Source organism: Betta splendens, chromosome 8, assembly GCF_900634795.4.
Source record: "Betta splendens chromosome 8, fBetSpl5.4, whole genome shotgun sequence".
NCBI classification, from domain to species: domain Eukaryota; kingdom Metazoa; phylum Chordata; class Actinopteri; order Anabantiformes; family Osphronemidae; genus Betta; species Betta splendens.
This window is the reverse complement of record NC_040888.2, coordinates 15,140,395-15,211,871: the sequence shown is the minus strand read 5'-3', so window position 1 is coordinate 15,211,871 and position 71,477 is coordinate 15,140,395. Positions and strand designations below refer to the sequence as shown.

General features: G+C 42.5%; 4 protein-coding genes across 5 annotated transcripts; 1 reads left to right on the top strand and 3 right to left on the bottom strand.

Moving 5' to 3' along the window:
• Nucleotides 1–9,025: 9,025 nt before the first annotated feature.
• Nucleotides 9,026–10,827, top strand: LOC129604427 (uncharacterized). The gene is made up of 4 exons (XM_055510669.1): nt 9,026–9,854; nt 10,017–10,085; nt 10,191–10,337; nt 10,533–10,827. Exons 1-4 carry the CDS (start codon nt 9,345–9,347, stop codon nt 10,734–10,736), a joined length of 930 nt encoding a protein of 309 aa, XP_055366644.1. The 5' UTR covers nt 9,026–9,344; the 3' UTR covers nt 10,737–10,827.
• A 26,749-nt stretch (nt 10,828–37,576) lies between these two features.
• LOC114860639 (homeobox protein Dlx3b-like) lies at nt 37,577–45,244 on the bottom strand. Its single transcript, XM_029159387.3, has 3 exons — nt 43,480–45,244; nt 41,399–41,583; nt 37,577–40,354 (listed from the first exon to the last, which is right to left on the bottom strand). Exons 1-3 carry the CDS (start codon nt 43,823–43,825, stop codon nt 39,962–39,964), a joined length of 924 nt encoding a protein of 307 aa, XP_029015220.1. The 5' UTR covers nt 43,826–45,244; the 3' UTR covers nt 37,577–39,961.
• Nucleotides 45,245–45,972: 728 nt separating this feature from the next.
• LOC114860636 (26S proteasome non-ATPase regulatory subunit 11A) lies at nt 45,973–52,488 on the bottom strand. Its single transcript, XM_029159382.3, has 13 exons — nt 52,332–52,488; nt 51,542–51,643; nt 50,365–50,561; nt 49,746–49,803; nt 49,382–49,576; nt 49,121–49,265; nt 48,916–48,976; nt 48,568–48,630; nt 48,323–48,448; nt 48,104–48,139; nt 47,823–47,874; nt 47,390–47,533; nt 45,973–47,117 (listed from the first exon to the last, which is right to left on the bottom strand). The coding sequence occupies exons 1-12, from the start codon at nt 52,420–52,422 to the stop codon at nt 47,391–47,393; spliced, it is 1,269 nt and encodes a 422-aa protein (XP_029015215.1). The 5' UTR covers nt 52,423–52,488; the 3' UTR covers nt 45,973–47,117; nt 47,390.
• Nucleotides 52,489–61,280: 8,792 nt separating this feature from the next.
• On the bottom strand, nt 61,281–63,469 carry rpain (RPA interacting protein). 2 transcript variants are annotated; one of them, XM_029159395.3, is made up of 7 exons: nt 63,239–63,465; nt 62,930–63,112; nt 62,410–62,482; nt 62,176–62,287; nt 62,016–62,079; nt 61,678–61,818; nt 61,281–61,414 (listed from the first exon to the last, which is right to left on the bottom strand). In XM_029159395.3, exons 1-7 carry the CDS (start codon nt 63,308–63,310, stop codon nt 61,385–61,387), a joined length of 675 nt encoding a protein of 224 aa, XP_029015228.1. In that variant the 5' UTR covers nt 63,311–63,465; the 3' UTR covers nt 61,281–61,384. The 2 variants fall into 2 exon arrangements, with proteins under 2 accessions (XP_029015228.1, XP_029015229.1); XM_029159396.3 differs by lacking the exon at nt 62,016–62,079 and having other exon boundaries at nt 63,239–63,469.
• Between the last annotated feature and the right edge of the window lie 8,008 nt (nt 63,470–71,477).

Below are 71,477 nucleotides of genomic sequence, written 5' to 3'. Positions count from 1 at the left end.
AGAGGGTTTTGGGAAGAACTATTAAATTATCAATTGTCAACTCCATATGTCAGGACAAGATCTAGGTGTGGTTAAAACGATGAGTGGGTTCATTTACCTGCTGTGTAAAACCAATAGTGTCTATTAAGGAGTTAAAAGCAGTGCTGAGACAGTTGCTGTCAACATCTACATGAATATTAAAGTCTCCCACTACAATGACTTTATCTGTGCTAAGAACTAAGTCAGATAAGAATTCAGAGAATTCAGTTAAGAACTCTGAATATGGAGCAGGAGGACGGTAAACAATACAAAACACAAACTGGTTTCTGAGTTTTAGAGTCTGGGTGAGAAAGGCTCAGAGTGAGGCTCTCAAATGAGTTATAACTATGTTTAGGTTTAGGAGTAATTAATAAATCTGATTTATAAACTGCTGCTACTCCTCCACCTCTACTGTACCTGTACTTCTTGGAACATGATAGTTGATGTGACTCATTGGAGTCGACTCATTTAAAGGAACATATTCATCCTGCTGCAGCCAGGTTTCAGTGAGACAGAACAGATCTATGTGATGGTCACTTATCAAGTCATTTATTAAAAAGGATTTAGATGAGAGAGATCTGATATTTAATAAACCACACTTTATTAGCTTACTATTACTTTGTTCCGTAAGAGGAACTGTTTTGATGTTTATTAAATTCTGGTAAGTCACTCCTCTTTGATTTATTTGTGACTTGTATAGTTTAGGTGGTCGAGAAGCAGACACAGTCTCTATGCGATAACTAAGACTAAGAGTGGGTCGCGGCTGTAGAGAACAAGATAGTTGTCAAGGTTGTAATGAGGTTGCAATAAGCCTCACTTTACTCACTTTCACTAATAGTTTGAGAACAATGAAAATATTTCTCAAATATCTATCACACAAGTGAATGAATTAAGTCCAACTGTGTTCATAAGTTTTCACTAATACTAAAATCAACAGTCTAATCCTCTAATATGATTTGCACTTACCAGCAGAATTATCTTTATACTATTATAATCTTATTATAGTTTTATGTTAGGTGTTAACACAGTTTATGTTCAAGCAGTTGTTGCAGTGATGAGATGAGAGCCTCTGGTTGCAGGTTCCACCACTTGCTGATATTCAGGTGTCTGGCAGACAAGAAACAGCCACTTCTTCTTCCTTTCAGTTGGTTGAGGTTTTATTTGAGTTTTTTATCACAAAACCTGTACAGTGAAGAATATATATATATATATATATATATACACACTCTATTCTCACCCTCCGCGGGTGGTCTCATCCACTTTCCAAGCTCGGGTCCTCTACCAGAGGCCAGGGAGCTTGAGGGTTCTGCGCAGTATCCTTGCTGTTCCTAGGTCTGCACTTTTCTGGACTGAGATTTCGGATGTTATTCCAGGGATCTGTCGTAGCCACTCCTCCAGTTTGGGGGTCACAGCCCCTAGTGCTCCGATCACCACAGGCACCACTGTAGCCTTCACCTTCCAAGCCTTCTCCAGTTCTTCTCTGAGCCCTTGGTATTTCTCTAGTTTCTCATGTTCCTTTTTCCTGATGTTGCCATCGCTTGGTATTGCCACATCCACCACTACGGCTTTCCTCTGCTCTTTATCCACCACCACAATGTCTGGTTGGTTCGCCATTACCATTCTGTCAGTCTGGATCTGGAAGTCCCACAGGATCTTGGCTCGCTCGTTCTCTACCACCTTGGGAGGTGTTTCCCACTTTGACCTTGGGGTTTCCAGTCCATACTCCGCGCAGATGTTCCTGTATACTATGCCAGCCACTTGGTTATGGCGTTCCATGTATGCTTTGCCTGCCAGCATCTTACACCCTGCAGTTATGTGCTGGACCGTCTCTGGGGCCTCTTTGCACAGCCTACACCTTGGGTCTTGTCTGGTGTGGTAGATCTGGGCCTCTATGGCTCTGGTGCTCAGGGCCTGCTCCTGTGCAGCCAGGATGAGTGCCTCTGTGCTGTCCTTCAGCCCAGCCCTTTCAAGCCATTGGTAGGATTTGTTGAGATCAGCCACTTCAGTTATGTTCCGGTGGTACATCCCGTGCAAGGGCTTGTCCTCCCTTGATGGTCCCTCTTCCAGCATCTCATCCTCTGTTCTCCACTGCCTGAGACATTCACTCAGCACGTCATCTGTCGGGGCCTTATCCTTGATGTACTTATAGATCTTGGATGTTTCATCCTGGATAGTGGCTCTCACGCTCACTAGTCCTCGGCCTCCTTCCTTCCGGCTAGCGTACAGTCTCAGGGTGCTGGATTTGGGGTGGAACCCTCCATGCATGGTGAGGAGCTTTCGTGTCTTAACATCTGTGGTCTGTATCTCTTCCTTTGGCCACCTTATTATTCCCGCAGGGTATCTGATCACTGGCAGAGCGTAGCTGTTTATTGCCCGGGATTTGTTCTTGCCATTGAGCTGGCTTCTTAGGACTTGCCTTACTCGTTGGAGGTATTTGGCTGTTGCCGCATTCCTTGTTGCCTGTTCAAGGTTGCCGTTTGCCTGTGGTATTCCAAGGTATTTGTAATTGTCCTCAATGTCTGCTATTGTTCCTTCTGGGAGTGAGACCCCTTCTGTGTGGATTACCTTGCCTCTCTTTGTCACCATCCTCCCACATTTCTCGAGTCCGAATGACATCCCGATGTCTGAGCTGTAGATCCTGGTGGTGTGGATCAGCGAGTCGATGTCTCGCTCACTCTTGGCGTACAGCTTGATGTCATCCATGTAGAGGAGGTGACTTATGGTGGCCCCGTTCCGGAGTCGGTATCCATAGCCAGTCTTGTTTATTATTTGGCTGAGGGGGTTCAGACCTATGCAGAACAGCAGTGGGGACAGTGCATCTCCTTGGTATATGCCACATTTGATGGATACTTGGGCAAGTGGCTTCCCATTGGCTTCAAGGGTGGTTCTCCACAACCTCATCGAGTTTGCAATGAAGGCCCTTAGAGTTCTGTTGATGTTGTACAGCTCCAAGCATTCAGTGATCCATGTGTGTGGCATTGAGTCATAGGCTTTCTTGTAGTCGATCCAGGCTGTGCACAGGTTGGTGTGTCGCATTCTGCAGTCTTGGGCGACTGTTCTGTCTACCAGGAGTTGGTGTTTGGCTCCTCTGGTATCCTTACCAATGCCCTTCTGTGCTTCGCTCATGTATTGACTCATGTGCCCACTTATCTTAGCTGCGATGATGATGTGGAGAGAGACAGGTTATTGGCCGGTAGTTGGATGGGACTGTACCCTTTGAGGGATCCTTCATTATCAGGGATCGTTCGCCCTTCGGTCAGCCATTCAGGGTGAGTCCCATCCCTTAGCAGCTGGTTTCATTTGTGCTGCCAGGCGCTCATGGTTTGCAGTGAGCTTCTTTAGCCAGTAGGCGTGGATCATGTCAGGGCCAGGTGCTGTCCAGTAGTTTTTCATACCTGAGGACCTATGTTGGATGTCTGCCACTGTGATAGTCACTGGATTCTGTTCAGGGGAGGTTTGCTGTGGTCTTCCCTCAGAATCCACCAGCCACTGTGCATCACTGTTGTGTGATGCCTCCCTTTTCCATATGCCTTTCCGTACTGTTCAGTTTCCAGCCTTGGTGGGTCTGCTCTGTTGTTATTACCCTGCCATTGAGAGTACACTTTCGCAGGTTGTGTTGCGAACAGCCGGTTTATTCGTCTGGCTTCGTATCTCATCGGGTGTATCTCTTTAGGCGGCTGGCCAAGGCTGTAGCCTTTGCTTGGCAGTTTCGAGTGCTTCAGGGTATGGTCATCTGGCTGTACCTCTTGGGCATCGGTCTTTCATTGCACCTCTCTGGGCCTCTGTCATTTGGCTCACTTCCCTCCGAGCTGCCTTGATTTTTGCCTCCAATCTTCGTTTCCATGGTGGGGTATTGTTTCTCATGGCTCCCATGGTTGCTCTTATAGCCAAGCATCTCTACGGATCACTGATGCTGAAGCGTATATCAGCTCATTGGTTTCTGTGATAGTTGTGGGTAGGATCGCTCTCAATGCCTGCATTCACATCTTCCATGAGACTTTCTAATGGGTACTTCACTTAGCCGTTGTAGTGGGGTTCGGGGTTGCCTGTTCAATCTCGGCCATGATCTTATCTTTCAGGTCAGTCGCTGCCTCTCCTCAGCGTATCTGTGCTTATTGGGGCTTCGTACCCAATTTCCGGTTGCGGAATATTGAAACCTCCCCTCTGACCTGGCGTCCTGGCTCCCCCTTGCCGTAGCAATTTGTGTTGGTATCTCGTCCAGCTCAAGTTGTGATGAGCAGTTGCCGTTTGTGGATGTTGGAACACTGAGCTACTAGTTGCTTCGCCGTCAGCCTTGAATGTGGGTTTCTCCGTTCCCATTCACCGCACATTCTTTGCATGTAGCCCCTCTGACTAGGGTTACTTGAGTAGTAGCATTCCAACAGAGCCTTGTTCTCGCATCTCAGCCATTTCTTTCTTGTTCCAGTAGCCCACTTCTCGCCAAGGTGCTCTGGTTCCCCAACACCTGACGCAGACCTTGTTAGACCGGGCGACGTCTGAGCCGGTATCTCATGTGGTTCATTGTCTCTCATGATATGAGGTAGGCGGTAGCTTGAAGGGTCTTGCCCAGGGACCCACACTGGATGCCTATTCGCCCTGACGGGGATTCGAACCGGGGACCACCCGTATGCAAGTCTTGCGACTTTAATGTATATATATATATATATATATATATATATATATATATATATATATATATATATATATATATATACACACAAGTATGTGTAAATATTTAAGTTGTTCTATTCAAATATTTTCTAACAGAATTCAGACTTTATTTCTGTTTAATACTTTAAATAATTGAGCAGTATGTTTTCCAATTTTGATAATTCAATTAACAATTAATCTTTCACTGTTAATGTTTTTTAGCCAACTGATGAAATAGTATGATATAAGAGAGATAGAGCAGCTAGAGCGTGAGAGTAGAGAAACTCTCAGAACCAAAAAAGACAGGCAGACAGGTACTTGTAACCTGGGACCAATAAAATGAGCAGTTGAAAGTCAGGTTCAGTATATAGTTGTTGTGGTAAACCAGTAAGAGAGGGGCCAACAAGTGGCAAGCCAAACAAAACAGGGGCCCCGCTGTGGGCTTAGATAGAGGGTGGATAGTATAGAGGTATAGAAATAGATAGAGCTTCCAAAATTTAGACAGAGCTAGTAGATGTGACAGGATAGACAGAGTAAACCATAAATGATAGAGACAAGAGAGGCGGATGATCACAAATGGTACCTGCAAGGCACAAAAAAATATTATTAGAAATAAATACTAAAAATCATTTACTCAGGAACAATACCTCATTCTATTTTGAAATTTAAGGATACATTGTTTGAGCATTGTTTTGTTTGTCAACTTACAGCCAGTTAGTCTAAAGTCACTTAGAGGGTGGTCCACAGGCAGACAATAAAATGAAAAGTTGTTTAGACTAATATTAGAAAGTTCATATAAACCATCTGCACAAGAAAGATCATTTATCATCAGAATTGCAAATTGTAATTTAATATTAAATTTGGCAATTCATATCCAGTTTCATTAACTAAAGATGAAATAATTTACATTTCATTTCCTCATGGTTTTCGAGTGTCTTTTTTTCAAATGCAACATTAGACAACCATTTATCCGGGCTCGGGATCAGCATAGAAGTCACTGGCTTGCAAACTCCTCTGGATCAATTCAAACCTGTGACCTTGCAGACCAGCACCACACTCTAACCAACTGTAGCAACCAGCTGAGGCAGGCTACAAAATACCATGAAAATATAAAATGCAATTGATTCATTTCCTTATTTAAAACTTTTATTTAATGAAACTGGGGATTGAATAGCCATGTTTAATATTGAATTGCAAAATTACAAATGCACTGCCATTTGAATTTTAAGTCTGATAAACTTTTATACTAATTGGCTAATATAAAAGCTACACAAACAAAAGCATTATCTTCTAACAACTTATGTATTGATCTCATTAAACAAGTAACATTGTGTAAATCACTACTTACTGACTGAGTGGCACACAGCAATCAACAAGGCTTTGTCTAACAGAGAAAACATATGGACACTTTATTTTGTGATTCAAAACTTCATCACACCATTCTGTTTTGCAGGCCTAACAACATAAACATTTATTGGGCTGTTAAGTACAAACATTTTTTTTTTCATATTTCAAGAATACCACAAATTACAACATTTTTCATTTATTAACAAAAGGAGTTTTAAAGTTTAAAATCATATTAGTTTTACCCAAGTTGTCAATGCTGTCTGTGCAGGTTTATGCTGCCATTGCAGTCAAGTGAATCGCATTTTTGTATATATATTTTAAGTGCAGGATTGATGCGATATTATGAATGTTTAATTAACATCCTACTCAACTGTCACACTGTAAATAAAACTAGCATCAATTACCACACTTTGGCTTTGAATCAAACGGTTCCTTGATCTAGTATAACAGAGAAGATAGCAATACTGTAAACCTTTTCTGACTTTGTGGTAGTGCTGCAGCATCTGCATTTGATCTGCTGGTCAGGATGGAAAGGTCAGTTCTGATGATTGTCCTTAATTTAGTACAGGAAATAGCAGAAATAGCAGTGATGCGTAATGTTCCTTGCTCTATTCTACTAAATAAAGGAACAGAGTGTATTCAAAGCCAAAGTCTAGTAAACCATGCCAGTTTTACTCACTATATGACAGTTGAGTAATACATACTCCAAAACTATACAGTACAATCTGTTGATATTTTCTGTGGGCAGTTAATGAAGTACTAAGTACAACTATGAAAGAATGGTAATTTACTAATTGGAGAAGCAGGTTTTATTCAAAACCAAGTTTAGAAAACATGCCAATTAAGTTTTTATAATATATTTCATAATTAAATATTTTTCAACATACACAGTAATTTCTATGTTACCGTACATTTTACGTTTGCAATATGCGCCATATAAAATTAGCCCTAATATCATTTCAATCAGTCTGTCTGCTTATTTCACTCATGGTAGTATTGTTGTCTGGACATCACGTGAATCCTGCACTTAAACTATAGTCACAGGCGATGTGACCACAGATAGCGACTTACGTGACCGCAGTAAAAACGGCATTTCAGCCAAAAAAAACACTTCCCCTAAAGTTACGTTCTTACTCCTGTAATGAGCTATCACAGATGATTTTTTTCTTTTTGTATACTATTTAATTTCACTGTGAAATGTAAAACAGCTATGGATTAAAATCAAGTTTGTATCGCAAGCTGTCTGTGCCTTTGTACTAATTACCATAAGCAGCTAGCAGTTTCAAGTTAGACTACCATTTACACTCCCAGACTCAACTTGCACAAGGTACACTACATACTTACTTTTCTTAACTTCTTCTACGGAGGCTCCCGTCATTTCGGTCATATTTACGATTAAACCATGTAAAACAGTCCACGCAAATCAGAACAAATCAGGACTACAGTACTTACTTCATGGAGAACAAGACAAAATAGACGGCAAGTTTTGAAGAATAGTACGTGAATCACGTGTTAATTCAGGGACACTCGGAAATCCCGCCTTGCATCGTCAAAGATTACGACAGATGTGCCAAAGCAGAGACAGAATCATCTATAGGGCATATTCTATGCTACATTTAACTAAACCAATTTAACACAAGTATTTGGGCGTTTGATGATTGAGTGATTGTTCATATCAGAGACATTATTAGTGACTAATCTGTGCGTGTGTCACGTGACAGACGGCTCCGCTCAGCTGAAGTTAGTTAAGAACGCAAATCAGAGCAAACAAGGCGGTCAATCGTCCCCCCGTCTGTGATCGATGAGCAGGTTCCTGATCAACACATGACAACTACAGTAGTGACGTTGCCCTTCACGTTTAGTAATGGTTTGTGCAGACGCTATATTGTTTTCGGATTAACTTGATTGAAGCGCGACTCGCTGTCATTTCTCTCTCGTCTGAGTCGTCACCTGATGACATTACTGTACATCTATAAATGTTATAGATGTCGTCTCATAGGAGACATTATGACCTAATAATTATGCTTGGTGTAAAACTGCAAAATACACCAGGCTGTCTTTGACATACACTCATTATTTAGGCATTAAATAAATCACATTTAATATTATATCAGGTGTAATGGAAAAATTTTGCCTTAGTGCTATTTCTTATCCAACACACTCGCCCTGTGCTGGTTAGGTGCAATACTGAACATTCTTACACAAACAAATAATCTCTTGCACCCTGTCATACATCAAGTCTAAACATCTGATGTTCCATTTGACTGACTAATAATTTATGATATATGTTTGTCTTTTACACCCAGACTCTGGCTCCTTCCTATCTGACTCCCCACCAGACCCAAGGCTGTTAAAGCGAATGCATCTTGTCTTGGAAGCTCGGTGTTCCTTCCTTTGGATAACAAGACATGACGATGCAGAAGTGAGAAAGCAAACATTCTCACTTACAGCGAGATAAGGTGGCACAAACAATTCCATTGCTGCAGAGAGACATTCCACCAGAGCCAGAGAAAGGGGTTAAAAGGCAAAAGCAACTTGAAGATCGTGGCCTTTTTGCATCACACCTTCGTAGTGTGTGCACTGATCTCCAGCTGGTTTTTGGTTTGTTGATGTGCACGATCAACATCCATGCTTTTTATTTGCTTTCCCCATTATTTTTATTTTCTTTATTATTTCAATAAATCGCACAAAAGGACAACTCTCTCATCTGCCTTTTTATGGGAAATTTCCACCACATCAGGCCACAAGCACATTTTCAATGAGCAGTTACTTTTTACATTTTTTTCTTTAAGGGCTACTGTAAGCTTCGGTTTCCAGTTTTCTACCTTGTTAAAATCATTGTTAATAATTATCAACATTATTATTATGAAGATCATTAACATGATCAGTGTCTTCACGTAGACGAATATGATTAATTAATAATAATAATAACAACATATAATTAAAGGTAAATTAAAGGCCAATTTGTGATTTCAGAAGTGTGTATCAAACCCCCCACCTAATCAGTATCCAAGAAGTAGCTCTCAGTGCCTAAACGGATAATAACCCTTGCTGTAGCATCACAGACAGGACTGCCAAACTATTATTATCTTGAACAGGTGTGTAAATTGGCTTTTCGTTCTGCCGATTGAACACACCCGATCGACATCAGGTAATTACTAAGTACCTACAAATACTGCACAAACGCAGACATTCAGTCTTTTTTCTGTGCAGAGTTTAAGGTAAGTTCTCGTGTTAACTCTCAGGGCTTTTATATGTGCATTTTACTTTAATGATGGTACACCTGGGTTAGTCAACTTTTTGTGTTAACTTAAAAATTCCTGTATTTAATGTTCATGTTATCACTTCAATTTTCATTGTGTCCGTTTCATCATTTCAGAATGGCCTTGCATGGTATATTAGGAGCGAAACCTGAGTTCCCTAATTATAAGCCACCGCCGCTTCACATTTATGTTGTGGCAGTCCAGGACCAACCCAAAGTGTTGTCCTGGGACTTTTCTAGTAGCGATGCCAAACCAGGCCGAAAAATTAATAACAAAATAGTAATACTTTCTGACGGACAAACCGTCACAAAAATGACTGTGTATGAAAACCAAGCCTGCAAATTTATTCCTGGCAGTAGTTACATATTAAGGGGCTACATTCTAAAGGGAGAGTCGCCCCCTTACCACTTAACTCTAACAAGGGACACTCAGGTTTTCAGAGGCGCCTCTATCACCATCAACGATGTCCTTATTAAGGAGGGGGAAGCCCTCCTTCAGCCGACTTCAGTCCTTACCCCGCTGGCTGAAGTCTCCGGTCAGCGAGACTTCATGACGATAAAAGGGGAAGTCATTGAAGTAAGTGTTTTTATAACAGCAGGCAACATATTAAATTATATAATAAAGCCAGCAAAGAACAGTTTAATGCTGATGTCACCATTTTGTGTCACCATCTGTGGATAAATAAATCTACTTTAGAAGAAATTTGTCTAACTAATCAATCTTTTTTCTCCACCACAGGTCTCAAGTGTGAAGAAGGTGCTCTTTGGAAAGGAGGCAATTCCCCTCAGAAACCTAACACTGCGAAAGGTAGAGTGTCTAAAGTGTCATTTTATTTCGATAATAATAATTAGTCTTTTCTTGCTTACTTGAATAATGCTTATGTAACATGAACTGTTATATAATCATTAACAGGACAAGATAAGAGCATCCATTTGCCTGTGGCAGGAGGCCAGTATGGCAGACATACAACTGGGGTCCCACATGCGCATATCTCACCTGAAGGGGAAACACAGCGGCTACGGACTCCAGCTGCAATCGACCAATTACACCACGCTTGAGGTTACCCTTCAAATCTAATGTGTTATGTATAGAAAACATCTTTAAAATAATTATCATTTAAATGCATGGGTGCATTCATGCCGTACAAGATTTAGTCCGGTCATAAAGGAGGAATTTGGAGGTTTTCATCCGCGACTGCTCTATTCACTTCACAATTATTATCACAACATGAAAACTTTTTTGTTCTCTGAACAGGAAATAAACACTTCGGAGGAAAACGCGGACGACGTTGTCGGCGTGATGGACAGCGAAACTCCGGGGTTCGTCAACCTTCTTCTCGCAGTTGTGAGCATTGACCACTCAAAGTGGGATCCCTTTGAAGTCCAACTCAGCAATGGGCCAGTGCGGGTTATGTACAAACGTTCTGGTAATGTCATTACAGACATTTATTCTTTATGATTAGTTGTATTGTTAGTTTCAGGTCAACATCTATGTCCTGTTTAATTTTTATGCATTGATGTAAAGTACATTTGGTTTAACTTGCAATAAATTAGTTTATTTTTTTTCAAATGTTACTGTCTCACGTGTCATATCCATACACCCACATGAACATTTTGAAATTGCACATCATTATAACTTTATATAAATAATAAAATCTGATTTTCATTAAATAATTATAGCTGTTTCAGTAAAACTGATTTCTTCTTTTAAGTAAAAAAGTTCCAGTTAAACATGGCTGTCAAATTGCAAACCTTTGAAAAAAGTCAAACTTCTCAAGTCTGAGGTTAATTCATGTCTACTGGACTACTTTCCCTGTAAAACCTTTCACAACCTAGGTAGCTTCCTCAGTTTGAGTTGATTAAACGCCACGCGTTAATTCTAAATGGCATTTTTGTGTCGAGACATTACTGATGACTTGGGTCATGTACAGTTTCATTTTTCGTTTGAAATCAAAAGTCAATTAAAAAAACGTGCCATTTTCATTTTATTTTTACGCGGCACAGAGAAAACAAATAAAGGACACAAGGTTAGTTTATTACGCTGCTGGGGGAAACTGATGCAGATCAGCAGGACCTACTCTGCCGCTCTTGTGTTTGCTGGTCACTCGGTTATGGTTTGGGGGCCATCGCGTTTTAATGAGACAGAGCTCGGCGATGTTTGGAGTTTACGGTAAAACCTTACACATTCTCTCAACTGTGCGAAATCCAAGCTGATTTTATTCTACAGACAAGTGTTAAATCTTTCACTCATTTCTCCACATTACCCGCAGAAAGGGGTAACAAGAAACACGGAAATAAGCAACTCACAGGACGATCAGCACAGATCCGGTCAGATCTCTGATTTAGAAAAGACTCTTCAGCTTGTGTTTGTCCCGTCACAAGACCCTGAACCTCACCAAAGGAGCCGCAGATGGAACTGATCGATCTCCAGTCTGACAGGCTAGGTCTCTCGAACGTGTTGACATTCACCCTGACAGAGACTGAGCCTCAGACTGAGATTGATCCGCTCCATCTCCATCTAGTGATGGGACTGACACCAGCTGAAGAGTCTTTTCTAAATCAGAGATCTGGGAGGATCTATGCTGATCGTCCTGTGAGTTGCTCATTTCTCTGTGTTTCGTGTCACCTTTTTGTGCTATAAGTGGGGAACTGACTCTGTATTCTATGAGCCATGGGGGTCCTTGTACGTTTTAACAGTTTGATTTTCCCACCAAAATAAAAGCTGGGAAGATGAGGAAACGAGTCGGCTTTCAATTCACTTCTGCGGCTTTGAAAAAGCTATTATCAGCTGGTTTATTGGTTTATAGAGGTCCATGCACGCTTTTTTCATTCTCCACATTGCTAAAAAATTGGACCTTGATGACTCAGTACGGTGTCTGTAACCTTTCATGCCAAAAAGCGCTGTAGATCGCCCACACGGCCTGTCTGAAAATGTGTGTTTTAGGCTCTCGTCCACAACGCTCTATTTTCGGAGTGTGTCGGAAGCTAAACTGATCGCTACACCCCTTTGAGGAAGCGCATAGCCGTGATCCGCAGCGGGAATCAAACGTCACGGTCGCTGAATCCACTGTTACTGCGAAACTGGCTACCTCGTCCTCGTAGTGGAGTTCAACAATATGTTTGATCCAAAATCTGACTCTGAAGTCGAATGGGAGGCTGTTGAAGTGGTTACACTTCAACTGGCGCAAGGTACGTCTAACTGGCAGATTCACATTTAGTTTAATTTGATTTATATAATACGCAACTTGATTAGCTGCTAACGCTAATACTAATGGTTGCAAATTAGCAGCCTGAATTAATACAACAGAATATTCATAACACGACTTCAGCTTGTTTGGGAGCAAAGCTTGATAGACTAATATAAACTCATTCTTACATGTTTTTTTTATTTCTTCAGCCGCAGCTTATATTTTGCTGTATTAGTCTGTAATTAAGTGCCAATGTAGGAACAGTGAATGCCTACAGAGGCATGGTGTGACAGCAACTATTGCTTTCAAGATATTGCATGTGTTTATTACTTTTATTAATAAATTAAAATTTTGATAAATCTTACCTCAAGACGCCTGAACCAGTTGCCAAACCTACTGTCATGTATGGTTGATGATCCGGGACTGGAGCCAGTATGATTGAATGTGTATTCATTACAGAACACATTTAATATACAGTATATCAGACAATTACACATGCATATAAATCAGTATCTCCTAAATTAAACAATTTTAGAACATTTTACTATTTACAGATTAATCATAATATACCTAGGAACTCTGGTTTACAAACATAGTTTTGGTTCTAAATACATATTGACCTAATATATTTTTAATTGCTTTTAGAAATCCATCCATCCATCTTCCAAGCTGCTTATTCCCATATTTGGGGTCGCGGGGGTGCTGCAGCCTAACCCAGCTGGCTATAGGCAAGAGGCAGGGTACACCCTGGACAGGTCGCCAGTCCATCGCAGCAACACAGAGACAGACAACCTTTCACTCACACACTCACACCTACGGGCAATGGAGAGAGGCCAATCAACCTAATGCACGTCTTTGGACTGCGGGAGGAAGCCATAGAACCCGGAGAGAACCCACACAAACACAGGGAGAACGTGCAAACTCCATACAGAAAGGCACCACCAGGCTACCCACCGCACCACCCGCTTTTAGTAATGTGTATGATATATCAAGCGCTAATATATTACTAATAGAAATGTAGTTATTGTTTTTTTTGTATTGTTTTTTTTGTTTCTCATAAATCTGACAGTACTATGTCTGTGTGTATCTCAAGTCGTTGCAGGTATCTAGCCTAGAGAAGTCTTGTCAGCTGGTGCTGGGGACTTCTAAGGTGAAGAGTCCAAGTTGTCATCCCAGCTTCCCTGGTCTGGATCAGGGCAGTGTTTCCTGAGGGACAAGGCACCTATGTTGGACTTAGACCACCGGTGAAATACCTAAATTATTGTTTTTGTTAATATAATAAAGTTGAAATATTATAAAACATTTGTCTGTTTTCCCTCAAAAAAAATAGTTCAGTGAAACAGCAATAGTCAAAGCCAACTTTATTGTCAATCAACGCACCAGCACTATAATGCTGGATAAGTTACCTTCACAGCAATGTGCAGACTACAAAATGAAAAAGCATAGTTTCTGGAGTAGAACAGGTAATTCATGGGCAGTTGGCTGAGGAGATGTGAGGATCTTTTTTGTCTTCATCACGTTTTGGAAGACATCGGAAGCAGTGCAGCTGCTGTACAGATGGAGGATGCAGCTGTTTTCCTTGACACCATTCTAGAAGGTATAGAGAATAGAATAGTAGATTAATGAAATGTCCAGTATTTCCTATGTACTGTATGTCACAACCTTTCACAAATGTAAACAATATATACACGTTTTCAACTTAGCTTTTATAGTGCTGGTTTGTTAAGTCTTCAATGTCAGGTTGCTCAAATTCTGCTCAGAGGGCCGGTGGGACAGGGATGTTCACAAGGTCCTCAATATAACGACCTGGGTCCAGCAGGACATTATTGAAGATGGTCTCCATCACATTTTCCACATAATCGGCACCATAACACAAATTACCCATCAACAGACTAAAATGTCAAAATAAGTTGACCAACTGCATACAGAGTGAATATATAGACAATAATATATATCAGATTATGAATACTACAACTACTGAAATGCTAAATCTCTGTCAGATAAAACTGCATATTGGCCAACCAACCTTTGCTCCTGAGGTGAGCAACAACTCTACAAGGTAGCCGCGTGTCCACAGCCTGCAGTGTCATCAGTTTGAGAAACTACCTCCTTGCCTTTTGGTAGCTAGGATGCATCAGCCTGTATAAAAAAAAACATTGTCACATTTACAGCTACAGTAGCTGACTAGATAAGTAACACATACGAGAAGACAACAACAACATACATGTTAGCTAGCCGCTAACGCTGTGCTACCATCGTGCTAGCGACTAACATGACACTAGCAGCTAAAATGTGAGCTGAGTGAATGACCTCAGTACCATATATCACACGATTCAAACCGGAAGAATGCTGGAGAGGCTTGGACTCATCCAAATTGCGTGGCAGCACCTTGCAACACTGTCTCTCTTTGTCGCTGTAACTGTTAGATTCAACTGTTCTAGACATTAGCATTCCTTACACAGGAGGGAAGCTAGATTATAAACAAACTTCTGGAGTACATACAGTACATCCAATAAGTATCAAGCATGTACTCACATGCTTGGGGAAGCAGCAAGTGGATCACATCTTGTAGGAATGGAGTGCTTCTTCAACCGCAAGCCCAGTAATTAATATACCCTCGTTTTCAAAGCGATCGGAGGTGAAATGGTGTCCACACACAAAGAAGCATTTAGTCACCGGTCCATTTACATTAAAATAATCCATAAAGTTCTTCTTTCTCACTCCGCCAGTAAAATGAAAACGCTGTGATGCTGGTTGTAACAACCAACAACGGAGCACTTTCCGAACCCTAATGGCCTCATGTCAGTTTCTGTCACAGTTAGTGACTTCTTCTTCTTTTGTCTTTTAAATGGCGGGTGGCAACCAACTGAAAGGTGTCTTCTTCTTTTGTCTGTGACTGAAGTGAGTGACTGAAATGTAATGTTGCAGGTGTATTTAGGGGTCCAGGTTTGTCTGGGCGGGGCTGAAGCTGTTTCTGTGAGTGGTCAAGAGAATGCAGATGTACCCAATCCGCCAAATTTGAAACGATGGTTCTTGAACCGGATTGGATAAACTCTCAAAAATGTGAAATAAGTAGGGGGCGTACCAGGGGTGTCTTAACGTGACCCAGGGAGTCAAACAAACGTACCAGAATGTCCAAAAGGTGAATTTTGCATGTGCAGGGACCTTTATGACGTTGCGCTGATGAAATTCCGCTTTGCGCAAATATCAAGAGAAACTAGAAAACTGATGTGTTTCGTATTTTATCTTCCGGACAAATTAACCAGAAGACGGCTGATTTAAGTCGACATCGTCTGGAAAGGAAAATATGAATCCATTACCAAATTTGAGCTTGAGCACCAGCTTCCTGCCGTCCTTGTAATCCATTTCAAAATAAGAGTCTCGCTTTCTTAGGCCGTGCATGGCATCTACCCTGTTTAGAACAAATCTTATAGTGGGGGGAGGCAGGTATTTATCCTATGTTATCACTCTGCTACATCTATTTCACAGCTTAATTTCACTTACACAAAATACAACCAACTAAAAACTGCTGGTGTACTATGATGGGTGAAATGGGTGAAACAGCTTTCAGAACATAAAGTGTTAATGGGCCTCCAGTCTTCTGGTGAAATCTGTGAAAATGTGTCTTCTTTTTTTTTTTTTGTTCTGTTCAGCAGTTTAACAAGCAGCATATCTTACACTGAATGCCATATTGTGATGGACAGCTTTCCTTTAACAAAAGGGGTATATATAAAATATATACTCTTCTTCTTTTTAATGGGTAATCGTGACTGGTTAATGTGACTGTTTTACAGTTTAGCTATTGAGCACACACAGCTTCTCCACATCCTTTCAAAATAAAAGCCCCAATCCTGATTTTTAGCTAAAGATAGCAATATTTCTGCTTTCAACAGGGTTATTATGACTTTAATATTAGTTATTTAGACTAATATATAAATAAAAGCCCCATTCCAGATCTTTGGCTAAAAATGGCAATATTTCTGCATTCAGCTGGTGTATTGTGACTAGATAATAAGACAATTTTATTGTTTAGAAATTACCTGCTCAGGTGTCCTCAATATCCTTTCAAAATAAAAGTACCAATCCAAATGTTTAGCTTTAATAGCATAAATTCTGTTCTTGAATGGTTAATTGAACAAGTAATGAGACTATTTAGCTATGAACACACACATCTCTAAATCATTTTAAAATAAAAGCTTTCAACCAATTTTTTTTAGCTTTAATAGAATAATTTCTGCTTTTGAATGGTCAATTGTGAATCTGTAATGAGTCTATAAGTAATTACTAGTTTATTATTACTAGTTGATTAAACAATTTCACACTTTAACAATTACTCACACAAGCTTCCTGTAAATCATTTCAAAATAAGAGCACTAACTTTTAGTGCGACTAACTAAGCTCTAAAATTTTTTGATTTCTGCGTTTGACTGCTTTTTTGTTATTTAGGACTACTTAATGAGCGCTTTTTCCAGTTTAGCAATTTAGGACACACACTTCCTCAAATTACTTTCAAAATAAAAGCACCAATCTAATTCTTTAGCCTAAATATCGCTTTTGTGCATTTGACTAGTTAATTATGACTAGTTAATGAAACTATTTTACTGTTCAGCAATTATCTGCACACACTTCCTTCAAAGCTTCAACATTTATCAATTTAAATTCAAATACTTGTTCTGAAGCAAATTTAAGACGTATTAAATATTTCCAGAACGTTAAGCTACTCATTCAGCTCTTGAAATCAAATCTTTTTAATTGCAATATTTAGCCATTTTGATACATTTGGCTATATTTCAACAAATTAGGCAAACCTTTACACACTTCCTTGATTTTCAGCAGTTCTTTAATTTCAGCAAATCTTTTTCGTGTTTCCTCCATATGAAATTCAACTACAGCTACTTCTGCAAATATTTAGCACTGTTTAATCAATTCCTATTACACCTTAGATACGTTCAACTATGCTTTACATTCTTGAGCTATTTTCATCTGTTTTAAATGTTTCAGCTACTTTCAGCAATTCTCCAGGAATACATTCATCTTGGAAGCATTCACTGTGCATTTTCTTATGGAAATGCTTTATCTAGTTATATTTGTTTCCGTACGTTTTTCCGCACCTAACTACTCCCGTATCCTTTGAGCTACAGAAACTATCCCAGTATTAAAATGTTCAGCTTTCTAAGGAGAAGTGTGCTATTATTTTTCTCATTCACATGTTTCATATTTTTCAAGTTATTAAGCTTTTTTCAACGTTCTTTCCCAATTGAAATGAATGGAAGAAGGATTTCAAATCCTCTTCAGCTTTGTCTGCTTTCAGCTTTAACTACTTCAACACACTTTAAGCGACATACACCATTTAAACTACAAAACAATCTTCAACTATTCAACTATTAATGTCTTGTTTAGCATTTTGATATCTTTAACAGATTCTGAGTTATAGCAGTTTAGGCATAGAGTGTTTTTTTAGGAATTCTCAGCTTTTCCATTAGTGTGTATTGCGTCTAATTGAGTGGGAGATTTCACAGCTAGAGTGTGACAGACGCTTTCTTATGCCAGAACCTTTCTCTTTAACTCGTCACTACAGCCACAGTTTTCACTCTATCAACGTATTTTCTTCACTAGTTTGTAGTCATACTTCTCTTCTTACCAACAATGTGCATGGCTAAGCCATCAAAACTATACTTTAGTCTGTATCTGCCTCAAAGCACAGAGAGTTCCAGAAATCCTCCCATTCACTTCAATGGAAAATACTCTCTGACTTCTGGGTAAAATCACAGAGGGACAGGCATTTTTAAATCGCGACTGTGGCCACAATTTTCAATCCTCAAGCATAAAACGCACACCAGGTGATCATTGAAGCCTTGGGATTCATAAAGTGAAGTTATTTTTGTGATAATCTTTCTGGTTTTGGTGTAACAAGCCTGTTAAGCTGGGGTGGAAATCAGCCTCACTCCAGCTCTTTGTGCTGAGCAGTGGAGGTTCCTGCCCGTTCTATGACAACGGCGCAGCTGCAGCAGATGAGGGATTGAGCTCCGTAGCACTTGACTTACAAGTCAAACTCCTAATGCTCACAGCAGCATGGGGTAAGGGGTGCAACCAGCTGCTGAAACCAAGCAAATCTGTTAAGTAAACAATCGGAGCTAAAACAACAAAAAAAAGAAGCAGGGATGTACCTTAGGCTAGCACATTCATAACTAAACAACTGTTGTACTGTGGTTTACCTTGGAGATTAATACTAATACCAATATGAGTGCTAAGGTATGTGCACATACTCATACAAACATATACATATAATATACATACATATGTGCATTATTATACATATCCCATACTACTTAATAAAAGTCATGACATACAACACCACAAATTCCATATTCACACATTATTGATATTGGTAGTGATAAGTATCAATAATACTTACAGTTGGATTTGGAAAGTGTCCCACTACAAGGTTAGTAAGGCTGTAGCTTAATATTATTCACCCAAAGGGTGAGGCAGACGTTGGTGCATGAACAATGCCACTTGTGGAAGCCAGGGTGATGTGAGGGGCTCGGCCACTACGCCCATCCAGCAAGCAGAGGAAGGAATCCTAGCAGCCAGGGAGCCCACACACCTTCAGTTCCAGGAGGGCAGGTGTTGCGACCCAAGCCGCCCACACAGAGCCCGCCAGGCAGAGCTGCAGCAGCCACAGAGACAGCACCCGAGGCCAGAGCGGACCACCGGGGGTCAACGCTGTCCGCCCCATGAGAACCAGGGGCAAACACTCCCCCCGGCGGGAGGGTCGGCCTGAAAGAGTAGAGCCCGGGGACCCACGGTCCGTAGGGAGCCCGCCAGAAGATGCCCCCGTGCGCAGAGTGGGGCCCGCCCCCAGTACACCACCCCCACACGAGCGGAGCGGGGCCTACCCCATTGGCCCGACCTCATCCCCTGGCGCCACAGCGGCCTGCAGCACAAGGCCAGCAATTGGTGGGGTCAGCAGAAAAGAGACCACCCAGGCAGACAATCATCGTACCCCGGGCGGAAAACCGGACCCCCCACGCTTCAACCGCACCACACGCATACCAACTCACACAAAACACAGACGCATACACCCACCCACATGTGCAACACACATCATCACATCAACACACACACACACCATAGACTCTCTCACAACAAACTAGTCAATCATGCGTGAACTAATGCACTCTCAGATACATTCTCGCACCCACACCATTCGCTTGATCACATTCGTGGGGAGGGTAGGTCTCCGGCCTGCCGTCCATGTGGCCCCAGGCAGGGACCGCAGCTCTCCCCGAGCCCCGCCCAACCCCCCCAACCCGGGGGAGGCAGAGGGCAGCAGAAAAAGGTACCCCAGAACCCTGCAACCCAGCTTGGACGTGAGTGTGTGGAACTAAAGTGCACTGAAGGTGGGTGACACCTCCAGCAGCACAACCGCTGGCTGACGGTGTGTCCCCCGGACAGTGTCCCCCCTCGCCCTAGATGTCTTTTTGCAGTTAAAACTGGGTGGTGATCTCTCCACCAGGGCCCCAGTGAAGGAGCCCACCCCCGGCCCTAAATGTATGTGTATGTGACTAAGTATGAGGAACTTTGGGAGATAGCCAATTCTTTGAGGGGTCCAGCAGACAGAGCCATCAATGCGAAGGCTCCGTCTACTGGCCCCCCCGGAAGGAGCCCCCAGATTCCTGGACAAGTGTGTATGACTAATGCAATTAAAACTGCAGAGCATCCCACTAGGAAGGGACGGAACCACTTCCCAGTAGCCCCGGTCCCTCCATCAGCAGGACGCCCCTTGCAGACCTAAGCGGATGAATGCGGAGAAATGTAGTTGGGAAGCAGAGCACCAGGGTCCGCAGAGCCAGGTTCCCGACTGGCTCTGCTACCCATCCCACCACCCCCCACAACCACCAGCCAAGAAGGGACAGCCGAGACCCAGGGACCGCAGTACTACTGCCCAGGCGCCACACGCAGCACAGCCAGAGCCATCCTCACCCTTCTTTCACACTTACCCATTCTCTCGCTCAAGTATGCCCATGCTCGCCCCGTGTAGTGCTACACTCAAACCCACACCCATACTCTGCGGTTGTGCATTGAGGGCCAGCCTCCGCCCAGGGCCCAATAAAGGTTCTAGCCTGAGTACTCCGCCGACCCCCCCTGCAACAGGCCCGAGCAGTCACCAGAGGGCGTCGGACCGCTAGGGCAGGCAGCGCCCCACCCGAGCAGGGGCAGCGCCCCAGGGGAGAGAAACCCCTCCAGGCACAGGCAGGCACCCCCAGAGGGAGTCCCCCTGACGCAGGTCAGCCAGGTCTCCACCCCCAGGTCCGCCCCCGCACACCGGCAGGGAGGCCCGCCTCCGGCTCCCCGGAGACAGGCACACGCCAACCCTCAAAATGGTCCCACTCCGGCACAGGCCGCCGGTCCCGGCATGCGGCCAGCCCAGAGTCCACCAACCCGTTGTCCTGGTTCCTTAGGCAGGCAGGCAGGCACCCCCAACCAACAGTCACCCCATCACCACTGTGCCAGACATGACGCAGTACCCGAGCCCCACGCATCCTTACCTGGAAATGGGATCAATCAGAGTATAGTTTTGGTCATTGATTTGATGAAGCAGACAATGTGTCTAAGGTGGTATAATCTAACAAGATGTTCAGGTACTGAGTAATGCTTAATTTTTTTTAGTTTTCCAGTTCATGAGGATGATTTTCTTTGCGACACAGAGGGCAGAAAGAAGTGTGTGTGATGAGTTTGTCTCTAGATCAAGCCCACTTAGATCTCCTAGAAGACAAAGTGCAGGGGCCGCTGGGATTGGACAGCTTAACTGGGTTGACAGGTGTTCACATACTTTTTGCCAAAATTGCTGCACAGGTGAACATGACTAGAATGCATGTAGGAATCTATCTGCTGTGTTATCTGTACAGTGAGGGCAAATATTTGAGTTTGTGAGACCCATTTGGAACATCCTTTGTCCTGTATAGTGAGTTCTATGAAGAATTGTATTGTATTAGTTGTAAATTTGTATTTTTTGTCATTCTGAACATATCTGAATAAATTAGAACATTTGTTATTCCAGAACGTGTAATTAGTGGTGATATTGAGATCAGCTTCCCATTTAGAGATCGGAAGGCTCACTGTCTGGTCTACATTGGAAATTAAGATAGAGATAGATTTTGGATACTGTCCTTTTCCCTGATATATCAATAAATCGCTCTATTACTGGTGGTGGTTGCATGTGGATGGCAGTATTCTTACTTTTTGCATTAAGTATTGACTTTAGTTGTTGGTATTCTAAGAAATTGGCACTAGTGATTTCATAGTGGGACACTAGTTCTTCAAAAGAGGTAAACTTGTCTCTTGTGAAAACATGCTTCAGATGTGCTATCCCTTTGATATGCCAAGTTGGAAAGTGTATTGCCTTTTTGTTTTGTATGATGTCTGGATTGTTCCAGAGAGGTGTGTTTTGGCAAAGAGTAAGCGAAGACCCATTAATTTTAAGAAACTCCCACCAGGCTTGCAGAGATGCTTTTATGCTAATGTTCTGGTAACAACTATGATGTTTCATTTTGGTGCTGATAAAGGGCAGATCTGCAACTTTAATATTTCCTCAGAATGTTTGTTCAATGTCTATCCAGGAGGAGTCTGCTGGCATGGGTTTTATCCATTTGTGGATATAGTTCAGTCTATTGGCAAGAAAATAGTGGTGGAAGTTAGGTAGTTCTAGGCCGCCGCAGCGTCTGGATTTTTGAAGAGTTTTTGAACTAATTCGTGGTGGCTTGGTTTTCCACAAAAACTGTGAGATGTAGGAGTCTAATGTCTTAAACCACGCCTGGGCTGGCTGAGTTGGAATCATTGAGAGTATGTAATTAATTTTTGGCAGGATCATCATTTTTATGGTGGAAATTCTTCCCATAAGTGAAATGGGTAAGGACTGCCATCTTTAGAGGTTGGCTTCTATTTGTTTTAATAATGGATTGTAGTTTAGATCAATAAGCTCTGATAGCCTAGACGACAATTCAATGCCCAAGTATTTAATGTTCCCTGAATGGAGTGTGGTAGGAGAGATGTTAGTCACCTTAAGGTTAAGTGGTAGCACTATAGATTTGGTCCAGTTAATAGAGTACTCTAAAAGTCCTGAGAATTCATCTATGAGGCTGATAGTTGTAGGAAGAGACGTCTGTGGCTCCAGGAGAAACAGTAACACATCGTCAGCATATAAACTTATTTTATGATTTACTGCTTTGGTCGATATTCCAGTAATTCCTTCATGCTGTCTTATTGCTGCGGCTAGAGGTTCAATAAATATTGCAAATAGTGATGGGGAAAGTGGGCAGCCCTGTCTTGTCCCTCTATGCAGATTAAACCTTGGTGAGATCTGGTTGTTTGTTCTGACTGCAGCGTTTGCTGAGTTGTATAATATTTGGATCCAGTCTATGAATGTATCCCCAATGCCAAATTTGTGCAGAGTGGCTAAAAGAAACTTCCAGTTTACTCTATCGAAAACTTTTTCTGCATCTAAGGAGACAATGGCTGACTCTAGTTTATGGATGGTGACATAATCAATTAAATTAATTAGTCTGTTCATATTGTTTGTTGACTGTCTACCTTTAATGAAGCCTGTTTGATCAGAGTGAATTATATATGGAGTGATTTTTTCTAATCTTTTAGCAAGTGCTTTACACACTATTTTTAGATCTACATTTATTAGTGAAATTGGTCTATAACTCGATGGGAGTGTAGGGTCTTTCCCTGGTTTTTGGAGCAGGCTTATGAAGGCAGAATTCATATTTGTGGGTAATGAATATTGTTGTTTAATTTCAGCTACCATTTTGTAAAAGCTGGGTGCCAGCATGGACCAGAACTCTTTATAAAGTTCAGTTGGGAATCCATCTGGTCCTGGAGCTTTTTTATTGGGCATCTCCTGCAGAGCTTCATGTAGTTCTGCCAAAGATAAAAATGAGTCTAGAGTTGTGGATTGTTCTTCCTTTAGCTTTAGCAGTTCTAGTTTATTCAGAAACTCCTCTATGGCTGAGGTGGATGGATCTATTTGGGATGTATATAACTCTTGGTAAAAGTTTTTAAAGGTATCATTTATTTCATGAGGATCACAAGTAATATTCCGTTTCTTATTAGTTATTGAATGGATGATTTGTTTCTCTTTATTATTTTTTAATTGGTTAGCTAGAAATTTACCACATTTGTTAGCATGGTCAAAGTTCTCCCAGTGTAATTGGTCTATCTGAAACTGAGTTTTGCAATCAATTATATTATATATTTAATTTCAGCTTTAGATTCTTTAGTTCTTCTAGGATTCTATCATTGGTTGGAGAGGCAGCATATTTAATCTTTAGAGATTTTATTTTTTGCTCTAATTCTAATTCAAGTAACATGTCCTTTTTTTCTTGTGTGATGAATATGAAATAATTCTACCGCGCATAACTGCCTTCCCAGTCTCCCAGAGAACACAGGGTGAGATTTCCGGTGTATCGTTGATTTCTATAAAGGTTTTCCATTCTCTCCTGACATAACTGATGAAGTCTTGATCATTGAGTAATGATGTATTAAACCTCCAATTCCTGGTTGATGGTGTGGCTGTCTTAATCAACGAAATGGACATTGGTGCATGATCACTGATTGTGATAGAGTGAATATTGGTGTCAGAGACATCTTGTAAGACTGAGTTATTTACTAAAATATAATCTATACGGGAGTGAGAGTGGTGAACTGGTGAGAAAAAGGTATATTCCCTGGATGTAGGATGAAGAGAATGCCATGTGTCACAGAGACCGAAGTCATCCATGTACTGTTTTAAGGTCTGTACTGATTGCCAGTTCCTGTTGCTCACAGCTTTGCTTAGCCTGTCCAACTCTGGGTTAAATACTAAATTAAAGTCTCCTCCTACTATAAGTTTGGAACCAGAGTGAGCAGACAGTGATGTGAAGAAGCTGTGAAAGAAAGAGGGGTCGTCAACATTAGGGCCATACACATTAGCTATGCAATATTCAATGTTTCCTATCAAGATATTAATGATTATATATCTCCCTTCTGGATCTACAATGGTATCGTTATGCGTAAAGTTAATCTTTTTATTTATCAGGATGGCGACCCCTCTTTGTTTAGAATTGTAACCGGCTAAGTAAGCATGTGGGAACTCTGCTGATGCCAGAGTGTAATTTATAATTTTGGGAATATGAGTTTCCTGTAGTAAAACATTGTCTGCTTGTAGGGTTTTCAAATGGTTAAATATTTTAAATCGTTTCTCCTTATTGATTCCACGTACATTCCAAGTGACAATCTTCAGTGGTGTCATATCTTACCTGACTGCTGTGGATCACTAGTCTTGTGTGTATGTAGTGTGACAGACTTTAGGTGTGTGGCTAACCTTAAGTACCTGTGTATTCTGAGTTGTGTGTTATCTATGTATGTGCACGTGTTTCCCCTGTGCAGTAGATGTTTGTGTGTGGCTGCTGGAGGGCTACATAGCTGGCTGACTACGTGGGAGAAGAATAGAGAAAAGAAGGATGTAAACAGTGTGGAGTGAAAGTAGATGAAGGAAAAAGAGTAAAGGGAAGAAAAAATTAAAGTGAAAGGAAAGTGAGTGATTAAGTATGGTGAGCGCTTTGCAAAGTGAGTGAGTGAGTGACATTAGATTGACAATAAACATTTACATGAAACATCTGCGAGAGAATGAGTTTGAATACTGGATGTAAAGTTATAACACATAGTTGCATTGCATCTATTTTTTTTAACAAACCTTTTATATTAAACCATTTTTTTACATACCACCTGCTAGTACAGCCACGGAGTTGCTTCCCGGTCCCGGTAGAGCTCTCCGTTGACGTACAGTTTGTCGACACTGATGACAGCCCTGCAGGCTTCTGCCATGAACCTCTTACGGATGGGGAACAGTCGGCGGCGGCGGTCGAGGATCTCCTTGGGAAACTGGTCGTTGACGCTGTAGTCGGTTCCCTTCAGCTGTCTGCCCCGGCTCTTAACCAGTTCCTTCTGCTTAAAGTCATGAAACTTGGCAACGATGGGTCGAGGACGCTGGCCATCCGGTCGTCTTCCTCCGAGTCTGTGCGAACGGTGGAACGCCATCTTGTCCACTGCGTCCGCTGGAATCTTCATTTGTTGTTTAAGGAAGTTTTTAATTGTGGTTTCTGTGTTTTCCTCCGCCTGCTCTGGAATCGCCCAGAACACCAGGTTGTCCCTCATGCTGCGGGCCTGCAGATCGATGATACCTTCTTTTATTTTTTTATTTTCGGCCGCTAGCTGAGCCACATCCTCCGTCAGGGACTGCACCGTTCCTTTCAGGGCCTCATTCTCGGTGGCGAGAGAAACCACCTGCTGCTGGCTGAATTCCAGTGAGTCGCGGAGGGCCATAAACTCTTTGTGGAGGAGTTCCACTAGCGCCAGACGCGCGTCGAAGCTTGATATTTTTTTCTCTATGGACTCCAGGATGTCCGTGTTGTTTTTATCCGCCGAGCTAGCTCCAGGTGACTCAGGTGAGTCAGACGGACGGGAACGCTTGTTGGGAGCCGTCTCCTTTTTCCCCATTACCAGACGCTCGAAGCACTCGTCGATGTACTCGAAACTTTCTTCGGTGTTATCCAGAATGGTAGGGTGGTTGATTATTTTCCGTAAAATAAGGTAGTTATTTATTTTTTTAAATTGGCGGATAGTTTGTCGCGCTGTTGTTTACTACCGGTGTCGCGCCGCCTTGTTGAATTTCTAGTGCTGTTCTCGCAGAGTCTCGCGTTCTCTCACAGCATCGCGTTTTCAACTTTTTACGTTATTCAACGTTTTTCGTCATTTTTTTATAATGGTCGTCTATGGGAATCATCGTTCAACTTTTTGTCAACTTGCCTCTTTTCGTCAGCTTCTGTCATCGTCATATTTTGGCGTAGAAACGTCATTTCAACGTCAAAAGCGTCTATCATCTTTCAACGTTCTCCGTGTAAATCAGCGTCCTCGTATCTTCCATACTTTTCAACCTGCGTAGTCATACTTGTCTTCTTTCTAATGATGTGTCTGGCTTTACCCTCAGACCTATACTCGCTATCAACTTCAAAGCTCAGAGATCTCGAAATTCTCCCATAGACTCTAATGATAATTTTCGGCACACGTCTGGGGAGAAAAACAGAGGAGACGTATTTTGAAATTGCCACTGTGGCTACAAGCTTTTGTCCTCAAACATAAAATTCACACCATTTGCTCATTGAAGCCTTGGGACTCGTAAAATGAAATAATTTTTGTGATAACTATCATGGTTTAGCTGGAACAGGCCTGTTTATACAGGGTGAAACTCTGCTTTTGCAGAGCAGAGTGAGCCTGATTTTCCCGCCTTTCGTCTCCATGGCGACGGCGCAGCTGCAGATTTCACTGACAGGTCAAACTCCTGATGCTCAGTGTAGACAGCAGTTCCATGCTTATTACTGATTACTCAACTACACTATTGGATTGTGTACACACATTTCCTCTAAATCCTTTCAAAATAAAAAGCACAAGTTACAATTTATTACCTTTAATGGCAAGATTGATTCGAAAATTTGTGGTTCTGAATACTTACCAATCGTTAATGAGGCTACTTTAGAGTTCAGTAAATAACCACTCAAACTTATTAGGGTGCTTTTATTCTGAAAGAGCTAAATCAAAATCTTTTGCTTTAATAGGACTATTCTTGCTATTGAATGATAAATTATGACTATCTAATGACTATTTTAGAGTTTAGTAATCACTCACACACAACCTCTAAATCCTTTCAAAAATAAAAGCACAAATGTAATTTATTACCCTAAATGGAAAGATTTTTGTTTCTGACTGGTAAATTTTTAATAGTTATTAAACTATTACATATTCATATTTACAAATACTTTCTTCAAATCAAAAAGCTAGTCAGCTTATTTATGATTGTCAACAATGCACCTTGGTCAACTTTTTAATCTTTGACATCTTTTCAGCTTGGTCAAATTTGGAATTTTTTAAATCGCCATCTTTTGTCATCGTTTTAATCTTTGTCAACGTTTTCTCGTTTTCATCGTTTTCAAGAGAGATCCCGAAATTCTCCCATACACTCTAATGATAATTTATGGCAGACGTCTGGGGAGAAAAACAGAGGAGACATATTTTGAAATTGCCACTGTGGCTACAAGCTTTTGTCCTTAAACATGAAATTCACACCATTTGCTCATTGAAGCCTTGGGACCCATAAAATGAAATAATTTTTGTGATAACTATCATGGTTTAGCTGGAACAAGCCTGTTTATACAGGGTGAAACTCTGCTTTTACAGAGCAGAGTGAGCCTGATTTTCCCGCCTTTCGTCTCCATGGCGACGGCGCAGCTGCAGATTTCACTGACAGGTCAAACTGCTGATGCTCAGTGTACAGAGCAGTTCCATGCCTATTACTGATTACTCAACTACACTATTGGATTGTGTAGTAATTAAGCACACACTTCCTCTAAATTCTTTTAAAATAAAAGCACCAAGCCAAATAATTAGCTTTAATAGCAATATTTCTGCTTTTAGATGGATAATTATGATTATTTAAAGATAGATTAACAGTTTAGTAATTACCCACACATGCTTCCTTCACGTCCTTTCAAAATAAAAGCACCAATGCAATTTATTAGCTTTAACTGCACAGTTTTTGCCTTTGAATGGTTAATTATGATTATTTAAAGACTAATTGATAGTTATGCTATTACCCCCACACATTTCCTCTAAATCCTTTCAAAATAAAAGCACCAATTACGATTTATTACCTTTAATGGCAAGATTGATTAGAAAATTTCTGGTTCTGAATACTTACCAATCGTTAATGAGACTATTTTTGTCAAGGACACACAGAGGAGGACCCAAATGCACAGTGCGGACAAGGATTATAGTTAACAAACAGCGTTTATTACTCAAACGTAGTCAGGCAATCCAGGTCATACACACGAAGTCTCAGTTCAAAGGCACAAAGAGGCAGGCAGGATCAGGTCCGGGAAACATGCAGGAGTTTGGTACACGGGTAAACACGGCAGAGGTACAGACTAGGGCTAGACAAAAACTCGATGGTCAGACGGTCAGTAAAGTTACCACAAGGTCCAAGGCGACGGTACAGACAGGGTGTTGGCAGGAATCGTCAGTCAGGTACGGACAGGATCGTGCAACAAGTTTAGCTTATACGGCAACGCTGGAATGTGGTACTGAGACTAGACAATCTGGCGAGGTACTGGGGTGCAAGGTGGTGCTTAAATACACGGTGAACTAATTACTTTTTTTTTTGTTTGTTTGTTTTTTTTCTGTCCAGCAGTTTATGGGTGCAACCAGCTGCTGAAACCAAGCAAATCTGTTAAGTAAACAATCGGAGCTAAAACAACAAAAAAAAAGAAGCAGGGATGTACCTTAGGCTAGCACATTCATAACTAAACAACTGTTGTACTGTGGTTTACCTTGGAGATTAATACTAATACCAATATGAGTGCTAAGGTATGTGCACATACTCATACAAACATATACATATAATATACATATTTATGTGCATTATTATACATATCCCATACTACTTAATAAAAGTCATGACATACAACACCACAAATTCCATATTCACACATATATTGATATTGGTAGTGATAAGTATCAATAATACTTACAGTTGGGTTTGGAAAGTGTCCCACTACAAGCTGTAGCTTAATATTATTCACCCAAAGGGTGAGGCAGACGTTGGTGCATGGACAATGTCACTTGTGGAAGCCAGGGTAATGGAGGAGCTCTGCCAATACGCCCATCCAACAAGCAGAGGAAAGAATCCTAGCAGCTAGGGAGCCCACACACCTTCAGTTCTAGGAGGGCAGGTGTTGCGACCCAAGCCGCCCACGCAGAGCCCCCCAGGCAGAGCTGCAGCAGCCACAAAGACAGCACCCCGGGGCAAAAACTCCCCCCGGTGGGAGGGTCGGCCTGAAAGAGTGGAGCCCGAGGACCCACGGTCCGTAGGGAGCCCGCTAGGAGATGCCCACGCACCCAGAGTGGGTCCCAACCCCAGTCCACCACCCCTACATGAGCAGAGCGGGGCCTACCCCATCGGCCCGACCTCATCCCCTGGCACCACACCAGGCCAGCAATTGGTGAGCAGAAAAGAGACCACCCAGGCAGACGATTATCGTACCCCGGGCGGAAAACCGGACCCCCCACACTCCAACCGCACCACACGCATACAAACTCACACAAACACAGACGCATACACCCACCCACATGTACAACACACATCATCACACACACACCATAAACTCTCTCACAACAAACTAGTCAATCATAACGTGAACCAATGCACTCTCAGATACATTCTCGCTCCCACCAACCCATTCTCGTCGATCACATTCCTGGGAGGTAGTCTCCGCCTGCTGTCCATGTTTCCCCAGGCAACCAGCTGCCTCTCCCCCCCGCCCAACCCCCCCAAGCCGGGGGAGGCAGAGGGCAGCAGAAAAGGCACCCCAGAACCCTGCAACCCAGCTTAGGCTACTTTTGATATATCCATTTCTTAGACTCTGGGTTGGGTTCTTTGTTGGTCTTAACAGATTCTGATGGTAATATGTGAATGCTCCTGTCACAACAGAAGCCCAGGATGTTGTAAGTATCCTACTAAATAAAACTTAAATTTTGATAAGCAGTATTATAAAGTGTAATATTAATACAGTTTATACACATCACATGATTTCTGATGTTTGTGTTGCGTAGCGTAAATCATGTAACTCCAATTATAGTGACTTTATTATCTCCCCTCTGCCCCAGAGTGTGGAAGAACAGCAGGAGGAGGGTATGTCACATTCTGCTGCACAAATGCACACAGTTCAGTGATGTTCAGTGAATGCCAGAGTTCAATTCTGTAAGAGTAATAAGAAACTATGTCATTTAACTCTAAATCTTCTGTATTTTCAGTTACCGGTTAAGGAGATGTATAAACTAAATCTCAAGGAAATGTTATACTTGGACCGCCAGATTGAAAAGACAGATCCGGAAATTGAAATTCTCAAACAAAAGCTGGAGGTGAGTGTATAGTTAAAGGTGAATTGTATGAATTATTGGAAGAAACATAAAATCTAACAATTGCTTTTGTATTTGTAGGAAATGAAGAAAACCAAATAAATTATGATTTGCATTTATTCAGTTTCTTTTATTGGTGGTGGTGGTGGTGGTGGTGGTGATGGCTGATTAAGACATTACGGCAAATCACATCTCTGACTGTCCATCCTCTCTGCAGATTACCATGATGGAAGGAGTCTTCCTCAGGGTCTTGTATTTGTAGGGCAGGGTGTTGCTCCCCTCTAATAATTGCAATAATGTGGAGAACAACACATGTCCCAATAATGTCACAGGCCTCTCAGCTGTTATCCTGAGGTGACGTAGGCACTGAAGACATGCTTTCAACAGGCCTATGGTAATTTCCACCTGGGCTCTCCTCGTTCTGCAGTGTGCCACATTAAAGCGCTGCTGGGGGCCTGCTTCAGGTTCTGGGTGAGGGGTCAGTAGTGTGGGCTGGCATTAACCCCTATCTCCAGCAGAAAGCTGTCAATCTCTCCTAGAAGAAAGTTCACATTACTTTAGTGCTGCATAGAAGTGCTCTTGTGAGTGTGTAGTGCATGCATTGAAATAAGTCTATAGGACATACATGTACTTACCACAGTTCAGACTGTTACTTAGGGTTGACTCACAATAAATATTCATGAGTCATGACCAGAGCTGGGCCACTTGGCCTCCACGTTTGTGATAATATGTGCAGCATCACATATTATCTTGGTGGTGTAAAAAATTATATGTCAGTTACAGTATGGTGATGTAGTCTTTGACCATTACAAAGAGTACTCAGTGTACCTGCACATTTATTAGTTTATTTCCAGAGGTCACAGCAAGATATTATTAACTGATCATCATTTTTCAGATTAGCCTCACTGAAATGAATTAAATACCACATACCTGGAATCCTGTGAAACTCCTCTCTAACGGCTCTGAGAAGTTTGTGGCCGGGAAACTTTTCTACATACAGTGACTTTACTAATGTGCTCGGCATCTCTAATGTTTTAAAGAAAACTACAGTTTGCCCAAAAACGTAGCGCAACACAAAGAATCTGCTCGAATGTACAGCCACGATGGGTGATGTGTCTGATGTATCGGTGGATAAGATTATTAATATATGTTATGAGTCTCGACAAAAACGGTACCGCTTAATAAATATGCCCGGCGATATGACCGAAAATTACCTTGTGGCGTCAACATTCTCTCGCAGCGTAAGTTCAATGCTGTGTGAATTAATACATCGTTCTCATCTACAGGATCCTCTAGAAACGGACATGTCATTTTGGTCACTGCGCGAAGGAAACAGTTGAAATCTATGAATGTACTGAAAGATTAAACGAGGCATTTAAACACTGTTCACTTTAAAAAGGGGCGGGGACCGAAGGAAACTCTGGGTTTCCCGAATAAAACCTGCTCCCGACCAGGTTAGGTTCGCAGAGTAAGTTGTCATAGTAACTCATTCTGAGTTTCGATTACCTAGCTTCTTGAAACGGGTTTAAACTTACCCCACTTTACAGGTTTAAGTTATCTTACTTTCTGAAACCGAAAACTCTGAGTTTTCCTCATTTCTAGGTTAACAAACTCAAAGTTTCAACAAAACCTACTTCTTCAAACGGGCCCCAGTAGGATTCATTTTCTGGAAATTTGGACATTTTTAAAATACATTTTGTTAAAATGTTACAAACTTTAAAACTATGAATTTATCTTTAACTTGTTAAAACAGCTTTGAAGCAATTGCAATAAATCCAGTCTATTTTATACCGCAAGCGTGATTAATAGACACTACTAATTACACTATTACCTTAAATGATTTATAAACATCTCATACAAACTTACAAAGACAAAATCTTTTTACTCTTAATTTGTTGGTGTGAGTTTGGTTGATTGCGACCTTAAAGAGTAGTTTGTTTGTTTCTTTTTCTCTATCACACACACAGACGTACACAAATGTCACGATGCTCGAGGTAGCGGACCCACATGCAACAGCGGAGACAAGACTGGGTGGTAACGCAGTTTACTAGTTCTCGTGGTCAGGCAGGCAAGGTCGATACACAGAGTAGGCAGGTACAGTACAGGCAGGGTTAGACAAGCAGTAGTCACAAGGCAGGCTAGGGTCAACTCACGGCAGGGCAGGATCGTAGGCAAGACAAGAATCAGGGTCAGGAGAATCAGGGTCATACACGGGTTTCAAGATCATACATACAAAACGCTGGATTGCTGGCTAATGCTCGTAGACAATCTGGCAACTGGCTGGGGTAAGAGGTGGTGCTTAAGTAGTGGCGAATGATGGCTAGATGGGAAACAGGTGTGTGGTCTGGGGCAGGAAGTAAAGCTGGCAGCAACTAATAATGACCGAGTGACTGAGTCCATGACAGAACCCCCCCGTCTAGGGCGGATTCCTAGACGGCCCAGGGAGGTCCGGGTGGGCTTGATGGAAATCCCGGATGAGGCTGGGATCCAGGATGTCCCGTGCCGGGATCCAGGATCTCTCCTCTGGACCGTAACCCTCCCAGTCAACGAGGTACTGCAGCCCACGACCCCGCCGGCGACTGTTCAACAACGCCCGGACCGTGTAAGCCGGGCCCCATCGATGAGCCGTGGTGGAGGAGGTAGGGGCGTGGGGGAACCAGAGGGCTAGAGTGAATGGCTTGAGTCGACTGACGTGGAAGGTAGGGTGGATACGCATGGTTCTAGGCAAAGAGTCTGACAGAAGATGGGTTAATGATACGCTCTATGACGAAGGGTCCAATGAATCTTTGAGACAGCTTACGTGACTGGGTTTGATGGGTAGGTCCTTGGTGGAGAGCCACACCTGCTGGCCTACTGCGTAACTGGGAGCCTGTGACCGGTGGCGATCCGCTGCCCTCTTGTGGCGCTCTTGGCTCGCGATCATAGCACGACGCGCCCTTAACCAGGTGCGTCGACAACGGCGGAGGAGGGCATGTGCGGACGGAATGACGACCTCCCCCTCCAATGATGGGAAGAGTGGTGGCTGGTAGCCGTACGCGCACTGGAACGGTGACAGACCTGTGGAGGAGCAAGGCAGGGTATTGTGGGCGTACTCCACCCAGAGGAGCTGTTGGCTCCAGGTGGATGGACTGGTGGAGGCAAGAAGGCGAAGCCCGGTCTCCAACTGCTGATTGGTCCTCTCAGTCTGGCCGTTTGACTCCGGGTGGTATCCGGAAGTCAGGCTGACCTGGGCACCGAGCAGGGAACAAAACTCGTGCCAGAACCGAGAGACAAACTGGGTTCCTCTATCGGAGACCACGTCCTTGGGGAAACCATGGAGCCGGAACACGTGCTCAAGCACTGCCTGAGCTGTCTGCTTGGCTGACGGGAGTCTGGGCAGAGGAATGAAATGGGTCAAGCGGGAAAATCGATCAATTACCGTGAGGACTACTGTGTTACCCCCGGAGGGAGGTAACCCCGTGACGAAATCCAGTGCTATGTGGGACCAGGGTTGATGAGGCACGGGCAGAGGCTGGAGGAACCCCGGAGGGCGCTGGTTAGAGGCTTTGTGGGTCGAACAGACTGGGCAGGCTGCCACATACTCCCTGATGTCTTTGAGGACTGACGGCCACCAGAAACGACTGCCCACCACAAAAGCCGTCCGTTGGACTCCCGGGTGGCAGCTAAAAGTGGAGGTGTGCGCCCAGTGGATCACCTCCCCCCGAAGCTCCGGGGGCACGAACAGCCGATTCGGCGGGCACGCTGGGTGTGGAGGCAATCCCCGGGTGGCCTCCCTCACCCGAATCTCGACAGACCAGGTGACCGCCCCTACTAGGCAAGATGCGGGCAGGATAGTTGATGGCGTCTCCACCTCCTCCCCTGACTTGTGGACTCGGGATAGGGCATCCGGCTTGGTGTTTTTTGACCCTGGACGGTAGGAGAGGTGGAAATTGAAACGGGAGAAGAACAAGGACCAACGGGCTTGGCGGGAGTTCAGACGCTTAGCGGTATTGATGTATTCCAGATTCTTATGGTCGGTGAACACCAGGAACGGCTGCTCGGCGCCCTCGAGCCAGTGACGCCACTCTTCCAGAGCCACCTTGACCGCGAGTAGTTCCCGGTTACCAATGTCGTAGTTGCGTTCTGCAGGGGAGAGTTTGCGGGACAAGAAGGCACATGGATGCAGTCGCCCACCTTCGGATCACGCTGGATAGTACCACCCACCCAGTCAGATGCATCTACCTCCACCAACTGACGAGCCGGGTCCGGCATCCGCAGCACCGGAGCCGATGTGAAACTGGCCTTGAGCTGGAGAAACGCCCGGTTGGCTTCTGGGGTCCACTGGAAAGTTGTCCTGGGGGAGGTGAGAGCATGAAGAGGGGAAGCTATTGCGCTGAAGCGGCGGATAAACGCCTATAGAAATTTGCAAACCCCAGGAACCGTTGGACGTCCCGATGAGACTGGGGTACGGGCCACTCTGTCACAGCCTGGGTCTTGGCAGGGTCCATCTGAATGCCCTCCGGGGAAATCACGAAACCTAGGAATGAGATGGTGGAGACATGGAACTCGCATTTTTCTGCTTTGACGTACAACCGGTGCTCCAGCAGCTTCCTCAGGACCTGGCGGACATGATCACGATGTTCTTCTTCATCGAGAAAAACCAGGATGTCGTCTAAATAGACGAAAACAAACACGTTAATCATGGAACTTAGCACATCGTTCACCAGAGCCTGGAAGACGGCCGGCGCGTTAGTGAGTCCAAATGGCATGACTAGATATTCATAGTGTCCGGTGGGGGTATTAAAAGCTGTCTTCCATTCATCCCCCTCTCTGATGCGAACTAGGTGGTAAGCATTCCTCAGGTCAAGCTTGGTGAAGACCTTGGCGTCGGCTAGGAGCTCGAAAGCGGACGAGAGCAAGGGTAAGGGGTAGGAGTCCCGAACGGTGATGGCGTTAAGCCCCCGGTAATCAATGCAAGGTCGCAGGGACCCGTCCTTCTTCCCCAAAGAAGAACCCGGCCCCCGCCGGCGAGGAGGATGGACGGATGAGGCCAGCGGCCAGGGCTGGTTGATGTACGCCGTCATGGCTTGGCGTGCTGGAGCGGAGAGCTGGTATAGTCTGCTCTTGGGTGGCGTGGTTCCGGGGCGAAGATTGATCGCACAGTCGTGTGCCCGATGCGGCGGCAGGCTGGTGGCTCTGACCTTGCTGAAGACGGCTTGGAGGTCATGATAGCAGGATGGTACCTCAGACAGATCGATCTCCTCCATGCTGGGCTCCGGGGACGGTTCCGCCGTGGTCTCGGGCCCTGCCCCGAAACATGAATCGCGGCAGCTGGACCCCACTCCACCACCTCTCCGGTCCTCCAGTCGAGACGGGGGTTGTGTCGGCGAAGCCAGGTGTACCAAGAACGACTGGGTGATAGGAGGACTCGACCACGTGGAAGTGAATCTGCTCGGAGTGGCCATCGGCAAATGTCAACGTCAGGGCCGGTGCGGTGAGTCACCCTCCACAACCGGTGCCATCCAAGGCTGTTGCCTCGAGGCGGGCAGGGGAACCGTGCTAACACCTAGCCGTTCACAAGGCTGGAGTCCATGAGGCTGGTGTCAGCACCTGAGTCCACCAGAACCGCTTGCTGGACAGACTGAGATTTCGCGGATAAGGTGACCGTGGGCATGGGGCGGGCGGAGGCATGACACATCGATGACTGGCTCACCACTATCCTCCGGGCTAGTGGTGAGCGGGGGCTTTTACTGGGCAAGATACTGCGATGTGGCCAGGCTGGCCGCAATACAAACACAGTCCGAGTGCCCGTCTGCGGCTCTTCTCGGCTTCAGGCAACCTAATCCGCCCCACCTCCATTGGTTCGACGGCGGATCCTGACGCAACCGCTTCTGTGGGCTCCACCAATCCCAGGGCATAGGGCGTGGTCCGACGCGCGGGCGGCTGCGGAATCCCTCGTACCGCCAGGTTGGGTGGGGCCGCCGCACTGCGAGACGGCGGTCGAGGATGGCGGGGGGGCACGGCCCGCTCCTCCTCCCTGCGTTCACGGTCACTGCTCCACAGCCGGCGATTCACCTTGATGGCGAGCGCAATGACCTTGTCCAACTCGGACGGAAGCTCGGTGGCCGCCAGGCTGTTCTTGATCCGCCGCGCCAATCCTGCTAGGAACACGTCGATCAAAGCGGTGGAATCCCACCCCGCCTCCGCAGCTAGTGTGCGGAACTCAATAGCATAAGCCGCCGCGGATCGATCGCCCTGACGGAGACTCGTTAATCTCTGGGCCGCTTCGCGTCCCGGCGTTATCTCCTGAAATATGCGCTTCAGCGCTTGGGAAAAGGCAGCGAAAGTGCTATTATTCTGCCATTCGGCCGTTGCCCACAGCTCTGCTCTGCCCGACAAGTGGGAAACGGCGTACGCCACCTTGGCTCGCTCGGTGGGGAAATTCGGCGCGTGCAACTCAAACTGGATCTCACATTGCGTGATAAACGCTCGACAGTCACCTGAGTCTCCGGAGAAGCGCGCTGGGGCTCCGAGATGAACATTCTGCAGGAGGACGCGGAGCCGGAGTGGCGGACACAGCTGGAGCGGGCGGCGGCGTCAGCCCCGCGGCGAGTTGCTGGGTAAGTAGCTTCAGCTGTTCCCCATACGCATTTACCTGCGCCTCTTGTCGTGCCGCGTGCTGAGTTAACTCCTGGAGCAGCACTCCGGTCTGTTCCTCTTGCTTGCGGATTCGTTCCGCCTGGGCTCGGAGCTCGGTCCGGATGGTCTCGGCGCTGGCTGGGTCCATGTTTGGCCAGATTGTACTGTCACGATGCTCGAGGTAGCGAACCCACATGCAACAGCGGAGACAAGACTGGGTGGTAACGCAGTTTACTAGTTCTCGTGGTCAGGCAGGCAAGGTCGATACAAAGAGTAGGCAGGTACAGTACAGGCAGGGTTAGACAAGCAGTAGTCACAAGGCAGGCTAGGGTCAACTCACGGCAGGGCAGGATCGTAGGCAAGACAAGAATCAGGGTCAGGAGAATCAGGGTCATACACGGGTTTCAAGATCATAGATACAAAACGCTGGATTGCTGGCTAATGCTCGTAGACAATCTGGCAACTGGCTGGGGTAAGAGGTGGTGCTTAAGTAGTGGCGAATGATGGCTAGATGGGAAACAGGTGTGTGGTCTGGGGCAGGAAGTAAAGCTGGCAGCAACTAATAATGACCGAGGCAGGACGTGACAAGAACATAAAACCGGAAATGAACATAAACAATGGTGCAGTGACTGAGTCCATGACAACACACACTTTTCCGCCACTTCCAAACAGCACATAAAAGCAGTGTACACTCGTCTGTGTGTCAGCAGTGTGTTATTAGTATCCAGAGACTCCAGAGTGTCTGCTGCACCTCCCACAGCCTTTACACGCAGTACTGTTTGTGTGTGTATCTGTGTAACCTGTTTCTGTTGTCTGACTCACTCAGACAGACACACTGCTAGGACACCACTGATATTGGCACGGGTAAATAATCCACTGAGGTTAGATGTATATTATAGCTGACTTTTTTATTACATGTAACTCACTCAGCCATCTGGTTCATCAACAACAGATCTGGGTAACCTGCATTTGTGGTCTTTGTTTATATCTAATATCTGACAACACGACAAGTCACAGACCAGTATAAATAAAATGGGGGACAGTGGACATGTACTATAGAACTATAACATAATAGAGCAGCATTTCAGAACATTGCACAATTTGTTGCTATACAGGTGTGTATACAAAAAGTGAAAAAGTTCTAACCAGGTAGATTCGATAAAGCAACCCCTTGTTAATCAAACCTTTATGTTTCAAACATTAGAAGGGACAACAAAACATAGACAGTTAAGAGTAGACAGTTACTGCTGCAGGAATGGCTTACAAGGTTCTGAAAAACCCACAACTAGAATAAGATTTTCCTAACTGATGCCTCCTCGGGTAAAAATCTATAAATCTGTATCTATGCATCCAATAACATAACAATTTATTGTCTTAATGGACCCAGGGGTGAACCCAAATTTCTGGGCTTTCTGGCACTGGTTCACTCTGCACAGGTCACCAGTCCATCACAGGGTCAACACGCCTATGCGTGGCCCTGTTACGTAACCATATATACTTATAAGCCAATTTATCGATGTAGATATACCTACAGTAATAAATGAACTGCATGTCTGCCTGGTGGGACAGTCAGAGATTTGTCTTTCTGACATGTAGCTGCTGTTAAAAGATAAGATATAATAATATAAGACATATTTTATTGATCCCCTTGGGGCAATTGTGTTCACTGCAGGGCCAAGTTGGCACCCTAGGCGAGGTCATGATTTGGCGAACTTTACTCACCACCTCTCCACCCCCCGGGATGCGATCGCAATTACGTCCCCCTCCCAGTATGCGATCGCGTCTATGCGCCCACCTCCAGGCTCGCAAACGTGATTTTGCAGGGCGGAGAGATTGTGATTTTGCGCCCTTCTGCTTAGCTCCGGGCACGTTTACGCACATTTTTTTCTTAAGGCTTGGAGCGGCGCCCGCTCAGCAGGTGGCGCCCTAGGCAACTGCCTAATTCGCCTATGCCCAGAGCCGGCACTGACGGCATTTGACCACATCCCCTCACCAGGGGAGGAGTGGGCAACTACACATGGGGGCGCTCGGGGGGGTTGTGTGAAGTGTCTTTCTCAGGGACACACCTGGTGGGATCAACTGGGCTCGAACTGGTGACCATTTGCTTCACGGAACAACGCACTACCCATTGAACTACCACGCCACTAAAAAACATAATCTTGTAGTCGTCTTGCCCACATGCAGTTCTGGTCATATTTAGCCATGTACTTTTCTCTAGCGGAAGGCACTAAATAGACCAATGGTAACTTTGATGTCAAGTAGAACCCTGTGTCATGGTTCGTTTGTGTGTTTTTCTAGATTTTACTTGGGCCGTCATATTAGTGTATTCAGAGAGGTTAGGGCCCTTTGAATGTTGTCCACCTTCAACATTGTGACTGACCAAAGCTAGTAAAAATAGTTTCATTCCCTCTAAATACAAAACCCTGTGCCACTCATGTTTCAGCCTTATTCATATAGTTACTGGTCGCATTTCAGTACTATTCATTCAATTCTATATATATAAGCTGCTGATCAAAGGCCTACTACTTGCAAAAACGACCTAACATACTGAATCAATATAACTTCCTTCCATAAATAGGGTAATGTCTAAACTATTAAATACACTAAATATTATCAGTGATTTAAAATAAAAAAATCTCGGTCTCAGCGCTGAAAACCCCACAAAAGCTATGCTACAAGCGGTTTTCATTAACATTAGAGCTGGAGTGAACAGGATGACATTTACTGCTGAGCCTATTTTACAACATATGTGCAACTCGTGTCTGAGGATCACTGGTGTTTTTGGTCACACACACACAGCTCCAGAACCTGCTGTGTCGTCACGGCACTCCCATAGACAGCAAAGAGTAGTAGCAAACAAACTTCAGTAAACGACTTCCATGCTCTGTGCGGCTGAAGATGCTGCTGATGCTGCATGGTGCGTCTGCCCCGTGGGTTGCAGACTTAAATGTGTACCATGCTGCTGGTACCAGTTCTGGTGCGTGTACTCCCCCATGTATGCTGGCGAGGAATCGGCTGGAGGCTGGTAACTACTGGCAGGATCCAGCAATGCGTTATTTTTCATATCACCGTCATTGGTTGTGTTGCTGCTGTTGTTGTTGTTGTTTTCCCATACTACAGGGGAGGCAGGAGAGTTGCAGGCCATTGAATCACTGGCATCTGGACTGTTTTCAAGAGGAATGTCCCCAAGTGGAAACTCTCCATTCTTGTAAAGCTTCTTAAACTTCGAGCGACGATTTTGGAACCAGATTTTGACCTGGAAAGAGAAGCATCAAATGCTGAGTTCACATTTAAAGAACAACAGATTTTCTCAAGAAATTCTCATTGGAAAGATGTGTTATAGTTGTATAAATCGTTTTTAAAGAGACTAAAAAAGTACTATTTTCTGTACGAAATAATAAATGACCATTACATAATATCAGAGATGAAATAAAATTCTACACGCTAACGCTTGGACACTGCAGGCTTCCAGAAATGAGCCCAGACGGAGCTGGAGATGGAAGTTCAGTCTCTGAACAGGTAGAGTTGCATGCTTGCTTTCATTCCATAAAACAACAAATTCTACTAGGATCCACTAGATTATTTACAACTACTATGATATAATGTAATTATGCTATTGTGATGCTGTCATTTGTATAGACACTAAAGACACAATAGAATTCAACCATCACATTTCATGTTGCGTCGGATGGGGCTCCTGCCTTTGTTATCTTATAAGTTATGTATTATTCAAACTAAATAACCCCTACTGTATGATACAACAACCAGTCCAGCCAGTTCAGCCTTCTGTCATTAAAGCATTGACACTCTGTGAAGCAGTAAATCATCAGAGGTGTCAGAGTGTGACTGTATAAACCAGACTGACAATAGAGTAAGAACTCATGGCCAATACTGGTCCTCTCTACTGAATGTGTTTAAGTGGAGTTGGAATATTTTCTGGTATTTTAATACAGCTGACAAATTTTAATAGCAGGAAAAGCTATAAATTAAGAAACGGTTTTTCAGTTCCCCTTCGTTTTAACCTGTGTAGTCACAGTGATGAAGGTTCAGGTTTCCAGGCATGTGCTTTGTGTGCACTGCAGTGAATAACACTGTTTACAACAGAGCTTCAGGTTCTGTGTAGCAACACAAACAACCAAGTGATGTTTCGTCTGATTCCACTAAAACTGAATTTTGAAATTTTTATAATAAACTATATATATAAATAATAAATTCTTTGACCTTCTAACAGACAAAGCCCCTACTTGTTATTCAGGGCTCTGATTATTACCACAGTGGATGACGTTCCCTGCAGCCTCACCTGTGTCTGTGTAAGACCCAGCTGTGCAGCCAGTTCAGCCCTCTCTGGCAGAGCCAGGTACTGGGCAGACTGGAATCTCCTCTGCAGGACTGCGAGCTGATAGCTGGAGTAGATTGTTCGAGGTTTGCGCACCTTCTTGGGTTTCCCGTGGACCATTCGAACCTCTATATCTGGTTCTTCTTTCACTGCAAAAGAAACAAGCGCAGCATGTAACAACCCTGTGATGGTCAAACTGGTTAGGGGTTTGTACCTCATTTCACGCTTTATATGAATATGAAAAAGGCTTTCCCAGTTTTTCTCATTGAAAGTGCTTTTTAGAGCTACTACTGAGTCTCTAAAGAATAGTCTGTGCAGAGAAGCTGCACAACAAACAGCCGTGGCCACTATAGCCCAAAGATTTCAAAGAAATTCCGCCAGCATTCTAAACTTGTAATTTTGGTCTGGATGTCTTCCATAGACGGGGAGGGAGACACAGATTTATAAGGGCTTTTCATGTAGCCTCAAGGCCTGCTTCTATATATCTGTTTATGTGGTACTGTTTTGTGTGTGAGAGATTTAGCGGGAAAGGTTTAGGAATATGTATTTCTTTTTATATCATTACTAAAAAAACACTTAAACCTACCCAGTTTAGTTATTGTCATTGTCAAAGAATTAATGATTCATTACTGATTACTAACTTTTTATATGGTTCTGGACATTTATTTACAAAGATCTTGTTGTGTCAGGTCTAAATTATTATTATTATTATTATTATTATTATTATTATTATTATTATTATTATTATTATTATTATTATTATTATTATTATTATTATTATTATTATTACACATGAATTCAGTATTTCTAAAAGTCTTGCAATGGTTCTGTGCCCTGTTCAGTTTCTATTTTTTTCAATAGTTTTCTTTCTATACTTTTTGGAAAATAATAATTCCTTTAAGCACGTTATTTGGGCAGTTGCATTATGTGGCACCTACATTTTGTGAATAAACATCTTAGTTCCCATTTTTTTATTTACATATTTTTGGGATTATTTTGTTTAAGGGTGGGGGTGCAGGCCTTGTGTGATAAACTGAAGCTGTACTTGTTGGATAATTCAAAATAGGCCAAATGATATGTCATGACATGACACCTGTCGGCTGTGGACCGACGTCCCCTGGGGCCAATTCTAGTACTGGAATGTCATAAACAGTACACCAGTCTATCAAGTTTGTTTTTCCTGCAGTTTGCACAGAAACCGCTTCCAACCTCAAAAATATGAAAGTAAAGGCTGAAAAAAACAGTAGTAAACAATAAATGTAACATTAAACAGTAACAATAAAAGTTAAAGAGCCCAATCAATGTTTATGTTCCTAGAGTACAGCAGGATCTTTTTATTATGTTATAGGAACATGTATTATTTATTTTCAAAAAACATTGTTTAATCTCATCCCCATATATATTTGCACAACCTAAACAAGCCTATGTTTGCTCAAACTTTCATTCTTAACATACATTACATGTGGACAAGGTTGAATTCTGTCACTGGAATTAGGCCATGGCTTCCACCCAAAGGTTTTTATTAGATTTGGCTTATGGGTTCTCTTATCCAGTCACATATTGAGCCTACAAAGTGCTTTTTGTGACTGACAACTCTTGGTGGCAAAGTTTGTTGTTGTCCACCCAAGTAAAGTAACTATTCTTGCTGATTTTCTGTTATTTCAGCAAGAAGGAATTCATCTCATCAACCACCAGCTCGGGGTTGCTAGGCTTGGAACCCACAGCTCAATCTTCTTTCATATCTTTGAAATAAACCATTAGAAAAAAGACCAATATCTATAATATAAATCAATAAATTGTTGACTTGGACATAGAGTTTGGCAAAACCAACACTAGTAAAATATGTTTGACAGCTCTTTTCTATCCACCTTTCAGAAACTCATATGTTCAGGTTTCAGCAGAATAGACACAAGTTGCCCAAAAGTTTTAGTATACTTTTATATGTTTCAACATTTGCACTTGCTCAGTCAGAGGTTGCAAATGCAGAGGACACATCATTTAAAATAAATGGTTATTACTCTTAACCTTTGCTGGGCTTAACTCACCACTGTTCTCCTCCTCCACCTCCCTGCTAAATGAGCCGTGCTCTCTGTACGTTGAATGAGGGTAGGGATACTCTGCCTTGCCCACAGGGTAGGCACCTCCAGGGCCCACTCTGTTCAAGTTATAGGTGTGATAGGCATATGGGTTCATGTGCTCAGTGGAGTAGGCCTGCTGCACTGGGTAGAAATCCTGCGAGCCGTGGATCGCGCTCTGGCTGTTGTAGAAGCCCATGTCTGTGGAAGAGGACTCTGGCAGGGTCGGGGAATCCTTGGTGGACGAGAACGAAGTTCCAACCACAGGGAGCGACGGCTTCTTCTCCCTTAAGACAGTTGAAACCTGCCCATTCATCTTCAGTATTGTTCTCTTCTTCGTTAGAAAACAGAAATTGGGAGTGCTCAGAAGTCCACGCACACGTCTGGAGCTGCCGTTCCCAAAACTCCCTTTACGCAGCAGCCAGGCTGTCCACCGTGGCGGCGCCCAGCCCAACTAGAGCTCGTAATTACAGGGCGCGCTGAGCTGAGCCAAGCCGGGCAGGGCAGAGGGGAGCGGATGTATCCTTCTCATTGGCTTGCCAGCTCGCTCCGTGCCTCTGCCCTGAGGCCAAGACAGCGCTGACTGTCGCCTGTCTGGCTCCTGTCTTCTCCCCACAGAAACCTCCAGTAAGATCTACGCAGGTCTTTGTACCAGATGCATAAACAGTTGGCAACTCAGTCAAAGTCCTGTTCTCTGAGGTTTCTTAAAGGACATCTGTAGCGCTCCTCAACAAAGTACAGAAACCGCACATAATGGTGTTGTGCTAAGAATTGTACACCAGTTAGATTTAAAGGTGCTGCCTCTCATTCGGATGCAGATTTTGAGTTTGGAGTTATTTACAGTTATTCGAGGCTTACAAAAGCCTTTTCCTTCGTTACTTGTGCGGAAATCTCCCGTGCCTGGGGGAAGATACACAATCTCCAGAAAACCTACAATAAAGTGTGTGACATTTTCCTAAGCAGTAGCTACTAAGGGACACAATGGTGACATGGTTTTACATAAAGTGTTTACTGTAAACGTGTGAAGCCGTACTTGGTAAACATGTTAGGAAAATACTTGGGATAAACAGAAATCTATGGCGTTATATTAGGGTGCGATTAGATTTGTGCATGCGTAAACCAATCTGTGCGTACGTACACTGATCTATGTGTGCATTAACCGATCTGTGTGTGCGTAACCAGATTTGCACTTGTAGACCTAGTGGGGCTATACCATGCTTACACTTACACAATTTGGAGTGTTAAAATTACGCACAAATCGTGGCTAAATTTTTAAGTTAAATAACGTGACCTTAATTTGCCTCCACGCACCTATTGGCTAATAAACAAGGAAGTTGTTGCAGTCCTTTGACGTGGCACAGCAGATCCTGAAAGCTTCACAAGCAGTACACAGCAACAAGATAGTCCACTGACTGATGACTTTAATTATATTTAATGATAGGACAGACATGATGGCTCATATTCAGTGAGACATGGTGCAATTACACAAACATTAAACTGGTGTTTCTATCAGACGTTCATGTAACATGTAGCGTTATTAGAACATACCCACCTTAACTCCAGCTGCATCATAACATAGCATGGCATTGCTAATAGCCTGTCAGCTAACACGCTACATGAACTTCTGATAGAAACACCAGTTTAACGTTTGCGCAACTGCATCACCTCCGCACGAGAGTAACGTCACACTTCAGTCACACACTTCAGTCAGTGGACTAGCTTGTTGCTGCTTGTGGAGCTTTCAGGATCTGCTGTGCCACATCAAACGACTGCAACAACTTCCTTGTTTATTAGCCAATCAGAGCGTGGAGGCAAATTAAGGTCACGTCATTTTACTTGAAAATTTAGCCACGATTTGTGCGTAATTTTTACACCCCAATTATATGCATAAGCTTGGTATAGCCCCACTAAGTGTAGAAGTACAGATCTGGTTAGATATAAAGAGACCAGTTTACGCACACACAGATGGATTTACACACGCACAAATCTAATCTGACCCTAATTTGATTCCATAGAGATCAAATTTATTTTCTGTTCTGTAAACGCATCACAAATCTGAAAACCTCCTGTGTTGAGTAAATTCCATATTCCTGCCACTAGATGTAGCGATTGAATGAGTCAAGAAAATGATCAGCTGACCCATTACCACAGGCGTTAACGCATTTAAACTGAAACAAGACAAGTTAGTGTTCTCTACGCAAACACATACGTGTTAAATAGGTAAAGTCTGAGTATTTTATATATATAGATATATAAAATTGTGTATAACATTGACTCACTGTTTGGCCACTGATTAGCTGACTGTCGAGACTTGGAATTTCAGTTTCACTGTGCACACTGTTAAGTCCAAACAGAGAAAAAATGTTTTATTTAAATATTAGACCCTGATTGGGAAATGCTGATACTGACAATTCTATGCAAACTGATGCCATTTTGATACTCGGGGCCGTTAAATGACACAAGTTGCAGGTTTAAACTTTTATTAGCATTTGTCTTTCTGAATGTCATACATTGTAATCCCTCATGTCTTTGCAAAATTAAGTTACCAGAAATGTACGTTTATTTTCTTCACATAACCTGCCCTTTTCTGCACAGCCAACCATATCTCAATATGCAGAGTTCTCTCCTCTAGTCACATCTTGAGCATAAAAAGCACACTGTGTGACTGACAGCTCTCGATGGCAAGGTTTGTTTTATTCTTATGCATTATAAAAAAGGGGGACAGTGTTGATACATGAGGCCTTTGATGAACAGAGGCGCTTGGCAATTGGTATATACAAACAGGAAGTGACGGGGGGGGGGGCATGATCCCAAGTTGACAAATGGGAAAACTCCCTGTATGGTCTACAAATCCCCGAATGCTTTGTGATCAAGTGATAGCACTCAGACTGAAAAAAGTGAGAGTAGAGGTAAAGGTCAGGTTTTGAGGAGATGGGGAAGGGGAATTGCACTGATGGCCTGCATTTTCCAAACCATTCTCAAGGGGACCTAGTGAGCTAATTCTTCACAACCTCAATAAATCACAAAAATTAAAACATTCATTTTCAGGGTTGGTTGGAAAACTGAAATTACCGATAGAATCCAGTAGAGGACACAGCAACCAACCAACCAACCAACCAACCAACCAACCCACCCACTATAAGCCCAGGTTACAGTTTGTGTTTTATAATACATGTATGTATAAGTACTGTATATGCATTCTTTGTAGTTATTTTACAAGATTCCCTGATGGCCAGCGCAGACAGAAACAGAAAAAAGAGGCATTTCCAATTTTACACAGCAGAAACCAGAGGTGGGAGAAGAGGAACGTAGTGCCTGGAGTTGTCCGCAGGGAGGTGCACTTTGTGTCAGATCAACCTAGTCAGAGTGGAAGGAACTGACAGTGACAGGAGAGGAAGAGCGGAGGGCGAAGAAGGAGTAGCATGCCCAAGCACTGTCAGTGTTGAGTTGTCATCAATTGGTCAGCTGGTTTGTTTTCTTGCTGGATTGATGAGCGTTTGTAGTGTTCTAGTCCTCTTCCCCTCATCCCTCCCAGGCTGAAGTGAGCGATCGACAGAGTTCTGACTAGCCAACATCACTCCGGATAGGAGGACAGATGGTTTCTTTGTCTGAAGTGGAAAAACAAAGGTTGGTTGAAGACAGTGAAAGTAGTTCCTAATCAGTTCTTAAAGAGTACATAGTTACAGGAAAATAATTTTTACACATATTTCAACAGGTTTCAGGAGTGTAGATTATTTGCCAATTTGGTAAATTAACACTTAAAATGAAGCCTACTATACACTCACTGTTTGACAAACACTATACTTATCAACTAAAATATAACTAAAACCTTTTTATTGGAAGAACACAAACACCACCATAAGCAATTCTCATGGCTGACCTTATGTTAGCTTCTTGGCTTTGTTATAGAGCGAGTCGACCACTTTACTCATATTCTGAATGGTTTCCAGGGCTGCCTCATATGTCTTGTCCACAACTGGCTCCTCAAAGACAATCAGCACACCTTCACCTTGGTCCAAAATACCTGGGATAGAAATGGGGGTATAATAATACTCTATATTAAGCATCTCTCTTTTGGAATCGAGCTAAATGGACAAGTTTGGGTACAAAAACAGAGCTCTACACTATCTGGCTTTATATGACATAGTCCTAGTTTAGACTCAACAGAAATGGCATAAAAATGAGTCATCATTAAACTAAACAGAAACACGGTTTACCATAAATAGAAACCTGATGTATTTAGAGAAGCCTTTTCTTCATCTGATGTTCACATGTCAAAACACAGTAGGTTTAAAAAAGTACACTGTTCATACCATGAAATTTCTTATCCAGAATCATCTGTGATAATTTCCTCTCCACATCTCCCTGCAAAACACACACACACACACACACACACACACACACACACACACACACACACACACACACACACACACACACACACACACACACACACACACACACACACACACACACACACAATTTTACTATTGATACCTCACCACAGAAATCAGCGGAAAAGATTTAGTGGAAATTGCCAAAGTAAAGTGAATGATGGATATAAAAATACTCAACTTGATGAGCAAAACTTTACCTTCGAGAGTTTGATGAGAGTGGAAATGTGTGCTATCTGTTGGAAAAAGAATAAAGACAAATTAAGCACACATACATTCCACAAGTACATTAGAATGTAGCCAAGTATTAATATGCTATGCTTAATATGCTTGCTAATAGCTCCAGCTCTAGTCTCTTCCTGAACAATTAGTATGAGTGTGATACAGGTCTGTATAGGTCTGTGATTGCAGACAACTACCTGAACCCTGGAGAAAGGCTCGATGACCCTGATGAGATTCTTCTCCAGTAGGTTGTTATACAGCTTGGTCAGATGGGTGCTGATGATGGGGTCATCCCTCAGCTCTGCTTTGTACTCTGTTAGTGCCTTGACAAGCAGAAAACAACATTTTAGTCACATGGGGAGGAGAGAGGCTGAAATGGTATCCAAAAGACAAAGGGAGTTTTAATGACAAAGCAGTTAACCATCAACATCAGCACACAAACCTTTTCAAAATCTGCAAGCGACCGGTTCTTGCTGGCATGTGCCACACATTTTAGAGAGTCTGTCTGCAGAAAAAGAACATGGACACCTGAAAATATGTCAACTGTATTTTCTTCATAAGCTCAGGAAGATCACACAGGTAATCAGTATTAGCTGGCACAGGGAGATTTGAAAAACCAGCATGAATGTGGCTCTTGAAGACCAGGGTTGGCAACCACTGGTCTATACAAATTTTATTTTTCCAGTTTATGCAGCTTTTAATAATGAGGCTACTTTCATTTAAAAAAATGAACTTGTCTTCTTGAAAAAACAGGGACATATAAAGAATTAGGAAAGGTTAGAAAACCTACTTGTCTGCCAGCATACCGCAGAGCTAGCTTTCCACTGATGAGGGCTTGAACATCCTCTGGCCTGAAACGGAAAAAAAACAAAACAAACAAGAAGGTCAACTCTGTACTGCCTAAAAACGAAATATTATTGACATATGACTTAATTATCATAATACATCATAAATTGATTGTCTCTTTACACCCCTGCCTCTTTATGTATACTTACGCGTTAAGCATGATCTTGCAGAGCAGCATGTATTTGAGGGCTGTGATAGCTCTGGGATTGTCGATGGAATCATAGCCCTCAAAAGCCTCATAGAAGTACGAGTAAGCCGTCTTCCAGTCTTTCTCCTCTGCTGCATGTATGATCCCTGAAAACACACCAATCAGAATACACAAACATCAGCATCGGGCTGGACTGCTGCTGCACTAAACACATTTCAATCTGATCTGCATATATTCTATGGTTTGTGTGTGTAAAGGCCACCTGACTGCATGTCTAAAGCTGCTTGTAGTTTAGGTGGACAGTAGATAGCGTTGGCAGTTGTCCTGGCAGAGGTAAGGGCAGCGCGGGCCTTAGGCAAGTTACTGAGCGCATGGTACGTCTTACTCTCCAGCAGCTGAACCTCCACTAGGAGCGCTTTGTCATCCATCTTCTTCAGCTCCTGTAGCAGCTGGGAGCCTGGATGAAGAATGGTATGTTGAGTCATCACAAGAGAATATCTTATATGAAATTACTTGGATAAGTAAAATGGTGCAACTATGAAAAGATTTAATCCCTTTTAAATTTAGGTTGAAATAAGAATGATAAACGCAAACCAATTCTCAACTCTAAGAAGCTGACCACTCACCAAGTTGTAGTGCCTCCTGATAGCTCTTTGTGTCAAAATACAGTGAGATGAGACGAGCCTGAGGAAATAAGAATAACCACACCAGGCCCACGTAAAGAACATGTATGTAAAGGTAATTTTTGAGAAATTACAATTATGAAAACATACAAAAAATTCCTGTTTGACCAAGACAGCAGAATTTAACCCATGTTACAGACAAAGAGGGATATAAAGCACAACTAAAACCATTAATCATGAGCTCAAGTACAAATTACAGAACCACTTCAGCACTTCTAGAATGTTAACTGTTAAAGTTAACTGTGGTTTTAGTCACAGGCAAAACTGGGCATCACATACGTACTTTCGTAACTGATGCAACAGGTTTTGACTATGCATGTTTATTTCATACATTCTATAATCAGTATAGGGTCGCTATGGCAAAGTTCATACAGAAATAATGTCTTATTGGAAATTGTTTTTAGTTGATAACTACTGTTCTAACTGCTATCTGGAACTGGACAACTAAATTATTCTGAGCAAACGTGTCAGTATTGGATTTCTGGACAGGAAGAAGCTAAAATAGACTAAAAACAAGAGGTTTATAGGCCTGAACAATCCCTGCAAGAGTACCAAGTCTCACCTCTAGTGCCTGTCTGAGGAATGTCCTCTTCTCAGCCTTGGCCCACTCTATGCACTCTAAGCAGAGCTCTACCTCCTGCCCTGTGCCGGCCTCCATGTCTAGGAACATGTCTAGCAGGGAGCGAACCAGCCGAGCTGCCTTGGCCTTAGAGATAGAGTTAAGAAAAGGCCGCACATACTTCAGCAGACCCCCAAGCTCTGAGGGAAAAAAACAACAAAATGAAAGAAAAGACGAGTTTAATAAGTATAATTCAATACTTGTGAACTGATCAAACTGCTACAATGAATGAATATTTGCATTTATCAACTGAGTCAATTAAATTCAAAAGAGTTGCAAAGACAACATTGTAAAAACTAAACTTAAAAGAACAGACTTTAAATTCCAACATACATTCTAACTAATACATATTTAGTCTAGTTTAGAATTTTTTATATAAAACTGCTGCCCATTGATTCAGTGAAAGCTTCATCAACTGGCAGGAACTAAAAGCGTGAAAATAAAAATATAATAAAAAAACAAAGCAGGACTGTGCCACTAAATTTAAAGGGCAGCTCTCTCGGTTTATCTGTTTTGATTTATTCTAGTAATTTTATAACAAAGAAAACAAAGATACTCAAAGTATCCATAAAAAAACTTGTGACTTTGTAACTCATCTCTTTTTACAAGCACACATAATCCAAAAGCCAAAACAACACCGGAGGTATGGACATTTACAAAATTAGAAAGAGAACCACTGAATAAATACACAAAGAGCAGGTTGCTGGGACCAATTTCAAGGACACACTTAAGTCTAGCACTGGGTCAAATCTATCTAAGATAGATTCTACAGCATTCTACTACCATGGCTGTGTTTGTTTTAACAGCCAAGTGGTAGAGAGAGAAATTGTTTTTGACTGTATTGGTTATTTTTTGCTTTCTGCACTGCATTCATTCTTTATCAACATTAACAAATGACTAGTGTACCGAATATAATATACAACTAAAGACTCAAAACAACAACTTTGTATATCTTTCTCGTCAGAAAGTATAAACTTTATTCCTAGATTTGCCCCTAGGAGGTCAATCTAAATTTTAAACTATGTCAGATATTAGCATCAGATAACAAACATAGTTAGGTATATAAACTGTATAATACAGCATTGTGTAATTTGGAATATGAACGTCGTGCTCTGGTTACCTGCAGCCTGTCCGGTCTTGGCCAGCAGTCCACCCAGCTCCAGGATGCTTTGCTCCTTAACACGCACCGCCTCCTCATCACTCTCCTGAATGTCTCGCTTCACTACAAAACATACACCGATTATGTAATTTGATCCATACCAACATAAAGCAAAGGGAAATAAAAATAGTGAAAATGCTGATGTTATACTCTTTCACTTTCTTCTGACTCCAGAGACAAACATTAGGTGAAGTTATATCAACTTAGTTGGTTGACAAGCAGCCATGGTGCTAGCGATGCTGTAACATACCGAAACTATTTTTTTTTTCAAAATCACTATCGCTATATTCTCAACTTTAACAACTAACATAAAACATCAATTTGTAACTAATTGCTTTCGCATAGGTGGTGTTAAAGAGTCAAACTCAGTTTCACAATAAATTTCTTGTTGGCCTGGCTTTTGATAAGACGGGCACTAGCTAATTGCTAACAACGCAAGCTACATGCTAACGTTAGCTAGCCAGTTGTCAAGCCTCAGTTAAACGAAGGACCCAGGTTAGCTAGTGTGCCTGTTCATGGCAAGCTAGCCGGTATGCAGCTAGCCGGCTGCTGCTGACTCACTGTGCAAGCAAGAGGAAAAACAAACGGCAAGCACTGAGCTAGCTAACTTGAATTAGCTGCTAACTGTCCAACACCAAAATTGGCTCAGTTAACTCAGTTAATACAACTGCGTTTGATGAAGACAAATGGAACCTCAGTGTCGGTGCGTAAAACACCGTTTGTAGCGCCAAAATATGCCGGTCTCATTTACCTATTGAATGTAGGATATCGATAGAGGCATTCCTGTCTGTTCCAAGAAGAGACTGTGCTCTCTGAAACTCAGCCACTGCCGCGGCTGCCATCTTTCCTCTGCCTCCGCCGCACTGAGCCTCGTCGTTTTCCGGTCAGGTCGCTCACATAATCAGAAACACCGCCCCCTGTAGGTGGAGGCGTTTGGCCTGCCTACGAATGCTTAAAGGAAAACTTCACCGATTTTCAATAGGACCTTGGCTAGTATGTAACAGTGAAGAATACTCTTATTCCTTCCTCTTAATCAGAGCAGACAGTTGCTAGAAAGCCACAGATTCTTCATTTAGCCAAAATCCTTTTCTTTTCTACATCTGCTGTTAGTGGCTGGTAAAACAAGAAGGTTGTCATTTCCAAGAGTCTCTGTGACGATACGCGACCGGCCGATATTGCCTACAAAAGAATTAAATTAATTATTTTATTAGTATTAGAGTTGCTACTTCTGGCAGTCTAAAACACCATAAACAGCATCTTATAACTTTACTCAAACTTCACAGCGCAAGTTAAAACAATAAAAGGTTGAATATGTTACTTACTCAATTGATCGTTCTGTCCCGGCTGTTTTTTCTGGTCTGTCCTGCAGTGCAGAGACATGATGTATCCGGCCTTTGGCTCTGCCTGACGCCGGCTCTGGGCTCTCTGCTGCGGGCTGCCAGGTCAGCCTCATCCTCCTCCAAAGGGCGTAACTCGTCAGCGCCTAACATCAGACTGTGCTGAAGTACTTGCTGTATTGTAAGTAATCTACAACAGGACCCCCGGGCATTGAATATTAGTGCTGTAGGTGCGAGGGAAAACAATGGCGGACCGAGCAGTTGTGCTCCAGCCGGCTGGCTCTGCCCCTCTCAGTTTGACCATTGCTGGGGCAGGTGCAGAGGAAACCAGGAAGCACCAATTGTAGTTTTTGAGGCCACGACAAACCACCTGCCGAGGCGTATTATGGGAGGAATAAATGATAATGAAAACTAGAAAAAGCATTTCCAAAGGAAAATGCACAGTGAATGCTTTCAAGCAGAATGTATTGTTAAATAATTGCTGAAATATCTTTAAACATCTACAACAACTGGAATTGAATGCATAATTTAATAAATCTAAGTATCTGTTTTGCATATATTCCTAATACTTTCATGTAAAGTATATAATTCCACATGTTTATTAATGCTTTAATCAGGATTTGAACCAGAGTCTTCAAGGTCAGGGTCAAATCCTTAACTGCAGAACCACAGTAACCGCTAACAGTGCTTCTCTAAGCAGCACCATACACACTATTTGAAAAACTAAACAATCTGTAATGTTGTGGAAATATCCATTTTAAAGCTGTAAATTTGTGAGATATTAAACATATAACTCAATTTATGTAAAGGAAGAGCATATATTTACATTAGGAGGGTAATGCATAAACATGACAAAGGAATCAAACCCAGCCCTCCCATTCCAAAGTCAAGAATTTATACCATGAGCCACAGGCTATCATAGCTGAGCGACGACAAACATTTCTCTAGATGGGAAAAGGTGTTGTAGAAACTTAAAAGTATAAACATTTTAAAGATGGGATTAATTAAACAAAAATCTAAATATTTCAACAATTAAATAGTTGCCGATCTAATGTAAAACTGGATATGATTAAGGAAAATCATACATTGATTATTGCAAGGGCCATTCCTTCTCACAACAGTTTCTGTTAGGGTGCACTACCCATAAGTCATTGCACTCTACATTTGCATATAATGCTGAATGCTGTAATATTGAGTTTACTCCTCAGGAAAAGCTTAAACATTTTAAAAAATAGCTAAAAGTTGTAAAAACAAAAAAAGTATAGCTGAATTAATTTATCTAAGAAAAGAATAAAACTGAACAGCTTTAAGCACAAAATTTAAGTTTAAGCACATAAAGTATAGATGAATGTATCTGAACAGAACTGGGAGTTGTTTGACGGAAAGTTCAAAGAGATCTGCTGAAATTCAAGAAATGCTAAAATGAATGAAGTATGTAAAGGGTTGCTGAATTTGATGAAATATAGCTGAATGTATCAAAATAGGTAAATACAGTTCAAGAGCTGAAAGAATAGTTGAAAGTTGTGGAAACATTTAAAACAGCTGATAATAGCTGCAGAGGAAATAGTCGAATATTAAATTTGGAAAAGTTAGAGCATAGGAGGAAGCATGTGCAGGTAATTGCTAAACAGTAATATAGTCTCATTACTAATAATAATTAACCATTCAAAAGCAGAAAATGTGCTATTTAGTCTAAGGATATGCATAGGTGCTTTCATTTAGAAGGATATATAGGAATGGTGTGCATAATTACTAAAACTGTAAAATAGTCATATAATAAAGTCCAATCCTGTAAATCATTCTTTCAACTTTTGTTTAAAAACTTGTTCTAATCAGGTTTCAAACCAGGACCTCCAGGGTCAGAGTCAAGCTGCTTAGCCATTCAACCACACTAGATGCTGCTCAGAGCAGCACTATACAAGCTATTTGAAAAACTGAAAATAAAAAAAAGCTCAACATTGGAGACACATTAAGCATATAACTTAATTTATATGGGAAATACATACATTTATATTATAATGTCATTGCATGAACATGACTGAGATGTGTCATGAACCGTCAGGAAGCGGGTGTGATGCAGGACCCAGATGCACAGCCGGAGACCGAACTAATTTGGCAATCAGTTTAATAAGGAAGCTCCGCCAAAACAGTAGGCAAAAACAGAGTTGTACAGGAGATTCTACACACAGGCAGAGGTACTGATTGCATTGGTAATGTCGCATTTACTTTAATTTAATTGATATATGTAATTTGCAAAGCGACTAGCGGTTGCTAATGCTTATGCTAAATGGACTGTGCAGCTTGAATATTCACAACACGACTTACCTGGAAAACCTGTTAATAGAAAACACTACTTTAGCTTACGTTATACAAATAAATAAAAGTTTGAGAGCATAGCTGAAATAATATAAATACATTTTACATTTACACATTTTACTGTTTTTGTCTTACTTGTACTGCTGCTCTGACATAATTTTATTTAAAAATATATTTAGAGCAATCACTGCATGACCTACCTGGGAACAAAAAGCATTGGTTCAAATTATATATTGAATTGACGTATTTTTACTGCTTTTAATTATGTTTTTGACCATTGTTGATAAATCTGACAGTAATATGTCTCTGTATCTAAAGTTGTTATAGGTATCTAGTCTACAGAGGCTAGTGAGCTGGTGCTGGGGATTCCTGGGTTGAAGAATCTGAGTTGCCATCTCTTCATGCTTGTAGGTTGTAGAGTTTCCTAATGGATAAAACACTAAAACACTCATTGTATGATGGGTGTAGACCTGTGGAATAACTCCTTTACCATTTGAGTAAAAATGTGTTTTTTGTGAGTGCAACACTCACTTTTACTAATTTATATGCTTTTTATTTATGGCCGGTTCACCTTTATAGCTTACCATATTAGAAGAAGTAGTAGTAGTAGAAAAACATGTAATTTTAATACTATGATTCCCTGAATCATAGTGTTTTCCCTTTAGAAACAGAGCTCAGTGACATACGTAATAGTTAAAGCCAACTTTATTGTCAACCAAAAAAATGCACCACTACTCCAAAGCTATAACAAACTGTTATCTTCACACTCCAAGGTGCACTGTATAGGCTTCTGAGTTAATTAAGAAGTCTGGGGGTTTGAGGAAAGAAGCTTTTGCAGGGCCTTGCAGATGAAATACAATCAGGTGCAATCAGAATTGTAGATTAGTGAAATGTTAATTATTATGTAGGTCAAAACCTTATCTAATGTAAGAATACACAATACAAGACAAAAAATTAAACCAAACAAGAGGACAGGCCTGTCTGTGCTAAAACAACAGATAAACAGTTATTACAGTTCAAATATAAAATCTAAACAGTATATACCAATTAAAATTAAAATCTTCTATTGCCTATCTTACTGTTGGTACATACAAACTTACATACCTTCACTCCTGAGCTGGGCAGCAGATGTCTGTGTACCAACAATCCACAGTGATTTCTCTGTTTGACAGCCTCCTTGCATGTGGGTAACTGGGATGTGCCCCACTACAGTATAGAAAAGACAATGTTAAATTTACTGTAAATTGTATTGGTCCTACAAATATAATGGCTATGCTACACAAGCTATAGGTAACTGACCAGATAAGCAGCAGTTATTGTAGAGATGTGACTAATTAGCAACTAAGCTTGAAACACAACACAGTAATCAATTCAACTAATCATGTTAGAATTTGATAGAACAATGACATAACCCCAAATCATAAGTTGATTTAGGCTGTGACACAGGACAGGGTAATAACAAACATAACCGCGTTCATCTGCAGTTTCTTACTGTAGCGATCGACCAGCTGTAGCTCTAAAGTGCAAAGGCCTAACGGCATGCTAACAGCTAACGCAACACACAAACAGGAGCGGCAGCACGTCAACAGGACAAAAGCTCGATCCACCGCTTCCTGCCTGTCGCCGATCGAAGGCTGTTCCCCACACAGGTGTGTGAGTGCGCCAACTCAGAGTAGCACATTTGAAAGGGACAAAGGCTCAGTTGACTCGCTGTAGCCGTTAGCAGCGCTAGCGATTAGCTTGTCTCACATGTGGGTTACCACATTTTAAACAGACCCAACTAACATATTTAGATATCACAAGTATCAAGCACAAACTTACTACAGGGAGCTAGATCCATCGCTCCCTCCCTGTCGCCGCTCGAAGGGCGATAATGATCAGCTGTTCCCCACAGGTGTATACGATTACAGAAAAAGAAAAAGGTTCCACTCAGTTCAATGGGAAAAAAAGAGTGAAAAAAGCTTAATAACCGAAAAATATGAAACATATGAATGAGAAAAATAATAGCCCGCATCGTCCTAAAAAGGTGCACGTTTTGGTATTTTAATGGTTTCTGTAGCTTAAAGTACTACTAGACTAGTTGGATCAGACGGAAGAACTATAGTAAAGATTAGAAAAACAATACAGTGAATGCTGGAAGCACTGTGATAACTGAAAATAGCTGTATGTACTGTAAAGCATAGATTAATGTATTTGAAGAGAATTAGGAGCTGTTTAAACAAAGCTGAATTTTTGCAGAAGAAGCTGAACTAATAATTTCAAATTGAGGAAAAAGAACTGCTGAAAATTAAGGAAGTGTGTAAAGGTTTGCTTAATTTGTTGTAATTTAGCTTAATGTATTAAGCAGCTAAATATAATTAAAAAGTTTTAAGTTCAAGAGCTGAAAGAATAGCTCAAAGTTGTAGATATTTCATAAATTTGATGGAAGCATCTGCAGATAATTGCTAAATAAATACTCTTATTAATTAATTATAACCATAATCTTGATTCCCCATCTAGAGAAACCTTTTCAGCTCTGTTAACCTATGTTTTATGTATAATATTGTATTAGCATCTTCACCTTTGCATCAAGTCGACCTTTAAACTATTGCAACCTTCACCTTCTGTTTGTTAAGCACATACACGTCATTTCAAAATAAAATTACCAATCTATGTCTTTAGTCTAATAGCATTATTCGTGCCTTTGAATGAATGATTGTGACTATTTAATGTTGGCAAAATACTGCATTTAATCATTGAAATTAAACAGTCCACTGAGGGACGCTGCCCATACTGCACGGCTGAGGCAACAGACCAGCTGACTGTCCACAGAATGATTCTGCTGGAGCACACTGATTCCAAAGCCAGTGTAGATGACACTGAGGACGGAGGTGAATGCGCTGACACACACACACACACACACACACACACACACACACACACACACACACACACACACACACACACACACACACACACACACACACACACAAATTCTCATAAGGAGATACTATGAGGGGACACTGTCCAGCCACAGGAGTTGTACTAACTGCCCTTGTACTGTTGATTGATGCTAAGCCACTCCCTAACCTCATCGAGGATAAAAAGAGACCTCCTGATAAGCATCAGACTAACTCATAGTTTCATTATATGATGTTTCTTGCCAAACAGAGCACTCATAACTTTACCGAAAGTATCTGTTATGTGTGTGGAAACATGCCAAAGTCTGTCGCGAACCCTGATATACAAATTCAGCCTGTAGACCTACAGCGAGAGAGATTATACCCAGACACTTTACGTTCACTGGTATCACTGATGCTTTCTATGCCTCTTTCCGAGGTCAAACGAAAGGACTAGTTCCACATCCTTCACCATACCAGGGTTGAATTATACACGGTTTTTGAGTGCGTGTGTGTGAATGGTTGTTTGTTTCTGAGTTGCCCTGTGATGGGTTGGCGACCTGTCCAGGGTGTACCCGCCTCTCGCCCATAGCTCCACCCCGCATATGAGATTAAGCGGTATGGAAAATGGATGGATGGATTTAGCCATTTTAGTAGGGGAAGTTCCCCTAAAACACTGCCAGACGAGAAGATGCCTTGTGCCACGCATTTCAACACTTCTGAGGCACCAAAGGGAGTTCAGTGTGGCAGGCAACAGGCAATCCGTGACCTACAGGCAGCTGACGAAATGAAGGAAAAATCCTGGTTTGATTGGTTTAGGTCTGGCACAAGGACTGACATCCTGAAGATCTTTGGACCGGTTCTCGTGATTCTCCTGGTTCTGATGCTGATTGTGTTGTGCGTAATTCCCTATTTGAGGGCCATGATCATCAGGCTGGTGAATCAAGGCCTTTGCAGGGTGTGCGCAGTCATGCACTCTTGACAAATACACTATACACCTTCAAAGCTTGTTAACTGTGAAGAGAACCTCCACGATGTCAACGAAAATGGACGCTAAGCTGTAAATATTGTGCTTCTGTGCTTTTGACCCTGCCTCCGATGTTGTAACATTTATTCCATGTTTTATTACGAATGCATTGAAAATCAAAAGATGTGCTGTTCTGAAGTAGGATGCATGATTCTTTAATGAATGTTTCAATGTTAAACAGGAGGCAAATGTTGGAAAAATACTGCATTTAATCATTGAAACATATTTTGCTGAAGCCTTGTTAGCTGTGCTATGACCTTTGAAGTTTCCTCCCTTCTGCTCTGCAAGAAACAGGGAGTACCTGTGTGTAGCATTCTTATGCAAATAAAATCCTGTAGAACGTCTCAACTGATTGTGTCTGATTTATTTAAGATTTACAAAGAGAACTAACAAGTTCCCCAACAGTTAATGGTATATATCATAATTTATTATAATAATCATATTATTTATCATAATTTAGAAATGTATTTAGCCCACACACTCAATCCGTCAAAATAAAAGCACCAATCCAGATCTTTAGCTAAAAATAGCAATACTTCTACTCTCAAATGGTTTATTATGACTAATGGTTTATAAGACTATTTTACTGTTTAGCAATTTCCTGCGCATGCTTCCTTCATATCCTTTCAGAATAAAAGCACTGATTCAATTTTCTATCTTTATTTGTCACTTTAATACCTCTGGTTGGTTAATGGATGCTAATTAATTAGACTAAGCCAACTTTTCAATCTTTTTAAACTTTTCAACTTCAACTTTTCAATGTTGAATTTTTCAATGTGGGTCAACTTTTTAATGTTGATCAACTGTTTAATGTTGGTCACCTTTTTTGTGTTGGTTAACGTTTTAATGTTGATCATCTTTTTGACCTTTGTCATTGTTTTGCTGTAATCAGCGTTTTGAGCCTTTAAGAAATAGAACAGCTCTCCCATGTAATTTCTCTAAGAAATTACTTTTTCTAGTTTTTAAATATTACCCAAGATAGTTTTGGTCAACCCCCATTTACCTTTAGCACTGCAAGACTGATATTATATGACAATACCTTTAAAGTTACTGCAGAGGTACGTGTGGAATTGTACAAACCCCAAACCTTAAGCCAAGCTACCATAAAAAAACTGTGTATAATTAATAGAAGCCCAGGGACATTAGGTTTCAGCTCCATATGTTACAGAGAGTTACGTTTGAGAGGCTGGTGCTGAGGCATCTGAAGGACATCACAGATGTCTGTAGCCGCCTACATGAAAAACAGGTCATGCTGTAAACCTGGGACTGCACTACATCCTGCAGCACCTGGATCTCCCTGGCACATCAGGATCCTGTTGGTGGACTTCAGCTCAGCCTTCAACACTATTACCCCTGGAATACTGGTGTCAGTCCCACACTCCCACGTGTCAGTGGATCAGGAGCTTCCTGACTGACAGGAGGCAGCAGGTGAGGCTGACCGACAGTGATGAGTCCGCATACAGACAGGAGGTGGATTAACTGGTCCAGTGGTGCAGCCAGTACCAGCTCAACATGCTTAAGACTGTGGAGATGACAGTGGACTTCAGGAAGAACCGCCTGCCCCCTTACAATGCACAATAACACAGTGTCTACCGTGGACTCATTCAGGTTCAATCTCCCAGGACCTGAAGTGGCCCCCCCACATAGACACTGTCCGCAAAAAGGCCCTTGAGACAGCTCTGGTCAGCAGAAAAGATCATTGGGACTGAGCTTTCTTTTATTGAGCACCTGTACTGGGCAAGACTCAGAAAACGGGCTGTTAGCATCACTGCTGACTGCACACATAAAGTGTTTATGCTCCTTCTCTCTGGCAGGTGCCACAGAGCTATGGCCACCAGAACCACGAGACACAGTTCTTCCCCCAGGCTTTGTCTGAGCTGAACTCTCCGATCACATGTGCTGCAATTTTTTATTTAATTTATCCTATTTTATCTTAAAACTATTATGCTAATAACTTATATAAATAAGCATTTATAACTGTAAATAATGTGTAAACAATTAATGTTCAGGTATAAAAATACAGTCAGACCAGATGCAATTCCATGTTTGTCTTGTGCAAACCTGGTGAATAAAACTGATTCTGATTCTGATCATCCATAGCTGATGTGCAATGAGTTTGGCAGAAGAAAGAAGACCATTGCTTTTTTATATAAATAGCCTTTATTTCAACAAACATATAACATAGAAAAAATTCTCTATAAATCAAATCTCTTAAGTCCAGTAGCCATAGAAGCCAAGTCTGCTTTCAAAGAACAATGGACAGGTAGTCGCAAACCTGAAAGGAGAGGAGTCATCAATAAGATTCACAAAAGAGAAGAGAAAGATTACCAGTATAATAATTTTGGCATCACACTCAAAACAGTCTGTGTGCTGGTTATGTAATATGCAGATTAATTATACTTTCCAGCTAATCATCAGAGAACAGATGTGGGCTACAGACCTATACAGTGCAGCGATTTAACTTGGGAATAAATGGTAACAAAACATTTGCTGAACTGCGTGAAGAATCATTGGCTGCCAAATAATAGTACTCAGTACCTTGCAGCTTATCATCAGGTTAGGTGAGCTATCGGTGTTTGAAGCAACAGAAAAAATTGGATTGTAAAGACAGTCCCCCATGTGCTCTGACATTCTAGATTCCAGAAGATTCCGCAGGGCCTCTGGTGTAATGTTCCGTTTCTAAAGGCAGAGCGAGAGATAGTGAGGCGAGGCAAAGACCTGTTGAACAGTGGGGTTCGTTCTTAACTAAAGCCTGACATCTTCCCTTCATTTACAGGCTTAATAACTTGCCAGAGACAGTCATATTTCATGCTCTGAGAATTCTTGTATACAGTGTGCAAAGTGAGAATGAGATTTTGTACATTTAACCTACAGACCTTAGTGTTAATGTACAATCCGCAGGGACAAGCTATGAAGTAACTGTTGACGTTCAAATTGTTCCTAGGAGGTCATAAGTAGCACATCAAAGTCAAATCACAAAAACAAACATATGGGGACCATCAGCCTGACATTGTATTGTGCAATTTTTTGACTTACACATGACATGTAGGGCAAATGATCTGCATCTCATCCATGCCTTCCACAACAGATGATATATACTGTTGCTCAAACTGCAGGTTCCTTTCATACTCTTCAATAATAGACATTTCTAAGAAGATAAATGCAAAAAGAAATACCACACAAACACATCCTGCATAAAAGCTAAATTTGGACTAAGCAACAAGCTCACATTTCAGCATCCAATGCATCTACAGAAAAAAATAATCCTACCGTGAGACATCAGTTCCTGTTGGATGTCTTCTAAAACTGCCAGTTCATCATATTCCTTCATGACATTGAACATCTGGTTATGAGAAAAGGAAAAGGACTTTCAAACATTTAGCAAACTTTAAAACGGATAGTGGATTTAGGAACTTCATTTCATTTTTAAAGCAGTCTGATGTGAAGGGTTCTCCACAAACACACGGATTTTTGGGGAAACTTGTCAATACTTGTACATTACAAATGAAATGCAAACATAACACTTGTCTTGTGACTGTGGTGGTAAGAACAGACTTCCGTGTTGAAATTTACAACAATCAACTTTGCAAAGTCTACACTTAGCATTTTTATCTGCTATGTTACGGCAGTCAGCATTTAACAAACGAGTGGCAGACTGCCAAGTTAGACGGAATGTTTCAATGTTTGCCCGGATGTAGCGTCTGTGAAGCCGAACGTGAGCAAGTTTGATTAAAAAAAAACTATTAATGTACATTAGCAGAAATTGTAAGGAAAATAAAAAGAGGCCGACCTCCGACATGCCCCCTGACCCCCACAGAGAGGGTAGCCTCTGGTCCTCTGACTGCAGTGCGGTCCACTCCTCACCCATCACCTCCTGGACGATGATGGAGGCCCCGGAGCTGCAGGTCTCTCCCATCTGACGATATCTGTCCAACAGCCTGGAGCGGCTGTTTTTTAGTCTGTCCATGCAGCGCTGGGTAACACAGTAAAAACACAAACAGCAACACAGTTAAACCTAAACACGCGGAGACACTAGCGGTGTCCCAACAACCTAACAATAACCAGCTAAAAAAAGTGAAATCGACATCTTATTATTCACCCGCCGATATGTTTCTTTCCATGGTGGCGTGGTTCCTTTATAAAGTGAACGGTGTCTGTGCAATGCATCCATTTGCAAAGCCACTAGAATATAAAACCTAAGCAACGACCCTTTTAAGCAAATAGCTAAAGTTAACCAACAGTAATGCAAAAGAGTGCAACACCATGACCCGGAAATTTTTGTCAGCCGTGTCTTCTTCTTCTTCTTCTTCTTCTTCTTCTTCTTCTTCTTCTTTTGGGTTTCACGGCAGCCGACATCCAAAGTTGTTGCATTGCTGCCCTCTACAGGGAAATCTTAAATCCTCTTAATCAGCCCCGATGGTGTCAGGAACATAAAAACAGGCCGCCGCCTATCGGCGCCTCTGCTGGTCAGCATGTCACTCAGCTCCGTTACCTCTATTCCTCTCTTACTGAAATCCGCCATCATTACTTCTCTTACACGGCAGTATCTTCTACATCTCATCATCACATGTTCTACTGTTTCCAACTCCTAACACTCCCTGCACATCATGTTTCCCCAGTATATGTAGCGTACTGTTTAAGTTACTGTGTCCCATTCTTAGCCTGGTAAAAGCCACTTCTTCTCTGCTTTTCCTGCTCCACCATCTGTCCTCTCCCACTTTCTTCTGCAACCCATTCAAATGTCTGCCCTTTGTCACCTGATCCCAGTACTGCTGCCATTTTTCATTTACCTTCCTCCACACCACACTCTTCCCCTCAGGCTTTGACAATGCAACAGTGATGTCAGTTTGATCACGCTTAAGACCCTCCGTTGCTAATTTATCAGCTCTTTCATTACCAAAAATTCCTCCATGAGCAGGTGTCCACACAAACCGAACTACCACATTCTGTTCTACTACTTCTGACAATAACAACAGTGTATTCACCAGTAATTCCTGTCTATACTTAGATGATCCAGCCCTAATGCTTTGCAGAACAGAAGCAGAATCGCTACAAATTAGAACTTTACCAGGCCTATGTGATGGGTTAAATATTACTGGTGACATTAGTATATTTGGCATCAGACCCAGTGAATTAGCATATGTTAAATAGAGTTGTTTATTGTTGCTGTTACACAGTGTTTTGTGTACAACTGCTATAATGTAATTTAGGAAACAGCGGAGATAGCTACGTGTGGGTAATGCTAGGCTAACTTCGATGTGTCTGCCATCTTAAGTGTTGTTTGACAAGTGCTGCGTCACCAGGCTAATGTGTCATTGTAGATATGTTGTTAGAATGTCATTGAGCGAATGTGTGGTTAGTTTTGTATGTATATTTCATCAATGTTTTGTGAATTTCTGTTAATTGCTGTTGTACATTGAATTATTTGCACTCAACACAGTTGAAAGGGGAAAGCTGTGTCGTGTGCATTGCTCTCATTCATATACATACTCCCCCCTGACCAAAACTCCCCTTATTCATGCCCGGCTTTCCAGCACTTCTCCAAAATATCTTTTGTAGAATGATCACCACCAAGGAATAATGATCTTTCCAAACTCTTAGGCACATTATTAAAAATGTCATTGATCATGACCAGAAACTTAGTGGGACTAATTACACTACCTTAAGGAGTGCCATTCTCCACCTCCATTTCTCCCGACAGCTCCCGACCCACTTTCACCTGAATACTTCTTTCATCCAAAATATTATTCATCAAATTAAATAACCTTCCACTCACACCCAGCCTGTGTAACTTAATCATCTGCCCATCCTTCCACATCATATCATAAGCCTTTTTCACATCAACAAACACAGCTCCCACCAGCTCCTCGTTAACGCAAGCTTCTCTTATCTTATGCTCCAAACACACCAGATGTTAAGGCCATAGACCTATAGTCCTCTAAATTATTCAGCTCCTTCCCCGCTTTCCTAATTCAGAGAATAATAGCTTCCTTCCACACATTTACTTCATATTCATCATTCTCTTTCCTTCGCAATGCATCTTTATTTTCTTCCTATGTCCACTCTCTTCCTCTTCGTCCGTTCAACAAGTTCTCAGATAAATGCACTCCAACAAGCCCACCTCCTTCTTTACTCTTAGGAACTGCTGAGAGTAGCCTCCCTAATTCTGTCTCTAACACTACTGTCAAACTCCTCTAAATCCCCATTGTCATCTACCATACTCAATTTTGTATCACTTAATTCCCTAAACAGCTCCCACCCAGCCTTCTTAAACACCCAACTTCATCTTCTTTCTTCTTCTGTGTTGTTTTACGGCGGCTGGCACCCCTAAAGATGCACAACCGTCACCTATTACCAGCACTCCTGTTGTTTGTAAAAACTTCAACACTGCATTAAATATCTCCCTGTGCCTTAGCTTTAATATGACTTGACCTCTCCTTCCCCCTTTAACCGAACCTCCATATATTCTCCTGGATTTTTTTTTACAACTTCCAACCTTTACACTCTCTATCCCAAACCCATTGCTCCTTTATTCTCCCCCTCCCAAGACCAGTCCAAACCTTCCTTTCTGGAAACTTTCTGGAAGCTTATAGATTCAAGATTAAAAAAACTGCACACTTTGATCGCTGTCACAGTTGGAGGTACACACAAGAAGGTAGGGAGATACAAATAAAAATGCTAACACATCTACACACACTTACATCTCATTACTAGATAAAGTTTTATTATACGTTATTGCGCGGATGAAGCGTGTGCCTGTCTCTGGGGAGAGGAGGCGGGCCTCCCATCCAGCATGCGAGGGTGGACATGGTTGGGGCTGCAGTCTCTATTGGGCCCTGGGTGGGGCTTGGCCCTCGATCCGCAGCCGCAGAGTATGTGTGCAGGTTTGAGTGGAGCACTATACGGGGAGAGCATGAACATGCTTAAGCGAGAGAATGGGTAATTGTGAAGAAGAGGTGACAGCGGTTCTGGTCGCACTGCTTATGATGCCTGGGCAGTAGTACTGCAGTCCCTGGGTCCTGTGGACCTCGGTTTCTTGCTTCCTAACTACATCTCTCCACACTCATCAAGGTAAATCTTAAATAAAGCAGACACTGTCAGGTTTTGGGTTTATTTCCTTTTTTTTGGTATTTCCGTTTATACCTAGTCCATGTCTGCTGCCAGTTTCACTTCCGGTCCACATCACTCCACCTGTCTGTAATTAGTAATCACGCCAGTATATAACCACCAGTACTCACCTGTATCCTCAGCCAGATTGTCGTTGATTCATTCTGCAGTCCAGCATTTGTTTGATCCTAGCCTTGATACCAGTCCTGTTTCGAGTCCAACCTTGTCTTTGCCTTGTTCTTGCCTGTACCGTCGCTGAGTCTGTTTGTTGCCGATTACCGCCTGCTAAACCTGACGCAGAGATCGCCTCGCCCTTGTCTGTCCTGTCACCTAACCTGCATGTTGCTGAACCTCACCTGCCCACTGACGTCGAACTGCCTGATTCTCTGGTACCGTTATCTGAGCTTTCTGTTATCATGTGAGTACTGTTTCTTCACAACATTTAGCCAATTTACGTTTCAGGGTGCCATTCTCTTGTTATATGGCCCCTCCACTGGCTGGTCTTATGTCAATGCCTAAAAAGGAACCAATTTGGTCAATGTCTTCGTTCACAAATTGTGTGCCATTGTCACTGGATTGTCACTCGATTCCATCGAACCAAATCCTGTAGGTGTGAAAGCACCCTAAGAGTGCATGGGTTCATGTATGATTGAGTAGTTGTTTGTGGGAGAGTTTGTGGTAGTGTGTATTGATGTGTGTGTCTGTGTATGTGTGTCTGTGTGAGTGTCTATTCGCTCAGGGTACGCAGATCCGCTGCCTGGGTGGTCTCTTTTGCCTGGGAGGGTCTCTCTGGGCGGCTTGGGACGCAACACCTTACTGAAGTTGTGTGAGCTTCCTGGTACTGGGTTTCTTCCCTCCACTCGTTTGGCCTGGTGTAGTGGCCGATCTACTCCCATCACCCTGGTTTTCACAAGTGGCATTTTTCATGCACCAACGTGTACCTCACTTTTTGGTTGAACAATGTTAAGCTGCAGCTTTACTAATCTTATAGTGGGACACTCAACACCTGAGCTGATAAACAAGCTTTCTAAGCTTAGCTGTAAGTACTACTGGTACTTGACGCTCTCAATATCAATAATGTGATTATGGTAGTTGTGATGTTGTACAGTATGTCATGGCTATTATTTGTGTGTATGTATATGTATTTTTATGTTTGTATGAGTGTGTGCACATACCTTAACACTACTATTAGCATTATTATTATGAAATTATTAGTTTCAATGTTGCCCTGCCATGGACTGGCGACCTGTCCAGGGTGTACCCTGCCTATCGCCCGTAGCCAGCTGGGATAGGCTCCAGCATCCCCGTGACCCCGCACTAGGGAGTAAGCGGTTAAGAAAATGGATGGATGGATAGTTTCAATGTTTTTTGTCTGGGCCTTTTGGCCATTTTTTCAGCATACTTCTTAATTTCAATGTTAAAAAAAAGGTAAAATTAATCTTAAAAAAATTACATTAATAAATAAAAGGTTGTTGTGTTCCCATACTATTACTGAGGGACATTACAGCACACCTCCTTTTAATAATTTTGTTTCATTCATTTATTTATTAGAAACATTAAAGGGGTCATATCATGCAAAATCCACTTTTTAGACATTTTGGAGCGTTCCTATGACTCTATGGGTCACATATACACACACTTGCATTTCCTCCTTTTTTCACATTTTGAAAACGTAACTTTTCTTATCCAATGGAGAGAGACCTCGTCCTACTCTGAGGCCGTTCCCCAGTTGTCGTCACATTGGTAGGAAGTTCTCCCTGCAAATCCTGAACCACCACCCGCCATTTCCCCTCCTCTCACTCACCGTGAACAGACGAGCACAACAGCACCCTAGTCCTCCCATAGAAATAGTTCGGTTCTTGGGTGTTTCAACCAACACCAAAGTCTCTTCACTTTACCAAGGGATCAACCTGTGAGGACTTTTATTTTTAACGGAAAACAAAAACACTGCCTCCCATTTTTACAGATGTGTATTTCAAACGAGGGTGCGTACAATGCTGGATTTGTTTCACGGCTCCTGTTGGAAAAAAAGGATGTATTCCTACAGTCCGTCATCCACTCACTGAAGTAAGTACATGCTTGATACTTATAATGTTTTAAAATGTTAATTTGTCTGTTTAAAATATAGTAACCTATGTGTGAGGCAAGTTAGTAGCTAGCTATGCTAACGGCTACAGCCAGTTGACCGAGCATTTGTCCCCTTCAAATGTGCTCATGTGGGCTCCTGCAGCCACACACCTGTGTGGAGAAAAGCTAATGGCTAACGGCATCGAGCAGCTACACGCAGGGAGCGGTGGGTCTAGCGTCTGTCCTTTTCCTGTAATCGTATACACCTGTGGGGAACAGCTGATCGTTATCACCCTTCCAGCGGCGACAGGCAGGAAGCAGTGGATCTAGCTCGCTGTAGTAAGTTTGTACCCCCTACCCAGGACATGGACTGTTTACCCTACTTCCATCAAGCATTTAATATGCAAGGCCCTGCAAAAGTTTCTGTCCTTAAACCCCCAGACTTCTTAATTAACTCAGTAACCTATACATTGCACATTGGAGTGTGAAGGTAACAGTTTGTTCTAGCTTTGGAGTAGTGGTGCATTTTTTTGGTTGACAATAAAGTTGGCTTTAACTATTACGTATTTCACTGAACTCTGTTCTGAAGGGAAAACACTTTTATTTAGGAAATCATAGTATTGAAATTACATGTTTTTCTCTTTCTAATATGGTAAGCTATAAAGGTGAACCGTCCATAAATAAAAGCATAAATTATAAATAAATTTAAAAAATCCTTAATGAGTATTGCACTCACAAAAAACACATTTTTACTCAAATGGTAAAGGAGTTATGCCACAGGTGGTCTACATCCATCATACAGTGTTTTATCCATCAGGAAACTCTGCCTTCATTTACAACCCAAGCATGAAGAGATGGCAACTCAGATTCTTCAACCCAGGAATCCCCAGCACCAGCTCACTAACCTCTGTAGACTAGATACCTGTAACAACTTCAGATACAGAGACATATTACTGTCAGATTTATCAAGAATGATCAAAAAACACAAATAAAAGCAGTAAAAATACATCAGGTCAATATATAATTTGAACCAATGCTTTTTGTTCCCAGGTAGGTCATGCAGTGATTGCTCTAAATATTAATGCACATTTTTTAAATAAAATAATGTCACAGCAGCAGCCCAAGTAATTCAAAAACAGTGAAATGTGTAAATGTAAAATGTATTTATATTATTTCAGCTATGCTCTCAAACTTTTATTTATTTGTATAATGTAAGCTAAAGTAGTGTTTTCTATTGTGGTGGAAATTTTCCATAAAGAAGCAGATGAGAGAGTTGTCCTTTTGTGCGATTTATTGAAATAATAAAGAAAATAAAAATAATGGGGAAAGCAAATAAAAAGCATGGATGTTGATCGTGCACATCAACAAACCAAAAACCAGCTGGGGAGATCAGTGCACACACCACGAAGGTGTGATGCAAAGAGCCCACGATCCTCAAGTTGCTTCTGCCTTTTAGCTTCTCTGTCCGACTAGGGTGGAATGTCTTTCCAACCCAATCAAATTACATGCACCATCTCCTCCCTGTCGCAGTGTGTGTGAAGATTTTTACTTTCTCACACCTGCATTGCTGACGTCCAACTATCTGTGAGAAAGGAGCACCAAGTCTCAACAGACAGAGACACAACTCCCCGACCTTGGGTTTGGGAGCTAGAGTTGAGAGTCTATCAGGCAGAGACAACCATTGAACAATGTAGGTGAAATGTCAAATGCATACAGTAAGACAAAACATAAGATATTAATTGCAGAACATAAGTCATAACTCGTATAATAACTGCATAGAAATGCATAGAAATAAGGAAGATACATAAAAATAAGGAAGAGACAATTTTCCCCATAACACTATTAACAAGAGTTTTCCAGGTAAGTCGTGTTGTGAATATTCAAGCTGCACAGGCCATTTAGCATATGCATTAGCAACCGCTAGTTGCTTTGTAAATTACATAAATCAATTAAATTGACGTAAATGCGACATTACCAATGAGACACATCTTGCATCAGCCTCAATACCGGTGACTTCAACAGCCTCCTCTTCAGCTTCAGGGTCAGATTCGGGATCGTAGATGTATGGTTCTACTACACTAGGAACCAGCTGGCTGGCTATTGTCGTGCAGTCCTTTAGTGGGTCTTCTTCCTCTGTGGAGGATTGCGGTGGATTGCATTCTCAATGTCGCACTACTGCCACCTATTGTATCATAACCGTGCGGTGGCTCCAGCACACGGAACCTCCCCGTCCCTCGTCCTCCCGGGGTCCGGCGCGACCCCGGCCCACGGAACCTCCACGTCAGGCGCCCTCCCGGGGTCCGGCACGACCCCAGCCCCCTGTACCTCCCCGTCCCTTGTCCTGCCGGGGTCCGGTACGACCCCAGCCCACGGAACCTCCCGTCAGGTGTCCTCCCGGGGTCCGGCGTGAGCTCCCTGTACCTCTCCGTCAGGCGTCCTCCCGGGGTTCGGCGCGACCCCATTTTTTTTTTGTTTTTTATTTTTCCTTTTCCTTTCCTCCCTTCTACCTCCACCCGTGCCACAGGCCCACTGATGATGAACATGATGATGATGATGATGAACATGATGATGATGATGATGATGATGCAAGCAGACAGCTGCGTGCAAGGGCTGACCATTTTAAACGAAAAATACAACAGACCAAACAGGCAAAACATTTGATTAAATGCCAAAAGTTTATTTAATAATATAAAACAGTTATGAAAGAAAGGAGTACAAGGCGCATTCCGTACAGTATAATATAATTGATACGTGTAAAGCAACAGAGGCAGGCGTAGAAAGAAATTGAATACGGCCCTTTTTTTTAAATCTTCATCAACACGATTCTCGGCTCATCAAAACTTGACGCTAAGCAACTTTCGCCGCAGCGCCAGCGTCAGCGTCCCGCAGCGTCGGTCGTGGCTCTCGCTCCGCCGCGATCCGCACACGACGCAGGGCATCTCGTAGCCCACGCCGACATAGCCTTCCACGGCCTCCTTCAGCATCAACTCGGGGAACGCCACGTAGCCCCTTCTGTAACGCTCCTTGCCTACCATTGATTTCCGGACGCTTTCTTTGCCAAAGAACTTTTTCGCCAGGAAGCCGCACTCCTCCACTCCGGCAACGTGCACGTGATACACATGCTCTCTCAGCATGTTGTCACCCGCTACGAAACGGGAAAGCCG

What these genes read in the sequence shown, in the direction of transcription:
- LOC129604427 (XM_055510669.1), top strand. Translation starts at nt 9,345, where the DNA reads ATGTTCATGTTATCACTTCAATTTTCATTGTGTCCGTTTCATCATTTC. An exon ending in TAAAAGGGGAAGTCATTGAA is followed by an intron (nt 9,855 to 10,016) that starts GTAAGTGTTTTT and finishes TCTCCACCACAG; the next exon opens with GTCTCAAGTGTGAAGAAGGT. An exon ending in CCAATTACACCACGCTTGAG is followed by an intron (nt 10,338 to 10,532) that starts GTTACCCTTCAA and finishes TTCTCTGAACAG; the next exon opens with GAAATAAACACTTCGGAGGA.
- LOC114860639 (XM_029159387.3), bottom strand. Translation starts at nt 43,825, where the DNA reads ATGAATGGGCAGGTTTCAACTGTCTTAAGGGAGAAGAAGCCGTCGCTC. An exon ending in GGTGGAGGAGGAGAACAGTG is followed by an intron (nt 41,584 to 43,479) that starts GTGAGTTAAGCC and finishes TTTCTTTTGCAG; the next exon opens with TGAAAGAAGAACCAGATATA. An exon ending in TGGGTCTTACACAGACACAG is followed by an intron (nt 40,355 to 41,398) that starts GTGAGGCTGCAG and finishes TTCTCTTTCCAG; the next exon opens with GTCAAAATCTGGTTCCAAAA.
- LOC114860636 (XM_029159382.3), bottom strand. Translation starts at nt 52,422, where the DNA reads ATGGCAGCCGCGGCAGTGGCTGAGTTTCAGAGAGCACAGTCTCTTCTT. An exon ending in CGATATCCTACATTCAATAG is followed by an intron (nt 51,644 to 52,331) that starts GTAAATGAGACC and finishes TATGTTTTGTAG; the next exon opens with TGAAGCGAGACATTCAGGAG. An exon ending in CGCTTGCAGATTTTGAAAAG is followed by an intron (nt 48,449 to 48,567) that starts GTTTGTGTGCTG and finishes CTGCTTGTCAAG; the next exon opens with GCACTAACAGAGTACAAAGC.
- rpain (XM_029159395.3), bottom strand. Translation starts at nt 63,310, where the DNA reads ATGGATGCATTGCACAGACACCGTTCACTTTATAAAGGAACCACGCCA. An exon ending in GGAAAGAAACATATCGGCGG is followed by an intron (nt 63,113 to 63,238) that starts GTGAATAATAAG and finishes TGTGTTACCCAG; the next exon opens with CGCTGCATGGACAGACTAAA. An exon ending in ACAGGAACTGATGTCTCACG is followed by an intron (nt 62,288 to 62,409) that starts GTAGGATTATTT and finishes TTATCTTCTTAG; the next exon opens with AAATGTCTATTATTGAAGAG.